The following is a 50,871-nucleotide window of genomic DNA, read 5'->3' as shown; positions in this document are numbered from 1 at the left end:
AGCGTGCACCCCGCTAACTAGCTAGCCATTTCACATCGGTTACACCAGCCTAATCTCGGGAGTTGATAGGCTTGAAGTCATAAACAGTGCAATGACTGAAGCACAGCGATGAGCTGCTGGCAAAATGCACGAAAGTGCTGTTTGAATGAATGCTTACGAGCCTGCTGGTACTTACCATCGCTCAGTCAGACTGCTCTATCAAATATCAAATCATAGACTTAATTATAACATAATAACACACAGAAATACGAGCCTTAGGTCATTAATATGGTCGAATCCGGAAACTATCATCTCGAAAACAAGACGTTTATTCTTTCAGTGAAATACGGAACCGTTCCGTATTTTATCTAACGGGTGGCATCCATAAGTCTAAATATTCCTGTTACATTGCACAACCTTCAATGTTATGTCATAATTACGTAAAATTCTGGCAAATTAGGCGGCCCAAACTGTTGCATATACACTGACTCTGCGTGCAATGAACGCAAGAGAAGTGACACAATTTCACCTGGTTAATATTGCCTGCTAACCTGGATTTCTTTTAGCAAAATATGCAGGTTTAAAAATATATACTTCTGTGTATTGATTTTAAGAAAGGCATTGATGTTTATGGTTAGGTACAGTCGTGCAACGATTGTGCTTTTTTCGCAAATGCGCTTTTGTTAAATCATCCCCCGTTTGGCGAAGTTGGCTGTCTTTGTTAGGAAGAAATAGTCTTCACAGAGTTCGCAACGAGCCAGGTTAGCAGGCAATATTAACTAAATATGCAGGTTTAAAAATATATACTTGTGTATTGATTTTAAGAAAGGCATTGTTAATGGTTAGGTACACATTGGAGCAAGACAGTCCTTTTTCGCGAATATGCACCGCATTGATTATATGCAACGCAGGACACGCTAGATAAACTAGTAATATCATCAACCATGTGTAGTTAACTAGTGATTATAATTGATTGATTTTTTTTTATAAGATACGTTTAATGCTAGCTAGCAACTTACCTTGGCTTCTTACTGCATTCGCGTAACAGGCAGTCTCCTCGTGGAGTGCAATGTCATCAGGTGGTTAGAGCGTTGGACTAGTAACTGAAAGGTTGCAAGATTGAATCCCCGAGCTGACAAGGTAAAAATCTGTCATTCTGCCCCTGAACAAGGCAGTTAAGCCACCGTTCCTAGGCCGTCATTGAAATTAAGAATGTGTTCTTAACTGACTTGCCTAGTTAAATTAACCCTTTCATGCGTGAGTTCCAAATATCTCTAACGGTCGCCCCAGCGTGAGTTGTTTTATGCACGTGATGTTAGAACGTTCTCTCCAATTCCAGAATGTGATTGTTATGTAACAGTACATTTAATCTGCGCTGCCCTCAAACCAAAGCACGCCTTTGCCTGTTTTATTTGTCAATTTTAAGTTGTTTTCGTTACCAATAATAACTTTGGAAATGAGTGCGTTTCTATCAAAGTGCCTTATTACGTTATAATAGTTTCTGCATGTCGTGTTATGTCGTTTCTACTGTAGCATCATGTTTTTGTGTATATTCCTTATAACCGCGGCCCCCCAATGTAACGTTACTCATTTCATAACATGTATGGTGTTATACTCAATGCTTAGGTATCTAGCTACAGTCTTATTAGCTCTGGAAAACAATGCTAATTGCGTCACGGATGTATTAGCATGTGTTGTATGTTGAAGCTACCCTGGCCTTTTGACTCCCAAGTGGCACAGCGTCTCAGTGCTAGAGGCGTCACTACAGACACCCATCTTCAAATCCAGACTGCGTTTCTATCAAAGTAAGTGCCTAATTACGTTATAATAGTTTCTGTGTCGTGTTTTACCGTTTCTACTGTAGCTCACTGTGTGTATAGAGCATAATATATTTGTGTATATTCCTTATAACCGCGGACACGCTAGGTAACGTTAGTCATGTTACTCACCTTTTATGGTGTTATATTCAATCGTGCTTATGTAGCTAGTTACATTATTCTATTAGCTCTGTAAAACAATGCTAAATGCGTCAGAAGTATTGGCATGTTGTATTTTGACGCTACCCTGGAAAAATATCTTATACCACTTGGTCGTTTTCTGAGTTCATTCCACAAAGCTGTTTATCATGTCGGCCTTATCCACTGCCCCCATTTTGAGGTAATAGTCAAGCACGCAGTCTGGTTTGATGTTTCTCTGTCTGGTTTGTTTCTCTCTCCCGTCAGGTGGTTCACCTTCCCTGTGGCCGACCTGGTTGCCGTATGGACAGTGGAGAGGACATGGACGTCTCGTTTGTCATGGCACTTTACTGCCAGCTGTTGACATTTCTTGTTTTGTATAACGGGTCATTTAGGATGGCAGTAGCGTTGATGATGAAATGCAGTCATAGCAGCAGAACTAGAAAGCAGTCTTGGGAAAAGAGGGTGGCAAAGAAGGGATTTGCAAACATAGGATCTCTGCTCCAGTATTCTCTTAGGGAGTTCTTCTTTACTGTCACCAGGAATGTATACATTTCACTAATTGTGGTTGTCCCCCCACTCCTGGTGTAACAGTATAACTTTACGTCCGTCCCCTCGCCCATACCCGGGCGCGAACCAGGGACCCTCTGCACACATCAACAACAGTCACCCACGAAGCATCGTTACCCATCGCTCCACAAAAGCCGCGGCCCCTCAGCAAGGGGAACCACTACTTCAAGGTTTCAGAGCAAGTGACGTAACTGATTGAAACGCTATTAGCGTGTACCCGCTAACTAGCTAGCCATTTCACATCCGTTACACTGGCTCTCTCTTATCCTGTAGCTCCAAGGCATAGCGATTGGTCTCTACTATGTCTCCCACCAGCTCCTCTGTCAGAAACAACTTGAAGCACTCTGCCTCAGATGGAAATGGCAAGGGGCGTTGCACTCCAGACTGTAACTCATCAACACAATCAGCAGGGTCAGGAGGGATGAAATGGCTGGCAGCCTTCTAGCTACCACAGAACTCCTGTACTTCATCCACTGTCAGTCTGCCACCATCACCACCAGCATCTTCTAATGGAACTGGGACTTTGTCAGTGGACAAGGGGTCCTCAGATTCAGGGTTCTCAATGGCTACAAGGTTGGGGGGCAGCTCCTCACTGTCAGAATCTGATTCCTGACTTTCATACTCAGACTCAAAATCTCCAGAATTTCCACATTTGTGAGTTGTCTCCTTTTGAAAGTTATTGCTAATGCTACAGCTTAGCTCACTATCTACATACATAAACAACAACACTGAATGGTTTAGAGTGAGAGGGTACGTGGTTGACTGCCGGCACGCGCCACTTGTCTCAATAAATCACTATCAGAAAATGTTTTGTGTGGCAATTATTTGTGTATTTACTGTTTTATTCACATGTTTTCAATTCTATGTGACAAATCATGCATTCCGATTCTTGCACAGATTGTAATGGGCACATATTATGTGTGTAAAATGCTTTTTTGAAGGTTGTACTGATTATGATGAGCTAAGCTAATTCCAGCTGTGTAGCCATGTTTGTTGACATACAATGCATTCTGGGTTTCACGTAATCGTCTGTTTGACCAAAGATGTTATAACAAAAGGAGGTGAGTAAGAGTTCACTCATTTTTTGAGGACTTCCGGAAATGAAGGGTGGGATGTGAACGACAATGATTGACACACCCCTTCAACATGCATACTATAAACAGACCAAACTCATCTTGTCTTCTCTTATTATCTTCGGTTTCTGTGAGGAACAAATGCATGGCTGCGCGCTGAAACTAATCGTCGGATTACTTTCGATTTCAAAAGTGTTTTACCTAATTATTTCGATCAATGGTGAGCTCACCCGTGATGTGATTAATTATACATAATAATTGCTATTAGCTAATTCATATTGTAGTTTATGTCAGCCGAGAGTTAGAAAATATTACTGCTTGTGTTGGGTCAATCTTTCCTCAGTTAGCGCTTGGACAAATGTAGCCTACATTTTTCCGGTTAGGATAATTGTGTTATGCTATATATACTTCTGTGAATATCTGAACATTGCATCCCAAAATAAACTGCTCACATTCTGGACATAACTTTGTAAGGACTGTGTTTGTGTAAATAGTTTCTGAAAAAAGTGTGGCCAGCTCAAACGCTGATTGTTGCATCATTCGAAACTGGCCGTTCTAAGTTCTAAACGAGCGTTCTAAATGAGTGTTCTAATCACACGGGTGTGATCGTACGCTTCAGGGACCACTGTAGAACGATCACACCCGTGTGATGGTACGTGTGAAAGGGTTAAGGATAAATAAAGGTGTAAAAAAAAAAAAAATTGTCCAAATCAACCAAATTTTATGAAATCACACAGTGCAGTTTGTTGAGTCTGATAGGGTCCATAATTTCCCCAGAGGTAATTTTCATAAAATCCACCTTCCACATCTGCCCACTGTAGTTTCATCTTGATACGGCAAATATGGGCGATCTCAGCTGCCAATGGTTTGTACAGCCGTACCAATTTGAGCAGCTGGGCGGTGAAATCACCACAGTCTTTTGTGGGATCAGGAAGGTCTTTTGAAATCTCGTCCTGTCTCCAAGTTTTCTGGATGTCCACTTCTGGCCGCCAATCGGCGTGGCCAGCCTCACCAGTCGCTGGCCAGGGTTGTGGGTTGGGAATGTAACCAAGGGTGCCTGGAGAATAGCCGTGTCTGGATCCCCTTTAGGCCCTGTTCTGGTTGTGACTGTTGGGGGTGAGGGACTTGTGGTAGGGGTCGACGTTGATGGTGGACTAAGTTCCCAGAGTCCATCAACACCAGAGACGGGAGTCAATGCAGGCGGTGTGTAAAATGGATTCCCTTTTCTCGTGGGCCGCCTCTGAGGGGTTTGTTGGTCCTGCAGTTGCATCAGGTCTTGTTGGGGGTAGCGCTGCGGTGGGGGAGGCAGCTGAGCGGGCTGCTGTTGGACCACCAGGGTTGGTGCTGGTGCAGTGGATACAAGGATATAATAAGGGGGTGGAAAGTCATTATCATCATCCCTGTTTTGTCATTTTCTTGTCATCCTTTGTCTGTTTCTCCTTCTTAATTTCTTTAATCATTCTCTGCTTCTCTTTCCCACTTCCTAAAATCATCACAGTCTATTTTACTTGCTTTGTCATTCTTGGTTGACTCAAAGTCCTGCAACTTCTTTCTACATTCTGCTAACAAAACTTCACTTAATGTGCCTTTCAAGGGAAAGTCTGCTAACTTGTGCCAGAGCGGTACCTGTTCCAGAATGTCCCTGCCCCACTTATCCACCATTACCTTCACAGGTCCAGTCAGCGGGTCGGGCAGGCAAGGTTCTCCCCTACTTCTTTTGGTTCCCATTGTGAAAAACTCAGTCTACACACACTCAAAAACACATATAAACAACTATATTTGATGAGGAACGTCTTCCTTTTCTAAAACTGAATAAATGTTAGTTTAAAAGGAGTAATTCCTCTCCATCAAAAGATTTGTACATTTCTTTATGTAATTTAGGATTAGGTACCCATACAGTATTTCCCCCATGCAAATTGTCGTAATTGTTTTTTAAATATAACCAATTATTTCCCAAGTACAGTACCAGTCAAAAGTTTGGACACACCTACTCATTGAAGGGTTTTTCTTTATTTTTACTATTTTCTACATTGTAGAACATTGTACATTGTAAAATATAAAATATATTTTGATTTGTTTGACACCGTTTTGGTTACTACATGATTCCATATGTTCATTCATAGTTTTGATGTCTCCACTATTATTCTGCAATGTGGAAAATAGTAAAAATAAAGAAAAACCCTTGAATGAGTAGGTGTGTCCAAACTTTTGACTGGTCTCCGACGGCTCCCTTGGTCACATTGCGACCTTCTACAGGAACATTTTCGAACCACCTCAGGATTGTGCCCTGGGATCACATAGCTCATACATCTGCACCTTACGATAGTAAACCATGTCATGTAATCCTATTGCCGCTCCTTTGCATCAACAGAGAGCTCTACCCTGTTCCAACAGGGCAACTCGTCCCAGAATTTCTTCTTTAATTGAAGATATCTGTTTCAGCAGAGTTCAGACTTAAAGATTCTAGGACTTCCCCTATCAGAAATAACTCTGCAACAACAGAGTTTCTAACTAGGAGTGTCTTTGCTTCAACCAAGATCTAATGTGCGCACTACCTGTTCCCACAACAGGATTTTCTATGACGTTTGAAAGAAAATCAGTCTCACCCTTAATTCATTTTATCTGTTCGGAATGGCGTATCCGTCCACTGACGCTCCCTGCCGGGTCCGATGTGGGTCCCTTCTGCTCCTTTGAGTGGAGTGTGGGCTCCCACGATTAACGTGGTCCCTGCGCAGTTACCCTTGGGTTCCCCGGGAACGATCAGCAAGCGGAGTTAGTCATCCCATCACTCAAAAGGTGCAAATTTAAGAGCCCAACGACAAGAGTTGCGTCTCAGCTTTTATAACCTTTGTCTACTTGGCAGTTTAGCAGGTGTGCGAGAGCATGGTGGGAACATAGCGCACAAACAAGTCATAACGCCAGTTTTGTTACTCCTTTCTGCTGATAGAATTCTCACTGCTACTCAAGCTAGCCTCTGTTCTCTTCGTATCTCCACACAGCTGTGCCCTTGAAAGATACGAAAAGAACAGGATAGACCAAAAACTGTGGTCACTCCGAGGCTCTTTGTCTTTGGCCATGTGACTAAGTTGAACAGAGGCAGAGTGGGAAAATACCAGCTTCTTCTTACAAGACTTTCAAACAGTCAGTGGAAATGTACAGGTTTAAGGCTTGTACACCGCATGTGCATAACAGAGTTTGTCATTTTCCACCGTACGTTACAAGTGTGACCAGTTTGGAGTTTTGTACTAAGAGTTGCGAAAATGTTCTGCATACTTGTGAAAATAGTACCAAAGCGATAAACAAAATGTAATAGGCAGTAGCAGCAGTGTATGTGGTGAGTGGGAATGTGTTTTTGAGTGTGTGTGTGTGTGTTTGTTTGTGTGTTGCATCAGTATGCATGTGTGCGCGTGCTATGTGTGTGTGGGCGTATGTGGTATGTGTGTGTGTGTATTGAGATGTCAGTGTAAGTATGTGTGAGTGTGTGCATAGAGTCAGTGCAAGAGGGTTAGTGTAAAAAAGGGTCAATGCAGTTATTCTGGGTAGCCATTTGAATAGCAGTCTTGTTTAGTAGTCTTATGACTTGGGGGTAGAAGCTGTTCAGGGTCGTGTTGGTTCCAAACTTGGTAGACTGGTACCACTTCCAGTGTTCATGTGTTAGTACAGCGCCTTCAAAAAGTATTCATACCCCTTGTAATTTGCGGTAGCCATTATCACAAAATATCTTTCATCAGCTCTTTTGTGTTTCCTTCCACTAGTTACCACAGCCACAAAGTCAAAATTATGAAAACAAAAATGTGCTTTTTAGTCTTCATTTAAGGTCAGGTACAGTGCCTTCAGAAAGTATTCATACCCCTTGACTTATTCCACCTTGTTGTTGTGTTACAGCCTGAATTCAAAACCTACATACAAATACTCCATAATGACAAAGTGAAAACATGTTTTTAGAAATTTTGCCAAATTTATTGAAAATTAAATACAGGAATATCTCATTTACACCCCTGAGTCATTGCATGTTAGAATCCATTTGGTCAGAGATTACTGCTGTGAGTCTTTCAGGGTAAGTCTCTAAGAGATTTGCACACCTGTATTGTACAATATTTCATAAACTTTGATAAAAGATACATGTTTTACATATAATTAAAGATACACTGGTTCTTAACCGCTGTGTCAGATTTTTTTTTTACTTTCGTAAAAAGCACACCATGCAATAATCTTTGACGGCGCTCAGATTTAACAAAATTTCTCCGCCATGTTGGAGTCAACAGAAATACGAAATTACATCATAAATATTCCCTTACCTTTGATTATCTTCATCAGAATGCAATGCCAGGAATCCTATTTCCACAATCGTTTTTTTTGTTCGATAATGTCCATTACTTATGTCAAATTAGCAACTTTAGCTAGCATGTGTAGTACACGTGTCCAAACACTGGCGCAGATGCAGGCAAACGTCGGACGAAACTTCAAAAAGTTATATTACAAGTCGAATAAACTGGTCAAACTTAGTAGAGAATCAATCTTCAGGATGTTGTTATCATATATATCCAATAACGTTCCAACCGGAGCATTTCTTCATGTCTGTATAAGTAATGGCACACATGGCCATTCCATGACTAGCGCGCGTGACCAGGAACTAGCATTCTGCCAGACCACTGACTCAAATAGCTCCCATCCGGCCCCACATCACACTAGAGGCTTCATTCCACGTTCTACTGACTGTTGACATCTAGTGGAAGGCGTAGGAAGTGCAAACAGATCCATAAATTACAGGGAATTGAATAGGCGATGACTTTCACATCGACCCTTCTCAGAATTCTCACTTCCTGTTTGGAAGTTTGCCTGCCATATGAGTTCTGTTATACTCACAGACATAATTCAAACAGTTTTAGAAACTTCAGAGTGTTTTCTATCCAATAGTAATAATAATATGCATGTATTATCATCTGGGACAGAGTAGGAGGGAGTTCACTATGGGCACCAATTCATCCAAAAGTGAAAATGCTGCCCCCTATCCCTAAAAAGTTAGGGTTAGAAAAATGGTACCATTACAGCTATAGGTGCATTGTGTTACAAGTCAGGGTTAGGGGTTACGGTTTTTAAGGCAAAAAACAGTATGGGTTTATAGCTCTCTTGCTCCTCCCTGTGGCCTTCTGTGGGTACTACATAACTCATTCGTAACACTTGTTAGGTTCATAATCTGAGGTAGCAACTGCATCAGATCTACAAATCAATGAGCTAGACCTATCCATTTGGTTTGCAACTCAGTGAAACCGCTTAGCATTCGCTCAATTTGATGCACACGAACAAACATATTTAGACGCATATCAAATTCCCCAGCAGCCATTTAGAAACAACAAATCGTTAAAAAAAAAGGTTATTTCTTAATTAAAAAATGTCTTCTGGCTGTTTAAATCGGCCACATCTTGAAAAAGAGGACAGCGATATGCATTTTGTTCAGGTTTACACCTTTTTCTGAAAAAAATATGGTTAACCATGACCATAGAATGTTTAACATTTGATGGCTATGCGCCAGTCATCATTAACTCAGTGAATCACAAAAATGTGTACCCAGGTGAACAGTGAGCTTGCGCACAAAGTAGTTGTAACCTTTTTAATAATAAATCACCTGAGGTAAGCCTCCGAGTTCAATGTGGGCAGGTCTCAGTGCCAGCAATAGCGAAGCAGGCATTGTGACGTAGAACAATGGGTTGGGAATAGAATGTTCGGAAGGCGAGTTGGTTCCACGGTGCTCAATAGAACTAATAGGAGCTGGCAGGGTGAAAAATGCCCTAAAATAAGGCCTGTTTTTTCGTGATTACTTCAAATGGCAAATAAAGGTGAAATTCAGGTATGAATGTCTTTGAGATTATTTTTCAGTCATATCCAATACCAGGAGTATCAAATTCCAGTCTTTGAATGATGCTGTGTCTGCATGTATGTATTACAATTGTACACATCAACAGTGTTTACCAATCTTGGTCCTGGCACATCAATGGTTACACATTGTAACCAATAGACTACAAACAGGATTTAACTAGTTAAAGGCTGATTTGTAATTGATATATACAGAGATAGAATTTAAAAAACAGTACACTACACATCCTATGCATCATGTAAATACTCTATAACCGGTTCATCTCAATATTTAATGTCCTTCATCTGCATTGATCTGAAAAACACAGGATAGGTGTAGTATTTAATCAAATGAGAGACTTAATTTCAACCAGTAGAGAATGTGAAATGCTTCATTGGAAGTTCATTATCCAAGTGTTATAAATACATGCATTATATATATTAGAATTGTAATATTATAAATACAAGTTCAATCTGTACTTCAATGCACATACAGTGGGGCAAAAAAGTATTTAGTCAGCCACCAATTGTGCAAGTTCTCCCACTTAAAAAGATGAGAGAGGCCTGTAATTTTCATCATAGGTACACTTCAACTATGACAGACAAAATGAGAAAAAAAAATCCAGAAAATCACATTGTAGTATTTTTTATGAATTTATTTGCAAATTATGGTGGAAAATAAGTATTTGGTCACCTACAAGCAAGCAAGATATCTGGCTCTCACAGACCTGTAACTTCTTCTTTAAGAGGCTCCTCTGTCCTCCACTCGTTACCTGTATTAATGGCACCTGTTTGAACTTGTTATCAGTATAAAAGACACCTGTCCACAACCTCAAACAGTCACACTCCAAACTCCACTATGGCCAAGACCAAAGAGCTGTCAAAGGACACCAGAAACAAAATTGTAGACCTGCACAAGGCTGGGAAGACTGAATCTGCAATAGGTAAGCAGCTTGGTTTGAAGAAATCAACTGTGGGAGCAATTATTAGGAAATGGAAGACACACAAGACCACTGATAATCTCCCTCGATCTGGGGCTCCACGCAAGATCTCACCCCGTGGGGTCAAAATGATCACAAGAACGGTGAGCAAAAATCCCAGAACCACACAGGGGGACCTAGTGAATGACCTGCAGAGAGCTGGGACCAAAGTAACAAAGCCTACCATCAGTAACATACTACGCCGCCAGGGACTCAAATCCTGCAGTGCCAGATGTGTCCCCCTGCTTAAACCAGTACATGTCCAGGCCCGTCTGAAGTTTGCTAGAGAGCATTTGGATGATCCAGAAGAAGATTGGGAGAATGTCATATGGTCAGATGAAACCAAAATATAACTTTTTGGTAAAAACTCAACTTGTCGTGTTTGGAGGCAAAGAATGCTGAGTTGCATCCAAAGAACACCATACCTACTGTGAGGCATGGGGGTGGAAACATCATGCTTTGGGGCTGTTTTTCTGCAAAGGGACCAGGACGACTGATCCATGTAAAGGACAGAATGAATGGGGCCATGTATCGTGAGATTTTGGGTGAAAACCTCCTTCCATCAGCAAGGGCATTGAAGATGAAACGTGGCTGGGTCTTTCAGCATGACAATGATCCCAAACACACCGCCCGGGCAACGAAGGAGTGGCTTCGTAAGAAGCATTTCAAGGTCCTGGAGTGGCCTAGCCAGTCTCCAGATCTCAACCGCATAGAATATCTTTGGAGGGAGTTGAAAGTCCGTGTTGCCCAGCAACAGCCCCAAAACATCACTGCTCTAGAGGAGATCTGCATGGAGGAATGGGCCAAAATACCAGCAACAGTGTGTGAAAACCTTGTGAAGACTTACAGAAAACGTTTGACCTCTGTCATTGCCAACAAAGGGTATATAACAAAGTATTGAGATAAACTTTTATTATTGACCAAATACTTATTTTCCATCATAATTTGCAAATAAATTCATTAAAAATCCTACAATGTGATTTTCTGGATTTTTTTCCCTCATTTTGTCTGTCATAGTTGAAGTGTACCTATGATGAAAATTACAGGCCTCTCTCATCTTTTTAAGTGGGAGAACTTGCACAATTGGTGGCTGACTAAATACTTTTTTGCCCCACTGTATGTTGTGCACTATAAAAACAGAGGAAGAACGAGGAGGTAGCGAGAGAGGTGTAAAAGACAGAAAAGGAAAGAGGTAAGGACATAGGAGCAGGGAAGGCAGCATATGCTCAATGAATCACAGTGCTACCCAAATATTCTCTCAGTTAATCACAATTACATAATAGTGTATCTAGTCAGCTCGAAGGTTATCTTAAAACCGTGTGAGGTGGCGATGATGGGACTGGGGGTTGGCATCCTCTCTCACATCAAAACATATCTGCAGACGAGAGACAGATGGAGGGAGAGAGATAGCATGTTTAAGCCTTGTGTTTTTAGTTTTTATTCTAACATTGTTAATCATAATAATAATCAGGAGGTGAAATGCAAAACTGACCTTGGATCATTAACTCTGGGTCTACTGCATCTTTATCTGTATTTCAATGTAAAACATCTCTTTAACAATACTTCCTGTTGACCTGACCAAGTGACCTCTCACCTCTGATCATGCTGTGCCCTCTATGTAGCCAGTTCAGATGTGGGAGGGGTTCACCGACACAGCTGATATGACTTAGAGGATTTAGGGAGAAGAGGAGAGAGGGATGAAGTGAAGGAGAGACTGTTATTGAGAAAATAAGGTAGTTAAAGAGGCAGTGTTCAACAGGAATCTGTGTGTGTGGCCTCACCTGGTGTCCACACTAAGTGGCTGCAGAGTACTTTATGCTGAAAAACATGAACGGACGCACGAGGATAAACAAAATAGTGTAGTTATAGAAATAATGAAGTGTCTTACTATTCTCCTTGGTTGGACCTCTTGCCTATTCTTTGACGGTGGAAGGAGCCACAGTTATACACCTGAGCCTGCTTTCTGCACAACACAATCCATCAATCAGATTGCTACATCAGTGTGTAGGTGTGGGTTATAGGGTGCCTAATTGTTCTACACTTTTTCAATATGGGTGATTTAAAATAGCCTGTTTTGTTTTTGTACAGACATCACACCCTTACCTAAACAGCACCCTCACCTGAGAAGTAGAAATCAAAGGGAGAGAAACTGGGAATTGAATAACTGCAGTTGGCATAGCTAAGTAAATGGAAGAATACTCTTATTGCAATGTGAATGTCTCTTAAAAGAGCCTTTGGTTGTGCATAGTGTAGTCTATGGTGTTGCCAGGTAACAGCACCCTCTTCGAAGAAATAGGAGGTGAAGATCTCCCGCAGACGGATAGCCTCTCTTGCTGCGTTGTTGGACCCCATCCTTGAAACATCCTGCAGAGCAGCAGACTTCTCCTCTGGAACACGTCGGCAAGCTGCAGATCCCCTCCTTGTCCTCATGTCCATCCTCATGAAGTTATGCAGGACACAGGTAGCCTTCACACACCTGAATTCCTCCAGGAGGCAGTCTCAGATACCCCTGGTCACCCAACCTTACAGTGCCCTAGATGTTAACTGTAGGCAATCGTTTTGAAGAAATCTCCAGTTACAAGGTATTTGTAGGAATATGGAAGACAATGTAATTATTTGACGTTTACATCACCAGGTCATTGTGGATTACTAAAGTGTAATATCCCTGATAACAAATCATGATAACATTGGATTGATAAATGCATGGGCACACATATGTGCATGTGTAGCATGAGACAATAACAGGATCATATCAAGGATAGCATCACAAATAATACATAAATAAATACATAAATACCACTTGAAGCTTGATGACGAGTTGGTCATTTGAATCAGCTGTGCAGTGCTAATGCAAAAACAAAAATGTGCACCCCTTTGAGTCCCCAGGACCAGGACTGAGAACCACTGTTCTTCATTTGAACCTCTCCATCTGTAGACAGGCTTTCATAGCTCTCTTTATCTGAGGACAGAAAACCTCACAAGAAACAGACTTCATTATACTCAAATTACACCGTACTGAATATTATGTTATTATTATCTCTGTCCTCACTTCTAGGGACAGGAACTACACAAAAGTACCTGCCCCATCCAGAATAGCCTACTCTCTCACTTTGACAGTTGGGGCTGCTATCCTTTCACCCTCCTCCGTGGCTGTTAGCTAGCAACCTACAAATGCATTTGCAGTTTGTTTTTTACAGTGATAAATACATCAAGATAGCTAGCTAATATGAAGTTTGGTAGCTGGTGATATTTAATTCACTTCGCTAGCTATCTGTACAGTATGTGAAGTTGGCTAGATATCTAGCTAGCTAACTAGCTAGCTCATTTAGCAGCTCATTTGAGTTAGCCTGCACTGTAGCTAGTTAGCTAATAATACATTAGTTTTTTTACATTTTCAAAATGTATTTACTTACTTGAATAGCTTCTCCCAGCCATGTGGACAATTGGAAACAGGGCACCAAAGTTTCTTTGTCACCAGAGCGTTTTAGAGGATATTACTATTGAACTATGTACCCATTTAATAACCAGATCTTCATACAAACTTGCAATGTTGAATTCTTGACGCACAATCTAACGTACTGCTATATGCTGCCATATGCTGCCAGCACGCCCACAAGCGATTCACAAGCCACACGCTGCAATTTATCGCTATCTAGTGTACATGCACTGTGGGGTTGTTCCGAAAGCTCTGACCTCACAACGACAGTCAAGCACCCAAGCTAACTGGCTAACATCGGCTAGCTACTTCCAGACACATAATGAGAGAACACCCCACTCTGACCATTTTACTCCCCCTATCAGAGCTGGTTAGGCAGTTTTCATTTTATCCAGAGCATTGGTGACCTTAACAGTGCTGCTGGCAACAATTGAATTACGCTTTGTTGCCGACGTTTACTGACACCGGACATATTTAACGGGTGTTGAGTGTTCAAAAATTCATCAGTTATTCTGCGCTCTGGCACACTAAGACGAGAGTCTTTTGTTAAGAAATGTAGCTAGATAGCTAGCTTGGTAAACAATGAATCCCAATGCATGACATAACGTTAGTTAGCGAGCCAGCCAACTAAAGTCAGCTAGCTAGCTAACAGTACACTAACTTGAAAATACTTTGTCAAAATTAGAGTGGAGTCTTTTGTTAAGACATGTAGCTAGCTAGCTAAACAATGGACCATAATCACAACTCATGACGTTACTACCCTGCATGAATCTGCAGGTAGCTAACCAACCAGGTTCAATGGCTATAACTACTCAAGCAAATGTCAAAATTAGAAATGTGTAATATCTGAAAATGTAGCTAGCTAGACTATCTTTTTTGTTTCTATTTTACCTTTATTTAACTAGGCAAGTCAGTTAAGAACAAATTCTTATTTTCAATGACGGCCTAGGAACAGTGAGTTAACTGCCTCGTTCAGGGGCAGAACGACAGATTTGTACCATGTCAGCTCGGGGATTCGAACTAATATAGCTAACAGTACACTAACTTGACATTAGGTTTATGCAATTTTACAACGCAATAATATATTTTTTAAAATGTGTTTGACACGATTACCTAGACAGACTGACCATCTCCAATAGACAGATGCGTGCTATATGGCAGACCAATACAAACTCTTCTCTCGGCATGTCCAGTCCACTTATTATCTCTGCCAATCACGGCTAGCTGGAAGGTTGCTCACTTTTTCTGTGGCTAAACCAACTAGTCTCACAATTTAACCATTTTATTCGTATTTACAGATGGCATACAACTTTGATATTAAGGCACATGAAAGTTCACATGTTCGAGAAGGCATTCCTGCCCAAAAAAACGCATTTTGATTAAAAACATTTTTTTAACGTTCAAACAGCTCTCCTTGGAAGTCGTGACTTGCAACATCCGCCTAGTTTCCTGAATCGGGTCACATATGGGAATTCAGAACAGAACAACAAAACAAATTGTAGGTGTAAAAGTCTTAAGGGGCATTATGTCCCAATTCAGCTTAAGTAGCCTTCATGGTTTTTAGGGTGAGAAACAGAACCAGGTCCTGTATATACATGGCTGTGCTCCTTGGATCAAAGACCCGACCGCCTGTCTGTCTGATCATATGAAAACACTGCCATGCTCTGGTGAGGCTTCATGCTTGTCTACTAGGTGGGTGTATCCATAACAACACTGCTGTAACACAGGCATTACACGGCATGCCAGCTAGAAAAAAAAGCAGCCTGGTCTCATAGACTAGACGTAACATAGTAAATGTAATTACGGAAACACTCAAATGAGTATGATATGTTATGTTTGGTATGGATACATAAGACAGTTAGCTCAAAAAACGAAAGTAGGGTGGTTGGTCGGTGTGGATGGGTGGGCGTATAATGCAAACGCATGGCAACCCAAAGGTTTGAACTTCAACTTTAGCAACTACTTGCTACTTTTTAGCTACTTTGCTACCACTTGGTTTTTTAGCTAACCCTTCCCCTAAGCCTAACATTAACCCTTTAACCTAACGCCTAACCCTAACCTTAATCCTTAACCCTAACAGTAGTGTTAGCCACCTAGCTAACGTTAATCACAAAAACATTTAATTTGTTACATATCATACCTTTTTGCAAATTCATAACATATTGTATGAATTGCAATTTGTAACATATATGAATTATAATTCGTAAAATATATGAAATGGATGATGTACATCCCGAAATGAATACATACCATACGAAAGGTATCACATCATACTAATTGAAGTGTCCCGGATTTGCATTTACTATGACACGTCTACCCCTAAGTCCAGGTTGATAGATCATCAGACAATATTGGGCAAAATACAGTGACTAGACCTATACATCAACTCAACGTTAGATTTTAAAATTAGCCAAAAATCTCTTTAAAATGATCTGGAGAAAAAGCCTATATTGGACTTAAATTTCCTTTTAAAATGTCCAAGATGAGAATTATCCTGCTTTTGTTCCTTTAATATGTTGATGAACATGCAATAATAATGAATGAATCAATATTGAATAAAAATATCTCAATATTTAGTCTTCCAGTCGACCATAGCCTATAATAAAATACTATTCTATTGTCATTTGGATTTCAGCTAGATCCCAGCGGGCAGATGGAACATCAGCCTGTCAGGACAAACTGGAATCTTCTCTGTTCTGTATCTGATGTGGGCTGCAGAAGACGCTCAGCTCTGTCTCTCTATGTCTCTCTATGTCTCTCTCTCTCTCGCTCCTTCCCACCGCCTCGTTTCCGTGAGCCGTGTTTTGCATCTCTCCCTAATTTGCATTTCTCTTTTAGATTTTCCGTGCGACGGTCTAGCCGCTCGAAATCATAGAATAAGGCGTAGCACCGCAGCAATATCTACATGCTCCCGGCATTTCCAAAGCAATACGCACGGCGGAATCCATTGGAAAATTTGAATAATGTTGCCGAAGCTTTCCGAAAGGTGAAATTGAGGAATATATTTGGATCAATCCGTTTGGTTGCGCACTAGAGGAGACACATGCCTTCGAGGTAAACAGACAGCAGGACTGGACAGCCAGATAGTAGCCTAGGTTATATTGTTTTTCTCCCGCGTTATCAGCGGTTACAAGCTGTTATAACGCCACAGTAGTGGTCCTAAGGTTGAGCAGAGCTTCATATTTTTTGTTTGTGTGCCTTGGTTGGTTATTGAGACGCAGTTGGAAATGTCGGAAGTACTACAAGACGAAATGAGTCATTATGGAAATGAGGACGATGAGGGACACCTTTCCTTCACCTGTCGCCTCCAAGACACCAACAACTTCTTCAGCGGCTCGCAGGGGGGCAAACGCCCGCCCAAACTTGGACAGATAGGCAGAAGCAAACGAGGTAACTATGACCAAAGTATTTTCCGTTGTGTTATGGGGATGTCTCCATTGTCCATTTACTCAACATGGGATGGGAAATAATGGTAGGCTATCGGCAATTCAATGGGAAGTTTATTCGGATGAATATGGTATGGGGTAATGGTTTTTAAGAATTCTGTTCGCATTGCAACACAAGTTTGGATGCGCAGTGCGTGCGTGCTGCTGTGAAATGCCTCTAGGTCCATGTGTAAAACTCAACTCCACAATGTACTTGACATCACGGAGTTGACCGGCGACTAGTGTGGGCGGACTGGAGCTCAGACATCACATAAAAGGTCGTTTTTATAAAAAATAAATAAAAAAACGATGTATTTCAGCACTCAAATAATAGAACGCATCGTGGATTTGAGTTTTACTTGGCTAAGTGTTGCCATGCTGTTCCACTGAATATTCCACACGGTGCGATTCTATAGGATTGTAGAATGTATTCTGTGTGTGCCTTATTCTCTGTGTGTGTGTGCATGTCATACATGACCAATTAAATAAACTTAATGTGTTGCATACACATGCGCAAATGCACACACACGCATCTTTCTCTTTGTCTTTCTCTCTCGTTCTACTTCCGTGCAGTGCTGTTGCCTAGTGCATGAGTTCCATGCATTCATACCAGTTAAAGATTAGATTCTTAGATGTGATAATGTGCCAAACCGCCGCCTCCTCATCATCTCCCTCGTGTTCTTCACAGTCGTCGAGGATGAGAGCGGCGTTGACGAGGCGCAGAAAAACGGGACAGAGACAACACAGACGGAGGCTTAAACACACCACCCCCCCCCCGAAAGACATTGATTCTCATTTTCTATTCGAAATTAACAGTTTTAATCCAAAGACACTGTATATAAGCACTTTTATCCCATATGGCAGCAAGCACTTCTAGACCCTCTCCCAGTCCTCATGATGGTGATCTCCTGGGACTTATACTGGCAGGATGGGGGAAGCAGCCAAGACTGAGACGGAGATGGATACACATGCCCAGGTGAATGCTGTCATGCCAGGGTTTACGGCCATAGAGCTTGTCTAGAACAGGGATGACCAGCCTTCTACCCAGAGAGCTACTGGGTGAGCAGCAGGCTTTTGCTTCAGCCCTACACATTTTACACTAGTCAATTATTGGTCGTAGATAACTCCTAAGCAGGTCGACCGACAAATGTAGCAGTCTGAAAGCTGTCTTTTCATGGTCCTGGGTAGCAGCTAATTCGTAGCATTAGGTGTATTAGAGTAGGGATGGATCAAAACCCTGCCGGAGGGGATAGCTCTCAAGGAGGAGGGTCTAAACCATGTGACCAGGAGAGGATGCTGATGGAGGAAGACAATGCTGTCGAACAAACGCAGAAATCAGGGAACAAACTATAGAAATGATCTAATAAACTAAAGCGCACACACACAATCTTATATCATTCAAACCATGTGATATTACATTACCATTCTTTCTGCTCGTGATTCTTCTGATGACGAGTGCAATCAAATAAATAATATAAATAACTTGTAAATAAGAAATGGCACAGATGTAGGATCTTGATTTTATCACCCTGTTGCAGTAAAACTTGTAGTGTATTTGAGGTTTAAAAAGGCATCTGAAGTTAGTCATTTCCACTTTAAAATTTCAGACATGATTTTCCCTTGTGAGAAATGCATCAAACCCTACAAATGTCCATTAATTATAATCCACATAATAATTCACATTTCCTGTTGCTGCAGGATTAGTTTTGTGCTGTAGCAAACTGGCTCAAATTAAGATCCTTACATCTGCAGCCCCATGTTCTGTTAGCCTGGGTGCCAGTCGGTTTCTGCTCTCTTGTCAACTCCTTGTGGAATTGTCATGTTTGGCGTGACAATTGGTCGTGATGTGGACCTGGCAAGACAGCACGAACAGATCTGAGACCAGGCTAACGTTTTGTTGCACAACGGAGAAATGAAGCAGTGCAATGGTTTGTTGTAATCTAACGTAATGTGTCTGTATAAAGAGACCTTATTTATTAACCCTTTGGAGAAGTCTTTTGCAGTGCTCAAGGCCCGACTGAGGGAGAGTTTTGTATGTAGAGAATTACGATGACAGACTTAATGAAGGGATTTTTCCTTTTTTTCCTTATCAATTTTGATGTCGCCTGATCAGTTTTTGTTACCATCCTTTGCATCTATAGAGTCATTTATACACATTATACAGTACTGTACATCACTTGTTTGTAAGGCACCAAAAGGCCTAAAGTCTGGATTGTTAAATATAACTGTACACACTCCCTATTGATAAACAATTTCTATTGCATTGCGCATTATCATGTGTGCCAAATATCATGAGGGATAACCAGACAACATGGTTGCTTATCTTGTGCTCTCTATACGTTTAATTGTAACAATTTTGTCATTCTTCTGTTGTTGCCATTGTTCAGGGCTTTTTCTTACCACTGAATTACCAACTGATGCATGGCAGAAATGGAATCATGCATGCATGGCAATGTTCTGAAAATGATCTAGTGTATTCTAGAACACCTCCTATCCCACTTTGAATGACTATCCTCCAGAACAGTCTTAATATGACGTACGTTGTACTGTGCTGTACTATTATCTCACTGATTTGTACAGTAGTCTAATATCTTGTAATAAAGATTCTGAAGAAGTGAATTAAGAAGTTTACAGTGTTTATTGTGATGTGTGTTGGATAATTCTATGTTGCTGCCCAAATGGTGCTGCGTCAGAGGCGTCATGCCCATCGGGGGCACAAAGGCACGTGCCCCCTCAGATGTTTTTTTTCTTCTTCTTCTGTCAGCAGTATTTTGTGGAGGGGGCACACAGACTTTGATTGATAGCCTGAAATGGAGTACCCTATTGTCCCTAGTAAAGTTGTTCCTTCCAAGGTGCACCACAGAGCAAAGGTATGCTAGGCAGGACGCAGTGCATGCAGACAGTATCGTCAGTGGAGGAGGAGAGAGAGTGTAGCAGACTGACACATACAGCGTTTGATTTGATTTGATTTATGCTCCCGGTGATCGGCATGACTTGAGGTATGTTTGCAAAATGAATTTGATCAAGATATGTAGCCTATTGATTCCTTGTTGGTGAATAAATCATAAAAAAAATGTTTCGTTGTTTCTCTGTAATACTAGCCACCTAGCAATTTAATGAAGTTGGTTTTAGCTAGCCAGCTAGATAGGTCCCCAATCTCCCGACCTCATAACTAGCTACCAAGCCATTTCAGGCTATCAATCAAGTTAGAGAAGCTTGTCTAACTAGACTTTATAAAAAGCAAGCAATTACTGCGCGAGGTGGTCAAGCGGGGAGAGAAGGTCCATAGGCAGGCAGGAAGCGTGGTCTCATAAAGATGTCTCGCTGTCAAAATTGAGCACCCACTTGGATGATGCTACGTCAGTAACATGGCACCATAAAGCACACCACATTTAAATAATAATTAAAGAGCAGCCTTATAACTTTGTCCTCCCTATGATCCTCATCACTGCACACCTCTGCTGTCTTGCTTTCGGCTTATCAACCTCCGGACACTGGCTGGCATTCATATCAAAACCGCTAGCCAGCTAACGTTAGCTAGCTAGCCAAACAAACAAAATGACTTGCCAGCTTCAATATTAATGCTGTGGTGGATTCTAATGATATTAATTAGCTATATTGATTATTCATTCTTAAAACAAAAATATTGTAGGACAAAAAATGACATAAAAATGAATTAATTACAAAATGTACAGGAGCTCTCTGCTTAGGCTGTTGCTAGGATGCCAGGGCAACTTTAATGTAGGATGTGTGTTATGATCCAATGTAGTGTGTTGAAATTTGGAAGTAATATCCTAGTCATATTAGTGCAGTAGCCGATATTGAGATGTGGTATTTACAACAGTTAGAATGACACCCTCATTAAAATTACAAAAATTACTATGCTGAACAATATACTATATTTTTTTTGCATAGAATTAGGCATAATGATTATGGCACTAGATTGCAGGAAAAGGCCGTTTCAGGTGTTTGCAAAATGCAAATTCTCCAACTTCCTCCATCCTCGTGCCACCTCTACAATAATGGGTGCATGTGCTGCTTTACTGGTAAGTTTGGCCCTGTGTATTTGCTGACAAAACACATAAATAGAATGTATTCAAGTCAAAGTTTTAAAGGTCAGTTTCACAGACACAGATAACGCCTAGACCTGGGATGAAATGGCTATTCAGAATTGTGTTTAGTCTTAATCTCTGTCCAGGAAACTGTCCCTAGAGGAATGGAAACACTACAAAATAAGTTTTGCTCATGTGGTCTCCCACTTGACAGTCAAGGTCGAGTCAGCCCTCTTTTTTTCCCCATGTGAGAAAGCAGATTACTGTTCCTGGGAAACTCAGATAAGGAATGAAACTGGAATTACAGGAAGTGTTTGACCAAGAAAATAATGCTCATTAATGGAAATAATGGAGTCAGTCACAGTTTTACTTCAAAACTGTTTTCAATAAGCTTAACTTTAAGAATCAAGAGACTAGAGGAATGAAGAGACTCGTGTCTCTTCACTCCGTAAATTAAGCTTTGTTATGTTATGTCTTCATTTTCTCATCCCAGGCATAGGATTGGTCCTTGATAGTATCAGTGTCTCTCCCATCCTTCACAAACAACCCCTGCTGCTGCGGTATCCAAATCTCAGTTTATCTCTTTACTCAAGACTTCCTCCTCCTCTTAACTCTTAACTCAGGTTGGTATAATGTAGACAGCGTGGTTGCTGGGCCACTGAGATATGTTGCGTCGTGATGAGACTTGACATTTCCAACTCTGCTCTGGTGACTAAATGATTCATGTTCTGTGACCAGGCAGGCAAGCTCTCTCTATGTCAGCGAATCAACAGCACCACTTTAAGTCAGAACTGATCTGAGACGCAGTAGCAAGGAACACACATGGAACACACACAGACAGTATAAACACACTCTGCAGGCTGCCCTGACACACCACCGGGGTTTTCCCACCCACCGCCCCAGCCCCGGGGCCAGGCCAGTGAAGGAGTGGGTTTGGGTACAGCCTGAGGGAGAGTGAAAACCACAGGGTGGAAAACCACACTGTCCTTCGTCATCGGGTTAGTATGTAAATGGATGTGGTGTGATCCTGTGTGTATGTGGCATGCAAATTACCCAGGAAATATGACCCAGCAAATTACCCAGGATAGATTTGCATCTGTTTCTGGTGTTTATATTTGTATGTTCAGGTTGGAGTCTCCCGTCATGTCGTCAGGCATCGTCAGTGCTCGGAGTACACCATGCGACCACTGATGAGCAGGGAGATCGGGAAGAACAGTAGGGAAAACAGGACCTCGTGCCCAAAGAGTACCAGGAATGTTATGTCTGATTCTCTACATTCTAAAATGTCAGCAACCACATTTCCATCCACAGTTTCTACGCGAGTAAAGTCATATCGTATTTTTTTTTTTTTTTTAAATCATGACGCTGTGATTGAAACAGGAAGTTTCATTGTAATTTTTTAAATGCTGGCAGATAATGTGTTCGTTCGACATGGTATCTTTTTGTGTCGGTAAAATGTGTCATGCAGGAACTGGCGGTGGAAACGCCTTAAATATCGATATAATAACCATCATATCAAAGTCAATTTGGAGTCACACAATGATATGGTGTATGGTCCTCCCACTGCGACTCGGGAAAATGGTCATGATGAACTTCATAGGGTAGTGAAAGTGCACGGTGATGAGTTTAATGCTGCTTCCCTGTAAATATCAATGATGACATGACATGATGATCAACGCTCGACTGTTGTTTATCCATAGTAATCTCATTATGTAGACTAGCCAAACCGCACAGCCTACCCCCCCACTGTATCTGCGAGATGTTGACTAGAACACAGCTGCCAATCCCAGAGTGTTCACATTTGCTATTCAATGTAAACAGTTTTTGTGACACAACTATCGGTAGAGCTGAAAATGCGATGGAAACACATTGAACTTTAGATTTTTATTCGGTACATGAAAACTTAAGCGAAAAAGTACATTTTGTGTGTACTACTTTATCATGCAATGCTATTTAATCCGCATGAGGTGGAAATGTACACTATGTATTCAAAAGTGCATGGACACTATTTCAGACACACCCGTTGCTGACAGGTGTATAAAATTGAGCACACAGTCGTTCAAATCTCTATAGACAAACATTGGCAGTAGAATGGCCTTAATGAAGAGCTCAGTGACTTTCAATGTGGCACTGTCAAAGGATGCCACCTTTTCAATGGTCTGGGGCTGGTTTTCATGATTCGGGCTAGGCCCCTTAGTTCCAGTGAAGGGAAATCTTAACACTACAGCATACAATGTCATTCTAGAGATGATTCTGTGTTTCCAACTTTGTGGCAACTGTTTGGGGAAGGCCCTTTCCTGTTTCAGCATGACAATGCCCGCATGCACAAAGCGAGGTTCATACAGAAATGGTTTGTCGAGATCGGTGTGGAAGAACTTGACTGGCCTGCACAGAGCCCTGACCTCAACCCCATTGAACAGCTTTGGGATGAATTGTAACGCCGACTGCGAGCCAGGCCTAATCGCCCAACATCAGTGCCCAACCTCACTAATGCTCTTGTGGCTGAATGGAAGCAAGTCCCCGCAGCAATGTTCCAACATCTAGTGGAAAGCCTTAACAGAAGAGTGGAGGCTGTTATAGCAGCAAACGTGGGATTAACTCCATATTAATGCCCATGATTTTGGAATGAGATGTTTGACAAGCAGGAGTCTACATACTTTTGGCCATGTAGTGTACCACTGGTGGGAAAATGCACATATTTTCTTTATGCAGATTATAGAATACTCACTTGAAAATCTGTCGCCAATTGGATGGAAACCTAGCTACTGTTGGAAATTGTTTTTCTGTTGTGTTTTATTCACAGTAGCCGGCCAGTTTTAAAAAATTATGTTTTTGTAGGATATGAAAATAGATTGCTATGTTTGTGTTCAGGGTTTTTACATGTTTCTGTCACAGGTAGATTCCAAAATAGAGATGAGCTTAGGACGTGATACCTGTTTTGAAATCTATATGCTACCAACTTCAGTCACAGCAGGAAGTGAAGATGACATGACTCAACAAGGACTTTGATCCACGACTTCATCTTCTTCCCACGTTTCCTTCTTTCTCTGGTAGCCTACTGCGCCAGCTCCCAATCTGAAACCAAAGACCCAGTACACGTTTCTGCCTCATGCCTGACACCCCCTCCTCCTCTTCCTCACACCTTTATTTTAGCAGATGAAACTGAACAATATCATTAGATCAGAAGTGAGAGAGAAAGAGACAGACAGATGGAGACCAATCTGTATTATCGTCAAACAACGTGCCGTTTTCCAAGAAATCTGTGAGCTCACAGGAGGAGGTGGGGAGAGCAAAGTAGACAGGGAGAGAAAGATAGACGGGAGAGAAAGAGCGAGAGAAAGAGAGACGGGAGGAAAGATAGGAAGACAGAGGGAGATGGCGAGGAAGATGTAGAGAGAGAAACAGAGAGAGCAGAGGCTCAATATGTTGAAACGTGCGCCAGACAACCAGAGCGAAACGGTCGGTTCAGACCTACCAGGATGGTTGCCATGGCAACCATTGCCAGGCTCTCTCATACTGTTGCTTTGTTGCTGCGAAGCCTTTGGAGGGAAACGACTGACTGCGAAGAGGAGAGAAGAGGAGAGGATTTTTTTAGCATGCCCGATTTTGGTGCATGTGGCATCATCATCATGAGCAGATGTTAATTAACCAACTTAATTTCACAGTAACAATAATGCTGTCGTAACACTACATGTCTCATCACGAAATGGCCTTTCTCCCCCCTCTCTCCTCCCCCTCTCTATTCCCCCCTCTGTCTCTCCCATCTCCCTTTTCCATCTCTCCATTGCTCCCTCTCTATCTCCACCTCTCCTTGTGAGCTCTCAGAGATTCCTTTTTCACACTGTGCTGCTTGATCGCTTTCCATCCATCCCCATGCACTCGTCAATCCTTTTTAGATACTGTGTACAGTATATATCTTTTAGCATAATACAATGTTCTGGGAGTTTAAGGAGAGATGTCTGCATTGATCTGTGTGTGACAGACTTCACACCATGTCTTAGTTGCTCTTTCACGTGAACATATGCATGGACATACACTAACGTTCGAAAGTTTGGGGTCACTAAAATAACATCAAATTGATCAGAAATACCGTGTAGACATTGTTAATATAAATGACTATTGTAGCTGGAAACGGCTGATTTTTTATGAAATATCTACAGAGGCCCATTATTATTTATCAGCAACCATCACTCCTGTGTTCCAATGGCACGTTGTGTTAGCTAATCCAAGTTTATCATTGTAAAAGGCAAATTGATCATTAGAAAACCCTTTTGCGATTATGTTAACTACAGTTTTCAGCTGTGCTCTGATTAAGAAGCAATAAAAGTGGCCTTCTTTAGACTAGTTGAGTATCTGGAGCATCAGCATTTGTGGGTTCGATTACAGGCTCAAAATGGCCAGAAACAAAAAACATTCTTCTGAAACTCGTCAGTCTATTCTTGTTCTGAGAAATGAAGGCTATTCCATGCGAGAAATTGCCAAGAAACTGAAGATCTCGTACAACGCTGTGTACTACTCCCTTCACAGAACAGCGCAAACTGGCTCTAACCAGAATAGAAAGAGGAGTGGGAGGCCCCGGTGCACAAATGAGCAAGAGGACAAGTACAATAGAGTGTCTAGTTTGAGAAACAGACGCCTCACAAGTCCTCAACTGGCAGCTTCATAAATAGTACCCGCAAAACATCAGTCTCAACATCAGCAGTTGGAGCGGCAGCTAGCCTAGTGGTTAGAGCATTGGACTTGTAACCCAAAGGTTGCAAGATTGAATCCCCGAGCTGACAAGGTAAAAATATGCCGTTCTGCCCCTGAACAAGGCAGTTAACCCACTGTTCTTAGGCTGTCATTGAAAATAAGAAATGTGTTCTTAACTGAGTTGCCTAGTTAATTAAAGGTAAAATAAAAAAACAGTGAAGAGGAAACTCTGGGATGCTGGCCTTCTTGGCAGAGTTCCTGTGTTCTTTTGCCCATCTTAATCTTTTCTTTTTATTGGCCAGTCTGAGATGTGTATTTGTCTTTGCAACTCTGCCTAGAAGGCCAGCATCCCAGAGTCGCCTCTTCATTGTTGACATTAAGACGGGTCAGTTTTATTGCTTCTTCAATCAGCACTACAGTTTTCAGCTGTGCTAACATATTTGCAAAAGGGTTTTCTAATGATCAATTGGCCTTTTAAAATGATAAACTTGGATTAGCTAACACAACGTGCCAATGGGTCACAGGAGCGATGGTTGCTGATAGTGGGTTGCTGATCACTACGCCTGTGTAGATATTCCATTACAAATCATCCGTTTCCAGCTACAATAGCCATTTACAACATTAACAATGTCTACACTGTATTTCTGATCAATTTGATGTTATTTTAATGGACAAAAAAAAGAAGCTTTTCTTTCAAAAACAAGGACATTTCTAAGTGGCCCCAAACTTTTGAACGGTAGTGTAGGTGTCCATCCAACATGCATAAGGAATCATATGCATCATGCATCTCTCTCTGTCCCTCTTTCCCTCTGTTCCTCTTTCTCAGCAACAAGTTACAGTTAGCTGCTTTCACAGACACACACCAACACACACACAGATTGTATTCTCCCCTGCATTGAACGGCGCACTCCACCACCACCCACTCCCAAATCCCCACCCCCAATCAGCAATATCCAAACCAGGCTGCTTGCTACACAACAACACCACACAAAAAAACGGAATGCTTTCTGGCCTCATGCATGGAGATAATTTTCACCCATAGGGCTCTGGTCCAAAGTAGTGCACTATATAGTGACTAGGGTGCCATTTGGGACGTACTCAAATCAGGGATTGTGTATAGGGCCCCGGGGCGAAATGGCATGTAACTGTGTACGCGTGCCGAGCTTCCTGAATAAAACATGGTGACCTAGGTGGAAATCCGCCATTGGTCACTTAATTTGTCCTACATGCGTGATTGGCTTGCGCCAAAACACACAGGACAGTGAGGCGTTAGAGATTTTTTGTTGTTGTATATCATGTGGATGAAATTAGCACACGTTGCCAACTGTTGTTGCTGGTTGTCCTCTTTGGAGTTGGAGAATAACAATGCAATGGTGCATTTGCATACAATACAACATGTAATAAAGAGGAGCCGAATATTGAATTAAAGTTAGCCTCAGGGAAATGTCATTGCCACGAGCAGCACCGGAGATTGATATGAGCGAGATGCAAGACTTCGCTCTCTCACAGTCACACACAGTATCTGCGCATGGGTCCACTTTACGCTGTTACAGCGTGGTAGCAAGGGGACCAAAAAAGCGGAAAAGTTGAGCCTCACGCTTCAACTCTCTTGGTTGTGGCGGAAATTGACCCACGGTGCTGTTTACTTTCTGCATCTACATCATATCCCCAAGTCTACCTTTAAATAGATGATGAGACATGATCCAAGGACAGTGTACATCTACTAAGATACTGTACATATTACATGTTTTTAGATACAACATTTTGCTATTTCTCAATATGTAATCTTGGTCATGGTTGCTCTGTTTTTACTTCACTTCTAATCAATTGTATCAGTTCTTTGTATTATGGCTTGTCGCTTGGGGTTTGTATCATTTCTCCCTTTCACAAGGCGATATATCATTCACTCTTGCAAAAATAAAAAAACAAATTCGAGAATGACAACAAACATTTTGTCGTGCTCTAGATGCTATATGCTGCTGCTCGTCTCCTCTTCAGTTCAGTGATGCAGATGTAACCGATGTGAAATGGCTAGCTAGTTAGCGGTGGTGCGCTAATAGTGTTTCAATCGGTGACGTCACTCGCTTTGAGACCTTGAAGTAGTGGTTCCCCTTGCTCTGCAAGGGCCGCGGCTTTTGTGGAGCGATGGGTAACGATGCTTCGTGGGTGACTGTTGTTGATGTGTGCAGAGGGTCCCTGGTTCGCGCCCGGGTCGGGGCGAGGGGACATACTAAAGTTAAACTGTTACACAGATAGATAACAATCATGCGATTTCCACAGACCACATGCAACTAAACATAGCTCACTGTACTGTACGGCTGCATCCCAAGTGGCACACCATTCCCTACATAAGGTTTTCCCTGGGCCCCAATTGGTTGCATGTTTTGGTTTTTTGCCCTAGTGCTACACAGCTGATTCAAATAACCAACTCATCATCACTCTTTCATTATGTGAATCAGCTAGGGTAGTGTAGTGCTAGGGCAAAAAACTAAACGTGCACCCAGGGGTTTGGGAAACCCTGCCCTGCCCTACATAATTCAAAAGTAGTGCACTATATAAGGGAATAGGGTGCCATTTGGGACGTAACCAAAGTCTGCAAGCATGGATGAGCACAACAGGCACAAGCATTTTGAACCCACAAGGCTATACGACTACACGGAACCCTCCACATCACGCGTCAAACTCATTCCACGGAGGGCCGAGTGTCTGCGGATTTTCTCTCCTCCCTTGTACTTGATGGATGAATTGCGGTCACTAATTAGTAAAGAACTCCCCCTCACCTGGTTGTCTAGGACTTAATTGAAAGGAAAAACCAAAGGCCCGCAGATACTAGGCCCTCCGTGGAATGACTTTGACACCCCTGCTCTACATTATTGATATGCAATTTGATTGTCAGTATAGTATCAATAAATGATTAGGGAATTAAAAATTGTTGAGTGATGGAGGACATTGAAGCGGGGCCATGAACCTGACAAACAAAGCAAGGCAGGGAGCATTAACAGCATCAACTTGGACTAGGTCTAGGTTAAAGCAACCTTGAATGTTTTCAAAGAACCTGCAGCTATTTGGTCCCCATGAGTTATGTCATGATCCAGCTATTGGGGGAAACAGCTCGGTTTATTAAACTATAGCCCAGTTCACCCCTGAGACTCCAGCCTGCAGTCTCGTTTTGCTTGGACATTACTAGAACCCTCTAAATTAGGGAGTGGACAACTAGCCATTGCATAACCCCAGAACTACTGTATTTTCCTTTTTATTTTTTACATTCGTTCTGGAATAGTTTGTTCCAATGCAAGACTGATAACCACTAACCCAGGGATGATCAACTAGCTGGTTTCCCTCTTGTTCCTGGCACCTATCTTATCCATTAATGCTACGAATAACCCAAAATACTGCCAAAGGGAGAAGTGAAACATAGCAGACACAGCGGCCCTCAAGGACTGTAGTAGTGCTCCCCTGTTCAAGAAGCCACTCAGTCGGGTAAACCAAGAACATGCTTAGTATTCACTGTGGGACACATCATCATTCAGAAGTACGTAGCAGATAGAGAGAAGGCATTTGGAATGTAACTAATGACTCCCTATCATCTGGGACAGATATGCATGTCCAGTCTATCCAATGCATTTCTGTGTGCAACAATGCTCTATGCATCCCAGTGAAGAATAGTGGTGAAAACCCTAGCTAATACATGCTTCTATTATGGGATGTTGTATAGCCATTGTAATTCCGTAGTGATGTCCAGTATGCACCGCTCACTTCTCTCACTAAGCCTCTAGAATAACAACCAGCCTTGATCTCTCTCTCTTTTTCTCACTCTCTTTCTCTACCTCTCTTTCTCCGTCTCTCTCTCTCTAAGACAGAAAACAACTGCTGCATCACCATTTTAATTCTGGCGTGGGTGTGCATGTTTTCTGAGGGAGGCAGAGAGAAATAGAAAGAGAGAGAGATGCACAGAGAGAGGGAGACAGAGAAATAGAGGAAGAGAGAGGGGGGGCATGGACTGCATGTTAATGTCTTCCAGGAACAGAGCAGTAGAGAGTCCCAAATGGCACCCTATCCCTTATATAATGCACTACTTTTAACCAGGGCCCATAGGGAATAGGGTACCAATTGGGATGCAAATGAGGACTGAGGAGGAGATTCTTCTTTAATCCCTGCTATCTGACCACAGGGACCTGCAACCAGTTTACAGGTTCAGCCTCCCTTTGATCTCATTCATTAGCAGACAAACGAACAGCCAAGCACCTTCACAATGAGACTGAGGAAACAGTAAAGACTGGATCTGAAGGAACCTGATCATGGTATTATTGCCATATTGACCATGGTTTGGTACCTGTAAAAATATGTGACTTCGACACTGGTAAAAAAAATAAAACTGTCAAATTGATTTAGCCAAAGTGCATCTGAGTGAAGAGACACAGGCTTGAAGGTCAACATTTGTGAAAACAATGTATTGTCACATATACAACTATATCTACCGTATCTCTATAGTTGTCACATTGACAATGGTTTGGTACCTGCAGTAATGGCAAACACAGTCTACTAGATATATGTAGATGATGTGGTGCATTGGTAAGTCTTGTAAATATGGTTGTGGTTAATTCCACAAATTAAATTCAAAATAAATTCCTTCTCCCTGTGAATTCAATTGAATTCAATTCAAATTCAAGGTCAGTGTTTGAATTCAGAGATAATTCCATTCCTCTCAATTCCAATGTTAGGTCAATTCCAATAATGAAATTCCCAATTCAATATTATCCCCAACAATTCTACAAATTCCAATTCTCTCAGGCTGATCGTATCACTGTTTAGACTGCCTAGCTATACTTGAAATATAGAAATAAAATGATTTAAAGCAAATCCTGCAGTAAATGTTTGATACTAAGTACATTAATTCCATTAACTTGGAAATGTAAAAAATATTGAATTCCAATTCAATTCAAATCCAAAGATGAAATGTTTTTACAATTCCAATTCAATTCCAATTCCAAAACTTGAAGACTGTTGAAGGTCGAATTTAATTCAACGTCAATACTCGACTTCATGAGTGAATTCAAGAATTGAATTGGAATTGAAAACTAAATTGTAATGTACCCCAAACCTGCTTGTTGGTAAAAAAAAAAAAGCAAAATATATACACACAGACACGCACACACACACACCATTGAGTTTCATTGATGTGATTATATGTTGCTCTTCTTCTTTGTTTCTTCCAAAATTCTCGGGGGACCTTAAACCTTACTTTTACACGTTCGGTTGCCATGGATACCTCCTCCAGCGCAGCCGCCGTTTGTAAGGCAACGATAAACTCAGACTCCTTTTAAAGCCTTGATAAATGTATCTCCAAACTAAAGCTCTGAAAGTCCCCACACACACCTCCTCTGATACCTCAACATGCACTGATGATCATTATCGACAAGTGACATGGGAACAATGATCAATATGGTCTTCCTCCACACAATCCAAAGCCACTGTCATCATATACATCTCCCTCTTCTCTATCTTTCTCTCTTTCTATCTATCTATCTATCCATCCATCCATCCATCCATCCCCCTCTCTCTCTTTCTCTTTCACTCTCTCTCTCTCTCGCCATCCATCTATCCATCCCGTCTCTCTCTCGCTCTCTGTCCATCCATCCCAGCGGAACGAGACCAAGCAAGGTGTTAAATCAATTCTGCATGTAATGAAGCAGCAGCAGTAGCCGCAGGGAAGTCAAGCTTCAGAGAGGTGACCTCTGGCTCTCTGTGGGTTTAATCAATGCTGTGTCTGGACAATGCAGCTGGACACACAAACACATGCGCACAGAGAGAGAGAGTGAGAGTGTGTGAGAGAGAGAGAGAGAGAGAGAGAGAGAGAGAGAGAGAGAGAGAGAGAGAGAGAGAGAGAGAGAGAGAGAGAGAACAGGGTCTTTAGGTGCCCTGTGTTTATGTGGGTCAGGGCGTTGGGCTTGCTTGCATCCAGCGATGTGACAAGAGTAAATTCAGAACACAATTACATAGACTGTCTATAAATAACTGGACACAGCCATTACATGAACTATGAATGGATTCCTACTGCCGAAGTCTTCATCTTCATTGCAAATAGTTTGAAACTGTTCCCTAAAATCTATGAAATGACTTGAACGCATCCACTATCCCAGTTTTCCAAGACAGGATGTTTAGGGCGACATCTAAAGGTTGAGTAAAGTATTTCATATTGTGAGAACATTTTTACGGCAGATAAGTTATTGAACGCATCGGCATATACTGAGAAAATGTCTAAAACTCCGTTGGAAATACAATAATATTATTCCGAAAGTGCGATATCCTGTAAATGCACAACATATAATTAAAGCGTTTTGAATGCACTTTTTTTGTGCCAGTTGGGTGTTGGGAGGAACTATTTTGCTCGCTCTTGGCTCATTCTCCATCCAGACCTTTTTACGGACGTACAGGTGCATTCCAGAGCGGTCATCACTAGTTACCACTGACACAAAGTCATACAACCCGCCTATTTCTACAAATACTTTTCTTAAAATTTGATTTTAAAACTAACCGTGATTTAAGACCAAAAATCGATGTTGACTTTGTGGCTGTGGTAACTAGTGGAAACCATCTGGAGCCGAATCCCGTCACGTCATTGTACAATTCGTTTATTTTTCAGACTTTGGAAACACTTTCCTAGCTCAGTTGTCTGTTCGGTGTTGAAACTAGAGGGACTCCGGTGGTGAGAAGAGCACGAGTGTGACTGAACAACAGCTGACATCATGGCAACGGACTCCTGGGCCCAGGCTCTGGACGAACAAGAAGCCGCGGCGGAATCGGTAAGCACTAGCCGAACTGCGCTTTGACGAAATGTTAGTCCATCTGCCTATGCTTCGTCTAGTTATCTAGCTACCGCGTCCTCTGTCTATCCATTTTGTCTAATCATGGCAACTTACCTAAATGTATTGTAAGCAATGAACATTGTATGCATGACTCAGACTCCCTCAATCCTAAAACCGATCAACATCATGATGACTAATGCTAGCTAGTTAACCAAGTGAGCTAACATTCTAACTTGGCTAGCCAGATCAACTAGTAACAAGTGGTTGTTTTGATGGTATTGCATGACATTACGCTTATTACACACAATTTGATTTCGTACTAGATTTCAATTATTGCTTCTCGCGACATGTTCATGAGCATGTCACCTGTCCAGGGAGCTGACGATTCCTAAGTGGCCGGGCATGCGTGTGTGAATAGTGGTTGATGTTTACCCACTCATCGACCTGTCAGTGCACTTGGCTGTCAGTTGTCTGAGTCAAAGTTAGCCCTTCTCATGACTCCAATGGGTTCTCGAGAACTAAGTCAAAGCCAGCAATCAGTCTTTGTTTGTAATTGAAAGTGTGCACCTGAAGTAACAACATAATCAAAATTCCTGCACGTGCCAAAAAACAGTCAAGGTTTTTGTTTCCTAGATTGGTAGCCTGCAAATCAAAGACAAGCATGAGGAAAATGGTAAGATGTAACTTCTCAGCCTCTCAGGTCTATAAACATATTTTCTTTTAAAATGTATACTTTGTCCTGAGAATACAAGCTAACAAATAACATATTGAACCCACACAGGCACGACAACAACCGCAGCAGCAAGTGCTTCAACGCCTGCAAAGATGGAAGGAGGCGAGGGGAAACAAAACAGAGGAGGAAGATGACAAAGGTGGGCACAACCAAGACAACAGACCATTACAGTTTGGCCTCACGGAATACTGCTACTTATTTATAGTATGCTTAAGCTTACTTTGACAGAAAGCCTGGGTCGCCTTCAATGATCAGATGTTCATGGAAATGTTCAATGTTGTCAAAGTACTGATCCATTCTTCAACTTGTCCAAACTGACATCTCTTCTGGTGTATTTCATGTTCCTTAGATGACAAGGCGGCACAGTCGTTGTTGAATAAGTTGATACGCAGTAATCTAGTGAACACAACCAATCAAGTAGAGGTCCTTCAGCGGGATCCTAACTCTCCATTCTACTCCGTAAAATCATTTGAGGAGCTGCGGCTGTAAGTAATGTTACAAACTGTCCAGCTATAGACGGTCAAGAGTGCACATACAGGGGTCGTGTTTATTAGGCATCAAATGGACGGAAACAGACAAACGGGCACGGAATACCTGAAATGAACTTGTGTCCCCCCCCCCCCCCCCCCCCCAAAAAAATATGTTTTTGCTCTCTGTTGCAAAATATTTTAAAACATTTTCCATTGCGAGTCTTATTGAACACAACCAATGTGTTTTTCCCATGTTGCCCTGTCTCCTTTTCTCTCTTTAAAGTGCCAATGCAGCCATTTTTTTTTTTTATCTCTGTCAAATAATTTCTGGGTAACAATTAAGTACCTTATTGTGATTGTTTTCAATTAAAATTGTAAAAAATAAGCAAATCTGCTTAGCAATGAGCAATTTCTCAAGCAATAACTTTATAACTTTAAGACTGTCTTGGAGTGGTCTGAGGGAGGGACCTAATTGGACGAGCCTAATGGAGGGATATGTAACCTTAACTAGGTTTGAAACTCATTGGCTGCATTCCAAACACTTAACAGACACACCCTCTCCCCTCAGCCCTCAAATTAAGTGGTGGACACTTCTGATGACGTATCATGACGTCTGACGAGTTTACACTTGCAGGGCAAGGGGCGAGGGAGGAAGGAATTCATTTTAAATGGACCGCCCTTGCCTGGAAATTTGTCACTCGTTCGTCCCGCGATGATTGTGTTTTCAGCCACCGGTAGCTTGTGGGTGCTTTATATGCACTACAGTCAATGTCTACTTATATTAACTATAGAATTATTAATATACGCTTACTGTATGATAGCTAGCAACTTAATTAGTTGCCTAGCTACTTCTGAAGAAGAAAAATGTTTTATTTCTACAATTTCCAAAAGCTAACCTAACAAAAACATCATTACTTTTACGAGACGTGTTTGTGCATTAGTAGCACAATTTCAAACTTATTTACATTCGTTTTTACTTACACTTTTGTGTTGACTCCATATCGACATTGAAGTTTTATGTTTTGGTGACTTTTCTTAGCGGATGTACAATCATCGCAAATTGAATTATGGGGCGTTTCAGGCCCCGAAGTGGACATAATTGTACACTCGCAAACTCCATTTAAAAATGAGGGCTGAGGGGCTTACGCTGCAAATTTCCCTTGCTTGGCAAATCATTTGGACCGAAGACAAATATGGCCGTGGGGATTCCCCCAAGGGCATAAGGCGAGGGTAAGTGGACGAGGGTGTTTGAAACGCAGACTGGTAATGCCTGGTAATGTCGCTAGCAGGCGAAAACTCCATCCCACCAAAACAGGCTGAAATTTCATGCAGGGTTTTCAAACCGCTCTTACACTAAAAGTGCATTATCATTTTCACAATTTCACAGAACTATTCCAACCTCATAGTGTGGAAATATATAAAACAGAAGAAAATCATGTTTTTGACTGCACTCGGCCTTTAATACAGAACTGTGTCCTTTCCCCCCGTCCCGTCCTCACAGTAAACCTCAGCTGCTTCAGGGAGTATACGCCATGGGCTTCAACCGCCCCTCCAAAATCCAAGAGAACGCTTTACCCTTGATGCTCGCCGAACCGTGAGTTTACAGAGAGCTTCCTCTAGATTTGCGTTAAAACATGAGATCACTACCAAGAGTCTACCTCCCTCACTCTATCTTGCTCTTCTCCATTTAATACATTTTTATTTTACCTCACTGTATGGCCATTAAACGATCGTCAAGCTCTCTCTCTCTCCTCTCTTCTGGTGACTACTCTTTTTGTTGATCTGTCCCGTGCTCTCGCGGTTGCCAGGCCACAGAACCTGATAGCCCAGTCTCAGTCGGGAACGGGGAAGACGGCTGCTTTCGTCCTGGCCATGCTCAATCACGTCGACCCCAACAACAAGTTTCCTCAGGTGAGTCTGACCTCTGAACCCTGACCTCTCTGGGTCATATTCATTAGTAGACACAGTTCCAGGTAGTACGTCCAAACGTGCCTAATGAACATGACCCAGGTGTAAAGGGGCAAGACTGCATGGGTGTGTCTCCATTGTTCATAGTGGCATATTTTGGGCATTAGTAGGTGAGATGTTTAATACCATTTTTATCTAACACCTTCCTCTCTCCTCTCCCCTAGTGTCTGTGTGTGTCTCCCACTTATGAGCTGGCCCTACAGACCCTACAGACAGGGAAGGTCATTGAGCAGATGGGGAAGTACTACTCAGAGGTCAAACTAGTCTACGCCATCAGAGGAAACAAACGTAAGTGTGTTACTTAGTCCTTTACTGTCTCTTAAAAAAGGTTGCAAAATGCTAGTATAAAATAAAAATCCAGGTTAATTTATGCACATTTAAAATGGTTTTAGTTCAAAAAGTGTGTATAGTATCAAAATTCTTTTGACAAGCAATCTAAGTCAAGTCAGTCTGAATGTCTCAGCGTTGGTTTGGAGTTGATAGTGAAAGAGGAGAGGTCGAGAATTGTATATATATTTTTTCTAGTGTATGGACCTTTTTGCTGTCCAAAATGCATTGATATCCATAGCAACGGTGCAATTTGCTTTACTCAATGAAGCAACATGAGAGAGGGGTTAGTTGGCTAACTGCTTTTCGTCACTCGAAACTCTGACAAAATGCTGTTATTGGTAGAATAATTATGTTCTAGATTCTGTTCCAGATTTTAATAGCACAGAAATAGACCAAGATGTGATATCCTCTAAGTTTGTGTGAGTATCCATAGCAACAGCTTTGTTTGGGCTGCATAATGATGAGACATAAGAGAGCTGTTAGCTAGCTTTTTTTTTGTCACTCTAAACTCCTACAAACAGCTAACTTTTTTTTATTGGTAGAATATATTTTTTGTTCAAACCAGATTTGAATAGATTTGAATATGAAGATTTCATACTCTTAAGTCTTTGTCTGACTTGTTGGGGGAGTGGTCAAAATACATGTGTTAATGCAGTTCCTAAAACAGATGTATCGTTAGATCCGCAGCTGATATAGTTTTGTTCTGCAAACAGATTTGAAAGAAATATATACGATAATGTCATACCCTCTAACTTTTTGTCTAACTTGTTGGGGAAATGGTCATAAGGTGTTGTTTATAAAAAAGTTAGATAAAATGTTGTTGGTGCAGTTACTTAAACAGCTGTAAAGTTTTATTGGTATCAGATAATTCTGTTAATATTTCAGATTTGTATACCAGAGAAATACAGGAAAATTTCATATGCTTTAACTTTTTGTCTAAGTTGATTGCAAAGTGGTCAAAGTAGCTGATGTGTCAAAAGGGACATTGTTTACAGTGTATGTTAGTGATGTCACAATGGGAAGTTTTAGAAGAGCCAAACTCAACTGGTGGACCGCGATCCGGGTCCGGGCCCAGAGAAGGGTCAATCCGGACCGGACCACATCGCATTTTGTTACATAAAGTTAATAAATTATTTTTAGACAGCTTTTAAAAAATCTACCGGGTGCAGCACTCTAACTCCGCAACCTCTCTTTCTTGCTCTCTCTCGAAGCAACGGCCACCTACTACTAGTGCCCCGTCTAATCCAATCGCGTAGTTATATGCAAATACAAGAAACCGCGTCTTACGCAATCACGTCAATCCAAATATCCTCTGCGGAACCTTGGGATAAGCAGGCAGAAAGGAACAAAGTTTTGACCGTGGTTCAACTGTTATAATCACAGATAGAAGAAACTTAGTTACCAGTATCTTTGTTAATATAGCTTGTAAAAAATAAAGGTTCACTCTGAAAACCGTATTTTCAAAGACAATTGGATGGAACAGCATGTATTCATTCTCCAACTAGCACAAAACTAACACATATGTGCCTGATATGCAGTGAGTCCTTAGCCCTTGTGAAAAGTCCCAATGTTAAGCACCATTATGACACCAGACATAGTAAATTGGATCAGATGTATCCCCTGAACACAGAGGTGAGAACAAACAAGATTAACCAACTCAAATCCCAAAATGAGATGTTCACTAAAGTCCGTGTCAGTTCCCTGACAGCCCAACAATGTGCCATGGAGTTTTCACTGAGGATAGCTTGGGTTTTGGGAAAACACCAAAAAACATGTTCAGACACTGAGATGGTAAAATAATGCATGTGTAAAGTTGCTGACACCTTGCTTGAAGGTCAACAAAAAGATGAGCTCATGGATAAGATCAAACAGATCCCACTGTCAGATTCCACAACAATGAGGAGAACTGAAATATTAGCTGAAGATTTAACCTCACAACTGAATGAGGCCATTCAGAATGCAACATGCATTTCATTAGCTGTGGATAAATCAACAGATGACACTGATTATGCCCAGCTTCTGGTGTTTGTTACATTTCATAACGAAACAAAGAAGGAATTCTGTGAGGAGCTGTTGGGCTTAACAAATCTAGAAGCACAGACACGGGGAGAGGATATCCCATGAGGCCATCAAAGGGAGAATGACAAAAAGGGGGATGGATCTGAAGTCCGTGGTCTCCATCACCACAGATGACGTTCCAGCCATGATAGGAAGAATGAGGGGACTGGTTGCACATTTGAAAGAGGACCACCCTGACCTGACATATCACTGCATCATCCATCAATCTGTCCTATGTGCCAGTCTGGGAAAATAATAATATTCTGAGGTCATGACGACGATGATTAAACTGATCAACATTTTGAGAGAAACATCAACTGCTGCGAGGCATTCTGACAGAGGCCAATGCCAGTTTTGAGGACTTACTACTGCACAATGTCAGATGGCTCAGCAACGGCAGGGTTTTGGAACGCTTGTGGGCCATTTGGGAAGGAAATCAAAGCTTTTGTTTTACTCGGAGCAAAAGCGTGACCAGGCAACTCAGTTTTCAGAGTTTTTGGAAGATGAGGAGAAGATGGAAACAGTTGCATTTTTGGCAGACATTACATCACTCCTTTAATCAACTGAATGTTAATCTGCAGGGATGGGACGACACAGTGTATGATATAACAGCAGTCCGGGCTTTCCAGAAGAAATTGGAGCTTTTCAAGAATGATCTCCAGGGAGAACTTGTCCACTTCCCAAATCTTCTGGTGTAAATGCAGGGAGACAAAGATGTTTCCAACCATGTTGATTTCATCCAGAAGCTGATGGATAACTTCATGGCTCGCTTTGATGACTTCACTATTGGAAGAGAACTGCTGCTGCTCATCCAGAAGCACTTCTTGGTCACAAATATGACAAAGTTGTCAGAAGAAGCAAAACAGGTCTTCAGATTGGTAGATGTTGCATCACTGCAAATGGAGTTGATTGAGCTGAAAAGGAGCAGGCTGGTGATTGACTTTGTAACTTTTTTGGGAAAGATGCTGCCTGCAGCTGATGTCCCTGTTCTCAAGAAACTGGCACTATACATCCTGACCATGTTTGGCTCCACATACAGCTGTGAATCAGTCATCTCCACAATGAACTTTAAAAAAAAAACAAATACAGCACCAATGAACACCTTCTCCAGTGTCTTGAGTTGCTCTCACACTTTTGTGCAAAAGTTCAAAGCATTGGCAGGAGACTGTGTAATTTCTCTCACTTATGCAATGGAAAGGCCCAGAGTGACTTCTACGTGAATAATGCATGGCCCACAGTGACGTTCAGATTGGCATTCAGATTATTATTTCTGTTCAACTCTCTTTTCGTCTCCAGAATACATGCAATTTATTTTATTTAAGTGTTTTTTAAATTCAAGGCCCATGTACAATGGTTCACAGTACACTTTTTGCATAAACAATTATGCAACCACTTTTATTCTTTAGCAATGTTGCACGTTTATATTCAAAAGGAAGTTGTAATTAATTCAAATGCTTAGTCTCATTTAATGTACATTTTTATATAACAACATGTCGACAACTGTCTTACTACGCTGTACCACTGTGCCGATAAAGGACGATGTCAACTCGGAACTTTGCCACCTAGTAAATTTGTGTCACTGGACCTTCTCAAAGAGTAGTTGACTACCCCTGCTTTAGAGTGTTGAGAAAGAAAAAAAGTCCCATTTAAAGTGAATGGATGGACCAGAAGAAAGACAAATTATGAAAGATGTATGCAAATGATGTATGCAAATCAAAGTTGTACGCTAGGAACCTAACCCAGATTACACATTATAAAATTAGAATGGCGTTTCTAGCTTAAACGGTGTAAGAGGAGTAGCCAGCGGAAGAATAAGAAGTAGTACGACGAAGGGCTAAAGTCGGGACTTTTGCTTCGCAAGTCTCACCTAAATACCAGACCCACAGTTTGGTTTGGGTTAGCACTGTAGTGAGAAAAGGGTGATCTCTCTCTTCCTCCCCCCCCCCACAGTGCAAAGAGGCACGCAGCTCCAGGAGCAGGTAGTGATTGGGACGCCAGGCACCATGCTGGACTGGTGTCTGAAGTTTAAATTCATCGACCCCAAGAAGATTAAAGTGTTTGTCCTGGATGAGGCTGATGTCCTGATTGCTACACAGGGACACCAAGACCAGAGCATTCGCTTTCAAAGCTACACGCGCGCGCACGCACACAGATCCCCTCTGCCCTCTGTGTTTAAGGATGTTGCCTAAAAAAACACCACACTGACCCCTTTCCCCCCCCTCTCTCGCTCTGTATTTTAGGATGCTACCCAAACAGTGTCAGATGCTCCTGTTCTCTGCCACGTTTGAGGAGACTGTGTGGAACTTTGCCCAGCGCATCGTCCCAGACCCCAACATCATCAAGCTGAAGAGGGAAGTGGAGACGCTGGACACCATCAAGCAGTACTACGTCCTCTAACAGCAAAGAGGAGAAGTTCGTGGCCCTCTGCAACATCTACGGGGCCATCACCATTGCTCAGGCCATGATCTTCTGTCATGTGAGTTAGAGGAGTTATTCGGGGGGGCGAGTAATCTGGACGTTTGCAGGTGCAGAATCACTAATCATGATCACGTAATGGGTAGTTATTTGGGAAGCAAGGTGATTTGTAGATCAGTGATTCGGAGCAGTCTGTCTGCAGTGTAGTCGATCTCAAACACACACAATATATTTTATTTCTTGTCAGATAAGAGATGTGAAAATGTCCTGATATTCCAATCTCAACTGCCAAGCTTTAAATCTGAACATTTTTTAATAGTGTAAGCAGTATTACCATATTGCTTATACCTATTTGATCAACTCAGATCTACACAAGGGGCTAGGGGAGCGGTTTCAAGTGGGTAGGGGGTTGATTTCGTATGTGGTGTTCCTCTCAGTATACTTTATCCCCCTTCTGTCCCCCCTTCTCCCTCAGACAAGGAAGATGGCGGGCTGGCTAGCAGGTGAGCTGTCCCGGGAGGGCCACCAGGTGGCGCTGCTCAGTGGGGAGATGCAGGTGGAGCAGAGAGCTGCTGTCATCAACCGCTTCAGAGAAGGAAAGGAGAAGGTCCTGGTCACCACCAACGTCTGCGCCAGAGGTTACGCAACCAACCATACTAACGGGAGCTTTGAATGCATTTAACTGTATTGAATGATCTGTATTGACCCCAGTGGAAATTGTCTACAGTATATGACTCACTCAGGGACAATACAGACATGCATCAGAACACATAGACCTGAGAGCTCTTTTAGAGAAAGACTTTCAGTTAAGGTAGTCATACAAGAGCAACTCTGACTCCTGCACATGGCTGTAGTAGACTGATTCATTACACAGGTCTATCTCTACTTGGGAAACTATTGTGTACACCACCTTTGTAAAATGTTCAAATCAAATTGTGTCACATACGTTTTTAAATCAAATTGTATTTGTCACATGCACCTGAATACAACAGGTGTAGTAGACCTTACAGTGAAATGCTTACTTACAAGCCCTTAACCAACAATGCTTTAAGAAGTTAACAAAAAACTAAGTGATAAATAGAAAATAAAGTAACAAATAATTAAACGGCAGCAGTAAAATAACAAGCGAGGCTATATACAGGGGGTACCGGTACAGAGTCAATGTGCGGGGGCACCGGTTAGTTGAGGTAATATATACATGTAGGTAGTTAAAGTGACTATGCATAGATTATAAACAGAGAGTAGCAGCAGTGTAAAAGAGGGGTCTGGGTAGCCCTTTGATTAGCTGTTCAGGAGTCTTATGGCTTGTGGTAGAAGCTGTTAAGAAACCTTTTGGACCTAGACTTGGCGCTCCGGTACCGCTTGCCATGCGGAGAGAACAGTCTATGACTAGGGTGGCTGGAGTCTTTGACATAATAGGGCCTTCCTCTGACACCCCCTGGTATAGAGGTCCTGGATGGCAGGAAGCTTGGCACCAGTGATGTACTGTCCCGTATGCACTACCCTCTGTAGTGCCTTGCGGTCGGAGGCCGAGCAGTTGCCATACCAGGCTTTGACGCAACCGGTCAGGATGCTCTCGATGGTGCAGCTGTAGACCCTTTTGAGGATCTGAGGACCCATGCCAAATCTTTTCAGTCTCCTGGGGGGGGAAGAGATTTTGTCGTGCCCTCTTCACGACTGTCTTGGTGTGTTTGGACCATGATAATTTGTTGATGACGTGGACACCAAGGAACTTGAAGCTCTCAACCTGTTCCACTACAGCCCCGTCCATGAGAATGTGGGCATGCTCGGTCCTCCTTTTCCTGTAGTACACAATCATCTCCTTTGTCTCCAATCACGTTGAGGGAGAGGTTGTTCTGGCACCACACGACCAGGTCTCTGACCTCCCTATAGGCTGTCTCATCGTTGTCTGTGATCAGGCCTACCACTGTTGTCATTCACAAACTTAATGATGGTGTTGGAGTTGTGCCTGGCCATGCAGTCATGGTGAACAGGGAGTACACGAGAGGACTGAGCATGCACCCCTGAGGGGCCCCTGTGTTGAGATTCAGCATGGCAGATGTGTTGTTACCTACCCTTACCACCTGGGGGGGCGGCCCGTCAGGAAGTCCAGGATCCAGTTGCAGAGGGAGGTGTTTAATCCCAGGGTCCTTAGCTTAGTGATGAGCTTTGAGGGCGCTATGGTGTTGCATGCTCACATAGGTGTTCCTTTTGTCCAGGTGGGAAAGGGCAGTGTGGAGTGCAATAGAGATTGCGTCATCAGCTGGGGCGATATGTAAATTGGAGTGGGTCTAGTGTTTCTGGGATAATGGTGTTGATGTGAGCCATGACCAGACTTTCAAAGCCCTTCATGGCTACAGATGTGAGTGCTACGGGTCGGTTGTCATTTATGCAGGTTTCCTTAGTGTTCTTGGGCACAGGGACTATGGTGGTCTGCTTGAAACATGTTGGTATTACAAGACTCGGTCAGGAACAGGTTGAAAATGTCAGTGAAGACACTTGCCAGTTGGTCAGCGCATGCTCGTAGTACACGTTCTGGTAATCCGTCTGGCCTTGTGAATCTTGACCTGTTTAAAGGTCTTACTCACTTCGGCTACTGAGAGCATGATCACACAGTCGTCCGGAACAGCTTAAGCTCTCATGCATGCTTCAGTGTTAGCCTCGAAGTGAGCATAGAAGTAATTTAGCTCGTTTGGTAGGCTCGTGTCACTGGGCAGCTCGCGGCTGTGCTTCCCTTTGTAGTCTGTAATAGTTCGTGAGCCCTGCCACATCCGACGAGCGTCTGAGCCGGTGTAGTACGATGAAACTTTTGTCCTGTATTGAAGCTTTGCCTGTTTGATGGTTCGTCGAGGGCATAGTGGGTTTTCTTATAGGCTTCCGGGTTAGAGTCCCGCTCCTTGAAAGCATCAGCTCTACCCTTTAGCTCAGTGCGGATGTTGCCTGTAATCCATGGTGTCTGGTTGGGGTATGTACGTATGGCCACTGTGGGGACGACGTCATCGATGCACTTATTGATGAAGCCAATGACTTATGTGGTGTAATCCTCAATGCCATCGAAAGAATCGCGGAACATATTCCAGTCTCACTCACGTCAGCCACGGAGGAGAGCCCACAGTCCTTGGTAGTGGGCCGCGTTGGTGGCACTGTGTTATTCTCAAAGCGGGCAAAGTTGTTTAGCTTGTCCAGAAGCAAGATGTCGGGGTCTCGTGTCTGAGCCGTTGAATTGCGACTCCACTTTGCATCTATACTGACGTTTTGACAGTTTGATTGCCTTTCAGAAGGAATAACTACACTGTTTGTATTCGGTCATATTCCCAGTCACCTTGCCATGGTTTAATGCGATGGTTCGCACTTCCAGTTATGCCCGAATGCTGCCATCTATCCACGGTTTCTGGTTAGGGTAGGTTTTAATAGTCATAGTGGTTACAACATCTCCTATACACTTCCTGATAAACTCACCAACCGTATCAGTGTGGTCGGCAATGTTATTCTCAGAGGCTACCCAGAACATATCCCAGTCTGCGGAATCAAAACAATCTTGAAGCGTTGATTCCGATTGGTCAGACCAGCTTTGAATAGACCTTAGCACAGGTGCTTCCTGTTTTGAGTTTCTGCCTATAGGAAGGGAGGAGCAAAATGGACTCATGATCAGATTTGCCGAAGGGAGGTTGGGCCTTGTAGGCATCCCAGAAGTTGGAGTAGCAGCGGTTGAGTGTTTTAACAGCTCGAGTACTGCAGTCAATGTGTTGATAGAACTTCGGTAGCGTTTTTCTCAGATTTGCTTTGTTAAAATCACCAGCTACAATAAATGCGGCCTCAGGATATGTAGTTTCCAGTTTGCATAAAGTCCAGTGAAGTTGAGGGCCGTCGTGGTATCGGCTTGAGGGGGAATATGCATGGCTCTGACCCTAACCAAAGATAATTATTTTGGGAGGTAATACGGTCGGGTGAACAGAAGGACTTGAGTTCCTCTTATCACACCTCGCCCTGAGCTCGTCAACTTTATTATCCAGAGAATGAACATTAGCGAGTAATATACTCAGAAGCGGTGGGTGGTGTGTGCACCTCCTGAGTCAGACTAGAAGTCCACTCCGAGTATCTCTCCGCTGCCGGCTGTGTTTTTGGTCAGCTTCTGGAATCAGCTCAATTGCCCTGGGGGATACTAACAAAGGATCTGATTTGGGAAAGTCATATTCCTTGTCGTAATTCTGGTGAGTAGCCGCCGCTCTGATATCCATAAGTTATTTCCGGCTGTATGTAATAACACACAAAAAAAAATCTGGGCTAATAATGTAAGAAATAACACCCAAAAAACGAAATACTGCAAAGTTTCCTAAGCGCTAGAAGCACAGCAGCCCTATCTGTCGGCGCCAAATGATCTGTCCATCCACCCTTTCTCATCTGTCTTTCTGACCTTCCCTCCAGGTATTGATGTGGAGCAGGTTTTCGTGGTGATAAACTTTGACCTGCCGGTGTACAGAGACGGTAACCTAGACAATGAGACGTACCTGCACCGGATTGGCCACACAGGTCATTTTGGGAAGAGGGGATTGGCCATCAACATGGTGGACAGCAAGTTCAGCATGAATGTCCTCAACAAGATCCAGGATCACTTCAGTAAGTCACGATGGAAATGTTATGTTGTGCAATATTTCTCTATATTAATTTCTGCATGCTATATGACACAGAAATAATGAATTATCAACCAAGATCAAAATAACTTCAGACTACTTATTATGTCCACGGCAGAGATTTATCTAGTTTAGCTAGTCATCCATTTTCTTTTGAGGAAAAACAATAATATGTTATATTTCTCTGCATAAGACAATAGTCTTTAGAATGACCTAATCCTTATTCCCCATCATCCACAGATAAGAAAATTGAGAAGCTGGACACATGATCTGGATGAGATTGAAAAAATTGCTAGCTGAAAAGAGAGTGTGTACGTCTACAACCTGACTGCTACAGCCTTAGCCCCCCTCTTACCTGCCACACCAACCCCCTCAGACTCCTCCTCCGCCCCCCAACCCCACACTGACTGTACTCCTACAGTGTTTTATTGTTTTATTTTCAAGTTGGCGAGAAGTAGAGCAGAGCCACAAACACGGCTATAATGTTTACATCTGGTGGAAATGTTTATCTCTGGTATTTTTAATAAGTCTCTGAAATGTACTGGTTTCACTCTTTGTATTTCTTAATAAATAAAGTCTGTAATATTAGGGAATATTGTCTAAGTGTGCATTGTAATGCCATGCTACAATGGTAGGCTTGGAGCACAATGGATTGAGCTTAGCTTTTTTTTAAATTATGCAAATGAAATGTTACTTGTACTACCGGTGTCTTCCCAGTTCATGCATTACTTTTGGTGGAGTGGAAACAAGTGCTGTCATTTTACAGAGATTTTTGTATAAAGGCCCAGTGCAGTTGTGATATTCCTGTGTTTTATAATATTTCCAACCTGAGGTTGGAATAATACTGTAAAATTGTGGAAACGTTAATGCCTTTTTAGTGTAAGAGCCTTTTGGAACGACTACCTGAAATTACAGCCTGTTTTTGTGCGATGTAGTTTTCACCATACGGCAAATTAGTTAATAGACCCATTTTAAAGAGTTCCAAACCTCTCTGCTAATAACATCTAATTTACAGTTTTTCCTCAACTCAGACCAGGGTTTCTCAAACCCTGTCCCCAGGTGCACTTTTAGTGTTTTGCCCAAGCAATACACAGCTGATTCAAATAATCAAAGCTTGATGATGATGATGATGAGTTGGTTATTTGAATCTGTAGTGCTTGGGCAAAAAAACAAAATGTGCACCCATCACAGTAAGACACTTAATTGTTTCCCAGAAGGGATTTGGTATTAGGGTAAAATGGCTGCAGTGGACCTTTTTAACCCAGTCCCTGGTCACTAATATGAATGAGATCTCCAGGGAAGCATAGTGCATAATCAGGAAAATGAGCTGATTGCTTTAAGATTTTTGTTATATGTGAGTGCTTTGCAATGAAAACAAGAATGCTGATAAGTAGCACAAAGAGTGAAATAATGTGTTTTGAGAGGTTTTACAAAGCTACTTTGGTGATTGTTGGGTTCAGGAGTATATGCAAACTTGTATCAACCATTCATTGTGCCTCTAGTACAGTAAAGTGTTCAAATCACAACCTCTGATAGTTAGTTTCAGGTTTTTCCCTCAATGCATACTTCTATGGTAAAAGGGATATGGAGAAAACTTAACTTTTACAACTTTTTTTTATCCCATAAAGTACAGTTAAATAAAAAATATAAATGCAACAATTTCAAAGATTTTACTGAGTTACAGTTTGTATGAGGAAGTCAGTCAATTGAAATACATTCATTAGGCCCTAATCTGGATTACACATGACTGGGCATGGTTGGGCCTGGGAGGGCATTGGTCCACCCACTGGGGAGCCAGGCCCAGCCAATGAGTTGGAGGTGGCTTATGGTAGAGAAATTAACATTCAATTCTCTGGCAACAGCTCTGGTGGATGTTCCTGCAGTCAGCAGTGAGAGAAGGGAGAGAGAGAGATGGCTGCATGTGAGCTTTCGCATTTTTCAATGTTTTTTACAAAAGGATCGATTTGGAGTTAGATAAACTTGGATTTTTCGGCAGGGACATATGAAGGATGCTACCCTCCACAGCATGGCCTTTGCTCCAGATCAGAACTCCAAACCAACAACCTAATTTTGGACAAAATTACCTGGAGGGATTAATGCTACCAAGGATTCCTTTTTTCAAGCTATACAGCAGAGACCCGAGGACACCATCCAACCTGGAACTGAGTAGTGTTTGGTCTGATTCTATTTTGAAACCCGAGAAGAAGAAAAATGAAGTACTTTACAATGATATATTTTACTTTGTGGGGACTGAATGCTGAGTTAAGGCTGCCAGGTTTGCTAGGACAGACCAGATACAACTTCAATTAGCACTGAGGTGAGAGGAGTCGAGGCCTTTGGGCCCAACAAGTGGCACGAGTAACTCTGCCTGCCCAACCCAAATCCAGAGGTCTTTGAAGCTAATTCCCGTTGTTCAGAGACCACCCACTGACATTTTCTACAAGAAATCTGCCTGCAGAAATAAAAGCTTCTCCCAAATGGATGATACTTACTCCCGTTGCCTGCTGCACTGCTGCTTGGATTCCGCCTGGTGATCTGTTCACCGTCTGCCCTGGCCCGTCTCCACCACACTCCCGCCTCTCTCCCGAGCTTTCGCTCGCCTCCAGCACACACTGGGGAAAGTGACCCTGACCTTACAATGGCTAGCCCGAGGTCGTTATATATTAAAAAATGTTCTTGTGCATTTTGCTATTTGCCTCATGACTCCTGCATGCTTTGTTGACTATGAACTTTCTTGTTTACCCAAACGTGGGACAGACTGTTTGTTCCCACACTCGGGACTCTGACGCTATTGGTTACACAGACATTTGGCCTCCACATCCTATTCTAACCACCTCTCACCGGCTTTGTATGTTACCTGATGAAATTGCTGTACAATATGATCTTGTTGCCGTCTGGTGCACATTCACAATCATAAATCAACACTGCAGAGCTCTCCCTGTCCTCTGCCGTGCCTTGATTGTATTACTGCCAATTATATGTGGAAATGTGCATGTACACCCTGGCCCATCTACTGTTGCTAGCCCCAATTCTGACTTGAGCTCTGATATCTGCTTCACTGATTTCTGCTCTCGTAAAAGCCTGGGTTTTCTGCACGTTAACACTAGAAGCGTATTACCTAAAATGGATCAATTGAAAGTGTGGGTTCACAGCTCCAATCCAGATATGTTGGTCATTACTGAGACGTGGTTAAGGGAGAGTGTTTTGAATACTGATGTTAACCTTTCTGGTTATAACCTTTTTCAGCAAGACAGATCTTCCAAAGGTGGGGGAGTGGCAATCTTTACCAAGGATCACCTTCAGTGCTCAGTTGTCTCCACCAAGTCTGTCCCCAAACAATTTGATTTGCTGGTTTTAAGCATTAAACTTTGACTGTTGCTGGGTGCTATCGTCCTCCATCAGAACTGGCCTGTATCCTTACCTGCCCTAAGCTCTCTCCTGGCCCTTTACACTAAGTCTGAATTTGTCCTGCCAGGTGACCTAAACTGAGACATGCTTAAACCACCTGACCAATCCCACATGGTATGACTCCAAACACCCAGAAAAGGCTACTCTCCTCGATGTTATACTCGCAAATAATCCTGATAGGTATCAGTCTGGTATTTTCTGTAATGAGCTTAGTGATCACTGTTTTACAGCCTGTGTTCGTAATGGCTGCTCAGTGAAACGACCTGTCCTGGTTTGTCATAGACGCTTGCTAACAAACTTTAATGAGCAAGTCTTCCTTCATGATCTGGCTTCTGTCAAATGGTATAGAATCAGCTTGATCCCCTCTGTCGAAGAAGCTTGGACCTTCTTTTTTTGATATTTTAGTGGTATTGTTAACAAACACGCCCCCATAAAGAAAATGATCATTAAAAACAGGTTCAGCCCCTGGTTCGACCATGATCTTGCAGAGTTACTCTACCTCTAGAATTACATTTGGAAAAAGGCTCAGCATATGCATGCATACTCAGGCTGACTGGCTCTCGTTCAGGCAAATGAGAAATAAGTGCACTCAGACTATCCGGAAGGCCAAAGTTAGTTACTTTAAGGAGCTGTTCTCTCTCTGTGGGTCTAACCCCAAGAAGTTCTGGAAAACGGTTAAAGACCTGGAGAATAAACCCTCCTCCTCACAGCTGCCCATGTCCCTTAATGTTGATGATGTGGTTGTTACTGACAAGAAGGACATGGCTGAGCTCTTTAATCAAAACTTCATTAAGTCAGGATTCTTATTTGACTCAGCCACCCCTTCTAATGTGACTAGCTCTGACGTTCCTCCCTCTTTCCACTACCCGAGGTGCTAAAGGAGCTCCTTTAAACTTGACCCCCCAAAAAACATCTGGGTCAGACCCTTTCTTCTTTAAAACTTCTTATGGCTGCAAGGGAAAGTATTGAGTAGCCAGTGAAATCGTGCCCATTTCAAACGGCCTCGTACTCAATTCTTGCTCGTACAATATGGATATTATTATTATTATTGGATAGAAAACACTCTCTAGTTTCTAAAACCGTTGGAATTATTTCTCTGAGTGAAACAGAACTCATTTGGCAGCACTTTCCCTGACCAGGAAGTAGAATGTCAGAAATATATGCTCTCTTCAACTTCCTGCCTATACATGGTCATGACACGTAGGAGTCTACGTACACTCCATACGCCTTCCTCTGGGTGTCAAGATGATGTGAGAGAAGAAATTTTGTGTTTATCTTGGTCTGGGGTGGAATAAAAGCTATTTCTTTGACGTGACCGTCCACTTCCGGTACTCTGAAGCGCGCGACTTGGAAGTGCGATTGCCTTCTGTTTTGCTGCCGTAATGGATGACTAACATCTCCGGCTCGGATTTTATTTGATACATGTGACCATATCATCGTAATGTATGTTTTTTCAATATAGTTTAATCAGATTATTGAAATTTTTTCGGGAGTTTTGCCGTGTTGCGTTCTCTGACTGTGTTTACGTTGGAGAGATCTGTGCCACTCGGCTAGTGCCCATGCTAAATGAAGAGGGAAATTTGCCGTTCTGAATCCAAACAACGACTCATCTGGACAAAGGACACCTTGTTCAACATTCTGATGAATGATCAGCAAAAGTAAGATCCAATTTATGATGTTATTTCATATATCTGTCGTAGTCGCCGGCGCCCAAGTGTTTCTATTGTGCTAAGCTAAGCTAATATAACGCTACATTTTGTTTTCGCTGTAAAACACTTAATAAATCGGAAATATTGTCTGGCATCACAAGATGCCTGTCTTTCATTTACTGTACACTATGTATTTTTCAGAAATGTTTTATGATGAGTAATTAGGTATTTGACGTTGGTGTCTGTAAATATTATGGCTGCTTTCGGTGCAATTTCTGATTGTAGCTGAAATGTAAACTATGATTTATACCTGAAATATGCAAATTTTTCGAACAAAACATATGCTATACATAAATATGTTATCAGACTGTCATCTGATGAAGTTTTT

At 42.2% G+C, this 50,871-nt stretch overlaps 1 long non-coding RNA gene and 1 pseudogene across 1 annotated transcript; one reads left to right on the top strand and one right to left on the bottom strand.

Annotated features, from left to right (window-relative positions):
- Positions 1-24,026: 24,026 nt before the first annotated feature.
- Positions 24,027-48,157, bottom strand: LOC120065003. The gene is made up of 3 exons (XR_005478634.1): positions 47,919-48,157; positions 24,799-24,882; positions 24,027-24,398 (listed from the first exon to the last, which is right to left on the bottom strand). It is a non-coding gene; the product is annotated as an uncharacterized LOC120065003 (long non-coding RNA).
- Positions 32,307-46,019, top strand: LOC120065001 (annotated as a pseudogene).
- Positions 48,158-50,871: the final 2,714 nt, after the last annotated feature.

Source organism: Salvelinus namaycush, chromosome 20, assembly GCF_016432855.1.
Source record: "Salvelinus namaycush isolate Seneca chromosome 20, SaNama_1.0, whole genome shotgun sequence".
NCBI lineage: Eukaryota > Metazoa > Chordata > Actinopteri > Salmoniformes > Salmonidae > Salvelinus > Salvelinus namaycush.
Note: the sequence above shows the minus strand (reverse complement) of the source record. Positions and strands in the feature narration are given on the sequence as shown.